The sequence below is a fragment of the Myiozetetes cayanensis genome, unplaced genomic scaffold, assembly GCF_022539395.1.
Source record: "Myiozetetes cayanensis isolate MyiCay16 unplaced genomic scaffold, myiCay2020 scf100, whole genome shotgun sequence".
Taxonomy (NCBI): domain Eukaryota; kingdom Metazoa; phylum Chordata; class Aves; order Passeriformes; family Tyrannidae; genus Myiozetetes; species Myiozetetes cayanensis.
Genome location: NW_026086606.1, coordinates 1 through 66,501, shown reverse-complemented (window position 1 = coordinate 66,501; position 66,501 = coordinate 1). Strand labels below are relative to the sequence as shown.

General features: G+C 64.9%; 8 protein-coding genes and 1 non-coding gene across 15 annotated transcripts; 6 read left to right on the top strand and 3 right to left on the bottom strand.

Annotated features, from left to right (window-relative positions):
- The first annotated feature begins 8,754 nt into the window (after positions 1-8,754).
- LOC126634931 (mucin-3B-like) lies at positions 8,755-11,409 on the top strand. The gene is made up of 7 exons (XM_050305847.1): positions 8,755-8,787; positions 9,346-9,461; positions 9,682-9,740; positions 10,094-10,233; positions 10,379-10,444; positions 10,541-10,703; positions 11,244-11,409. Exons 3-7 carry the CDS (start codon positions 9,682-9,684, stop codon positions 11,407-11,409), a joined length of 594 nt encoding a protein of 197 aa, XP_050161804.1. The 5' UTR covers positions 8,755-8,787; positions 9,346-9,461.
- A 462-nt stretch (positions 11,410-11,871) lies between these two features.
- AP1S1 (adaptor related protein complex 1 subunit sigma 1) lies at positions 11,872-18,932 on the top strand. 3 transcript variants are annotated; one of them, XM_050305862.1, is made up of 6 exons: positions 11,872-11,955; positions 12,066-12,112; positions 14,945-15,123; positions 16,224-16,332; positions 17,618-17,755; positions 18,879-18,932. In XM_050305862.1, the coding sequence occupies exons 1-6, from the start codon at positions 11,886-11,888 to the stop codon at positions 18,924-18,926; spliced, it is 591 nt and encodes a 196-aa protein (XP_050161819.1). In that variant the 5' UTR covers positions 11,872-11,885; the 3' UTR covers positions 18,927-18,932. The 3 variants fall into 3 exon arrangements, with proteins under 3 accessions (XP_050161819.1, XP_050161820.1, XP_050161821.1); XM_050305863.1 differs by lacking the exons at positions 11,872-11,955; positions 12,066-12,112 and adding an exon at positions 13,473-13,524; XM_050305864.1 differs by lacking the exons at positions 11,872-11,955; positions 12,066-12,112 and adding an exon at positions 14,640-14,662.
- An 8,061-nt stretch (positions 18,933-26,993) lies between these two features.
- On the top strand, positions 26,994-27,067 carry TRNAT-AGU (transfer RNA threonine (anticodon AGU)). The gene has a single exon. It is a non-coding gene; the product is annotated as a tRNA-Thr (tRNA).
- Positions 27,068-27,877: 810 nt separating this feature from the next.
- On the bottom strand, positions 27,878-33,011 carry LOC126634946 (2-acylglycerol O-acyltransferase 3-like). The gene is given in 11 exon segments (XM_050305867.1): positions 27,878-27,979; positions 28,457-28,644; positions 29,212-29,308; positions 29,311-29,379; positions 30,419-30,512; positions 30,515-30,582; positions 30,585-30,652; positions 31,275-31,338; positions 31,608-31,715; positions 32,122-32,195; positions 32,825-33,011. Coding segments are annotated over 10 exon segments (921 nt in total). The 5' UTR covers position 32,195; positions 32,825-33,011; the 3' UTR covers positions 27,878-27,887.
- Positions 33,012-33,323: 312 nt separating this feature from the next.
- On the bottom strand, positions 33,324-46,818 carry TAF6 (TATA-box binding protein associated factor 6). Its single transcript, XM_050305846.1, is given in 23 exon segments — positions 33,324-33,609; positions 34,089-34,288; positions 35,610-35,781; positions 36,609-36,813; positions 37,473-37,651; positions 38,401-38,421; positions 38,424-38,438; positions 38,441-38,513; positions 39,635-39,826; positions 40,371-40,580; positions 40,732-40,905; positions 41,325-41,450; positions 41,874-41,948; positions 42,228-42,410; positions 43,050-43,151; positions 43,235-43,312; positions 43,442-43,584; positions 43,872-43,893; positions 43,895-43,989; positions 44,107-44,163; positions 44,913-45,066; positions 45,800-45,886; positions 46,233-46,818. Coding segments are annotated over 23 exon segments (2,874 nt in total). The 5' UTR covers positions 46,389-46,818; the 3' UTR covers positions 33,324-33,454.
- Positions 46,819-47,607: 789 nt separating this feature from the next.
- On the top strand, positions 47,608-48,292 carry MBLAC1 (metallo-beta-lactamase domain containing 1; the record flags this gene model as incomplete). The annotated part of the gene is made up of 1 exon (XM_050305845.1): positions 47,608-48,292. A coding segment is annotated over exon 1 (675 nt), but the record flags the coding sequence as incomplete, so codon positions are not given.
- A 602-nt stretch (positions 48,293-48,894) lies between these two features.
- LOC126634947 (vitelline membrane outer layer protein 1 homolog) lies at positions 48,895-50,983 on the top strand. Its single transcript, XM_050305868.1, is given in 5 exon segments — positions 48,895-49,166; positions 49,474-49,481; positions 49,483-49,572; positions 50,263-50,618; positions 50,920-50,983. Coding segments are annotated over 4 exon segments (582 nt in total). The 5' UTR covers positions 48,895-48,983; the 3' UTR covers positions 50,564-50,618; positions 50,920-50,983.
- A 2,015-nt stretch (positions 50,984-52,998) lies between these two features.
- Positions 52,999-55,680, top strand: LAMTOR4 (late endosomal/lysosomal adaptor, MAPK and MTOR activator 4). Of its 3 annotated transcripts, XM_050305860.1 has the most exons (6): positions 52,999-53,109; positions 53,558-53,638; positions 54,183-54,324; positions 54,597-54,619; positions 54,711-54,744; positions 55,265-55,680. In XM_050305860.1, the coding sequence occupies exons 1-6, from the start codon at positions 53,104-53,106 to the stop codon at positions 55,360-55,362; spliced, it is 384 nt and encodes a 127-aa protein (XP_050161817.1). In that variant the 5' UTR covers positions 52,999-53,103; the 3' UTR covers positions 55,363-55,680. The 3 variants fall into 3 exon arrangements, with proteins under 3 accessions (XP_050161817.1, XP_050161816.1, XP_050161818.1); XM_050305859.1 differs by lacking the exon at positions 52,999-53,109 and having other exon boundaries at positions 53,469-53,638; XM_050305861.1 differs by lacking the exons at positions 52,999-53,109; positions 54,597-54,619; positions 54,711-54,744 and having other exon boundaries at positions 53,469-53,638; positions 54,183-54,300.
- A 333-nt stretch (positions 55,681-56,013) lies between these two features.
- On the bottom strand, positions 56,014-65,803 carry TRAPPC14 (trafficking protein particle complex subunit 14). 3 transcript variants are annotated; one of them, XM_050305858.1, is made up of 12 exons: positions 65,054-65,802; positions 64,342-64,437; positions 63,346-63,478; positions 62,474-62,560; positions 61,747-61,867; positions 60,883-61,030; positions 60,531-60,613; positions 59,179-59,342; positions 58,277-58,413; positions 57,318-57,435; positions 57,138-57,219; positions 56,014-56,385 (listed from the first exon to the last, which is right to left on the bottom strand). In XM_050305858.1, the coding sequence occupies exons 1-12, from the start codon at positions 65,489-65,491 to the stop codon at positions 56,232-56,234; spliced, it is 1,761 nt and encodes a 586-aa protein (XP_050161815.1). In that variant the 5' UTR covers positions 65,492-65,802; the 3' UTR covers positions 56,014-56,231. The 3 variants fall into 3 exon arrangements, with proteins under 3 accessions (XP_050161815.1, XP_050161813.1, XP_050161814.1); XM_050305856.1 differs by lacking the exons at positions 56,014-56,385; positions 57,138-57,219 and having other exon boundaries at positions 57,324-57,435; positions 59,162-59,342; XM_050305857.1 differs by lacking the exons at positions 56,014-56,385; positions 57,138-57,219; positions 57,318-57,435; positions 58,277-58,413 and adding an exon at positions 58,451-58,604 and having other exon boundaries at positions 59,179-59,373; positions 65,054-65,803.
- Positions 65,804-66,501: the final 698 nt, after the last annotated feature.

Sequence of the window (66,501 nt, the reverse complement as noted above, 5' to 3'; positions counted from 1 at the left end):
CCTGCAACTGATGAACCCACCGAGCCCAAACCCACACCCACGGAAGAAGGCCCTGAGCCCACCCCTCCTCCGACGGACGAACCCACTGAGCCCGGACCTACACCCACCACGGAAGAAGGCCCTGAGCCCACCCCTCCTGCGACGGACGAAGCCCCCGAGCCCGGACCTACACCCACCACGGAAGAAGGCCCTGAGCCCACCCCTCCTGCGACGGACGAAGCCCCCGAGCCCGGACCCACGCCCACGGAAGAAGGCCCTGAGCCCACCCCTCCTGCGACGGACGAAGCCCCCGAGCCCGGACCCACGCCCACGGAAGAAGGCCCTGAGCCCACCCCTCCTGCGACGGGCCAGAAGCCCCCGAGCCCGGACCCACGCCCACGGAAGAAGGCCTGAGCCCACCCCTCCTGCGACGGGCCAAGCCCCGAGCCCGGACCCACGCACCACGGAAGAAGGCCCTGAGCCCACCCCTCCTGCGACGGGCGAAGCCCCGAGCCCGGACCCACGCCCACGGAAGAAGGCCCTGAGCCCACCCCTCCTGCAGACGGGCGAAGCCCCCGAGCCCGGACCCACGCCCACGGAAGAAGGCCCTGAGCCCACCCTCCTGCGACGGGCCGAAGCCCCCGAGCCCGGACCCACGCCCACGGAAGAAGGCCCTGAGCCCACCCCTCCTGCGGCGGACGAAGCCCCCGAGCCCGGACCCACGCCCCCCACGGAAGAAGGCCCTGAGCCCACCCCTCCTGCGACGGACGAAGCCCCCGAGCCCGGACCTACGCCCACCACGGAAGAAGGCCCTGAGCCCACCCCTCCTGCGACGGACGAAGCCCCCGAGCCCGGACCCACGCCCACGGAAGAAGGCCCTGAGCCCACCCCTCCTGCGACGGGCCAAGCCCCGAGCCCGGACCCACGCCCACGGAAGAAGGCCCTGAGCCCACCCCCTCCTGCGACGGGCCGAAGCCCCCGAGCCGGACCCACGCCCACGGAAGAAGGCCCATGAGCCCACCCCTCCTGCGACGGACGAAGCCCCCGAGCCCGGACCCACGCCCACGGAAGAAGGCCCTGAGCCCACCCCTCCTGCGACGGGCGAAGCCCCGAGCCCGGACCCACGCCCACGGAAGAAGGCCCTGAGCCCACCCCTCCTGCGACGGGCGAAGCCCCCGAGCCCGGACCCACGCCCACGGAAGAAGGCCCTGAGCCCACCCCTCCTGCGACGGGCCAGGCCCCCGAGCCCGGACCCACGCCCACGGAAGAAGGCCCTGAGCCCACCCCTCCTGCGACGGGCCGAAGCCCCGAGCCCGGACCCACGCCCACGGAAGAAGGCCCTGAGCCCACCCCTCCTGCGACGGACTGAAGCCCCCGAGCCCGGACCCACGCCCACGGAAGAAGGCCCTGAGCCCACCCCTCCTGCGACGAGACCAGGCCCCCGAGCCCGGACCCACGCCACGGAAGAAGGCCCTGAGCCCACCCCTCCTGCGACGGGCCGAAGCCCCCGAGCCGGACCCACGCCCACGGAAGAAGGCCCTGAGCCCACCCCTCCTGCGACGGACGAAGCCCCCGAGCCGGACCCACGCCCACGGAAGAAGGCCCTGAGCCCACCCCTCCTGCGACGGACGAAGCCCCCGAGCCCGGACCCACGCCCACGGAAGAAGGCCCTGAGCCCACCCCTCCTGCGACGGGCCGAAGCCCCGAGCCCGGACCCACGCCCACGGAAGAAGGCCCTGAGCCCACCCCTCCTGCGACGGACGAAGCCCCCGAGCCCGGACCCACGCCCACGGAAGAAGGCCCTGAGCCCACCCCTCCTGCGACGGACGAAGCCCCCGAGCCCGGACCCACGCCCACGGAAGAAGGCCCTGAGCCCACCCCTCCTGCGACGGACGAAGCCCCCGAGCCCGGACCCACGCCCACGGAAGAAGGCCCTGAGCCCACCCTCCTGCGACGGACGAGCCCCGAGCCCGGACCCACGCCCACGGAAGAAGGCCCTGAGCCCACCCCTCCTGCGACGGACGAAGCCCCCGAGCCCGGACCCACGCCCACGGAAGAAGGCCCTGAGCCCACCCCTCCTGCGACGGACGAAGCCCCCGAGCCCGGACCCACGCCCACGGAAGAAGGCCCTGAGCCCACCCCTCCTGCGACGGACGAAGCCCCCGAGCCCGGACCCACGCCCACGGAAGAAGGCCCTGAGCCCACCCCTCCTGCGACGGACGAAGCCCCCGAGCCCGGACCCACGCCCACGGAAGAAGGCCCTGAGCCCACCCCTCCTGCGACGGACGAAGCCCCCGAGCCCGGACCCACGCCCACGGAAGAAGGCCCTGAGCCCACCCTCCTGCGACGGACGAAGCCCCCGAGCCCGGACCCACGCCCACGGAAGAAGGCCCTGAGCCCACCCCTCCTGCGACGGACGAAGCCCCCGAGCCCGGACCCACGCCACGGAAGAAGGCCCTGAGCCCACCCCTCCTGCGACGGACGAAGCCCCCGAGCCCGGACCCACGCCCACGGAAGAAGGCCCTGAGCCCACCCTCCTGCGACGGACGAAGCCCCCGAGCCCGGACCCACGCCCACGGAAGAAGGCCCTGAGCCCACCCCTCCTGCGACGGACGAAGCCCCGAGCCCGGACCCACGCCCACGGAAGAAGGCCCTGAGCCCACCCTCCTGCGACGGACGAAGCCCCCGAGCCCGGACTCCACGCCCACGGAAGAAGGCCCTGAGCCCACCCCTCCTGCGACGGACGAAGCCCCCGAGCCCGGACCCACGCCCACGGAAGAAGGCCCTGAGCCCACCCCTCCTGCGACGGACGAGCTCCCGAGCCCGGACCCACGCCCACGGAAGAAGGCCCTGAGCCCACCCTCCTGCGACGGACGAAGCCCCCGAGCCCGGACTCCACGCCCACGGAAGAAGGCCCTGAGCCCACCCCTCCTGCGACGGACGAAGCCCCCGAGCCCGGACCCACGCCCACGGAAGAAGGCCCTGAGCCCACCCTCCTGCGACGGACGAAGCCCCCGAGCCCGGACCCACGCCCACGGAAGAAGGCCCTGAGCCCACCCCTCCTGCGACGGACGAAGCCCCCGAGCCCGGACCCACGCCCACGGAAGAAGGCCCTGAGCCCACCCCTCCTGCGACGGACGAAGCCCCCGAGCCCGGACCCACGCCCACGGAAGAAGGCCCTGAGCCCACCCCTCCTGCGACGGACGAAGCCCCCGAGCCCGGACCCACGCCCACGGAAGAAGGCCCTGAGCCCACCCCTTCCTGCGACGGACGAAGCCCCGAGCCCGGACCCACGCCCACGGAAGAAGGCCCTGAGCCCACCCCTCCTGCGACGGACGAAGCCCCCGAGCCCGGACCCACGCCCACGGAAGAAGGCCCTGAGCCCACCCTCCTGCGACGGACGAAGCCCCCGAGCCCGGACCCACGCCACGGAAGAAGGCCCTGAGCCCACCCCTCCTGCGACGGACGAAGCCCCCGAGCCCGGACCCACGCCCACGGAAGAAGGCCCTGAGCCCACCCTCCTGCGACGGACTAGGCCCCCGAGCCCGGACCCACGCCCACGGAAGAAGGCCCTGAGCCCACCCTCCTGCGACGGACGAAGCCCCCGAGCCCGGACCCACGCCCACGGAAGAAGGCCCTGAGCCCACCCCTCCTGCGACGGACGAAGCCCCCGAGCCCGGACCCACGCCCACGGAAGAAGGCCCTGAGCCCACCCCTCCTGCGACGGACGAAGCCCCCGAGCCGGACCCACGCCCACGGAAGAAGGCCCTGAGCCCACTCCTCATGCACGGACGAGCCCCCGAGCCCGGACCCACGCCCACGGAGAAGGCCCTGGGCCCACCCCTCCTGCGACGGACGAAGCTCCCGAGCCCGGACCCACGCCCACGGAAGAAGGCCCTGAGCCCACCCTCCTGCGACGGACGAAGCCCCCGAGCCCGGACCCACGCCCACGGAAGAAGGCCCTGAGCCCACCCCTCCTGCGACGGACGAAGCCCCCGAGCCCGACCCACGCCACGGAAGAAGGCCCTGAGCCCACCCTCCTGCGACGGACGAAGCCCCGAGCCCGGACTCCACGCCCACGGAAGAAGGCCCTGAGCCCACTCCTCCTGCGACGGACGAAGCCCCGAGCCCGGACTCCACGCCCACGGAAGAAGGCCCTGAGCCCACCCCTCCTGCGACGGACGAAGCCCCCGAGCCCGGACCCACGCCCACGGAAGAAGGCCCTGAGCCCACCCCTCCTGCGACGGACGAAGCCCCCGAGCCCGGACCCACGCCCACGGAAGAAGGCCCTGAGCCCACCCCTCCTGCGACGGACGAAGCCCCCGAGCCCGGACCCACGCCCACGGAAGAAGGCCCTGAGCCCACTCCTCCTGCGACGGACGAAGCCTCTGAGCCCGGACCCACGCCCACGGAAGAAGGCCCTGAGCCCACCCTCCTGCGACGGACGAAGCCCTCGAGCCCGGACCCACGCCCACGGAAGAAGGCCCTGAGCCCACCCCTCCTGCGACGGACGAAGCCCCGAGCCCGGACCCACGCCCACGGAAGAAGGCCCTGAGCCCACCCCTCCTGCGACGGACGAAGCCCCCGAGCCCGGACCCACGCCCACGGAAGAAGGCCCTGAGCCCACCCCTCCTGCGACGGACTAAGCCCCCGAGCCCGGACCCACGCCCACGGAAGAAGGCCCTGAGCCCACCCCTCCTCCGACGGACGAAGCCCCCGAGCCCAGACCCACGCCCACGGAAGAAGGCCCTGAGCCCACCCCTCCTCCGACGGACGAAGCCCCCGAGCCCAGACCTACGCCCACGGAAGAACCGACTGAGCCCACCCCTCCTCCGACGGACGAAGCCCCCGAGCCCCGACCTACGCCGACAGAAGAACCGACTGAGCCCAACACTCCTCCGACGGGTGAACCCACCGAGCCCCGACCTACACCCACAGAAGAACCGACTGAGCCCAACACTCCTCCAACTGAGGAACCCACGGAGCCCAACACTCCACCCACACAAGAACCCACGGAGCCCAACACTCAACCCACTGAGGAACCCACGGAGCCCAACACTCCACCCACAGAAGAACCCACTGAGCCCAACACTCCTCCCACTGAGGAACCCACGGAGCCCAACACTCCACCCACAGAAGGACCCACGGAGTCCAACACTCCACCCACAGAAGGACCCACGGATCCCAACAGTCCACCCACACAAGAATCCCACGGAGCCCAACACTCCACCCACAGAACAACCCACGGAGCCCAACACTTCTCCCACTGAGGAACCCACAGAGCCCAACACTCCACCCACAGAAGAACCCACGGAGCCCAACACTCCACCCACACAAGAACCCACTGAGTCCAACACTCCTCCCACTGAGGAACCCACGGAGCCCAACACTCCACCCACACAAGAACCCACTGAGTCCAACACTCCTCCCACTGAGGAACCCACGGAGCCCAACACTCCACCCACAGAAGAACCCACGGAGCCCAACACTCCTCCAACTGAGGAACCCACGGAGCCCAACACTCCACCCACACAAGAACCCATGGAGCCCAACACTCCACCCACAGAAGAACCCACGGAGCCCAACACTCCACCCACAGAAGAACCCACGGAGCCCAACACTCCACCCACTGAGGAACCCACGGAGCCCAACACTCCACCCACAGAAGAACCCACGAGCCCAACACTCCACCCACACAAGAACCCACGGAACCCAACACTCCTCCAACTGAGGAACCCACGGAGCCCAACACTCCTCCAACTGATGAACCCACTGAGCCCAACACTCCACCCACAGAAGAACCCACGGAGCCCAACACTCCTCACTGAGGAACCCACGGGCCCAACACTCCACCCACAGAAGAACCCACGGAGCCCAACACTCCACCCACAGAAGAACCCACGGAGCCCAACACTCCTCCCACAGAAGAACCCACGGAACCCAACACTCCACCCACAGAAGAACCCACGGGCCCAACACTCCACCCACAGAAGAACCCACGGAGCCCAACACTCCACCCACAGAAGAACCCACGGAGCCCAACACTCCACCCACAGAAGAACCCACGGAACCCAGCACTCCACCCACAGAAGAACCCACGGAGCCCAACACTCCTCCAACTGAGGAACCCACGGAGCCCAACACTCCACCCACAGAAGAACCCACGGAGCCCAACACTCCACCCACAGAAGAACCCACGGAGCCCAACACTCCACCCACAGAAGAACCCACGGAGCCCAACACTCCTCCAACTGAGGAACCCACGGAGCCCAACACTCCACCCACAGAAGAACCCACGGAGCCCAACACTCCTCCAACTGAGGAACCCACGGAGCCCAACACTCCACCCACAGAAGAACCCACGGAGCCCAACACTCCACCCACAGAAGAACCCACGGAGCCCAACACTCCACCCACAGAAGAACCCACGGAGCCCAACACTCCTCCACACTAGAGGAACCCACAGACCCAACACTCCACCCACAGAAGAACCCACGGAGCCCAACACTCCACCCACAGAAGAACCCACTGGAACCCAGCACTCCACCCACAGAAGAACCCACGGAGCCCAACACTCCTCCAACTGAGAGAACCCCACGGAGCCCAACACTCCACCCACAGAAGAACCCACGGGGCCCAACCTCCTCCAACTGAGGAACCCACGGAGCCCAACACTCCACCCACAGAAGAACCCACGGAGCCCAACACTCCACCCACAGAAGAACCCACGGAGCCCAACACTCCACCCACAGAAGAACCCACGGAGCCCAACACTCCTCCAACTGAGGAACCCACGGAGCCCAACACTCCACCCACACAAGAACCCACTGAGCCCAACACTCCACCCACAGAAGAACCCACGGAGCCCAACACTCCACCCACAGAAGAACCCACGGAGCCCAACACTCCACCCACAGAAGAACCCACGGAGCCCAACACTCCTCCAACTGAGGAACCCACGGAGCCCAACACTCCACCCACAGAAGAACCCACGGGCCCAACACTCCACCCACAGAAGAACCCACGGAGCCCAACACTCCACCCACTGAGGAACCCACGGAGCCCAACACTCCACCCACTGAGGAACCCACGGAGCCCAACACTCCTCCAACTGAGGAACCCACGGAACCCAACACTCCACCAACTGAGGAACCCACGGGGCCCAACACTCCATCCACAGAAGAACCCACGGAGCCCAACACTCCACCCACAGAAGAACCCACGGAGCCTAACACTCCTCCAACTGAGGGACCCACGGAACCCAACACTCCACCCACAGAAGAACCCACGGAGCCCAACACTCCACCCACAGAAGAACCCACGGAGCCCAACACTCCTCCAACTGAGGAACCCACGGAACCCAACACTCCACCAACTGAGGAACCCACGGAACCCAACACTCCACCCACAGAAGAACCCACGGAACCCAACACTCCACCCACAGAAGAACCCACGGGCCCAACCTCCTCCAACTAGAAGAACCCACGGAGCCCAACACTCCACCCACAGAAGGACCCACGGATCCCAACACTCCTCCAACTGAGGAACCCACGGAACCCAACACTCCACCCACAGAAGAACCCACGGAGCCCAACACTCCACCCACAGAAGAACCCACGGAGCCCAACACTCCACCCACAGAAGGACCCACGGATCCCAACACTCCTCCAACTGAGGAACCCACGGAACCCAACACTCCACCAACTGAGGAACCCACTGAGCCCAACACTCCATCCACAGAAGAACCCACGGAGCCCAACATTCCTCCAACTGAGGAACCCACGGAGCCCAACACTCCTCCAACTGAGGAACCCACGGAGCCCAACAGTCCACCCACAGAAGAACCCACGGAGCCCAACACTCCACCCACAGAAGAACCCCCTGAGCCCAACACTCCACCCACAGAAGAACCCACGGAGCCCAACACTCCACCCACAGAAGAACCCACGGAGCCCAACACTCCACCCACAGAAGAACCCACGGAGCCCAACACTCTACCCACTGAGGAACCCACGGAGCCCAACACTCCACCAACTGAGGAACCCACTGAGCCCAACACTCCACCCACAGAAGTACCCCCTGAGCCCAACACTCCACCCACAGAAGAACCCACGGAACCCAACACTCCACCCACAGAAGAACCCACGGAGCCCAACACTCCACCCACTGAGGAACCCACGGAGCCCAACACTCCTCCAACTGAGGAACCCACGGAGCCCAACACTCCTCCAACTGAGGAACCCACGGAGCCCAACACTCCTCCCACAGAAGAACCCACGGAGCCCAACACTCCTCCAACTGAGGAACCCACGGAGCCCAACACTCCTCCAACTGAGAACACAGACCCAACACTCCACCCACAGAAGAACCCACGGGCCCAACACTCCTCCAACTGAGGAACCCACGGAGCCCAACAGTCCACCCACAGAAGAACCCACGGAGCCCAACACTCCACCCACAGAAGAACCCACTGAGCCCAACACTCCTCCCACAGAAGGACCCACGGAGCCCAACAGTCCACCCACAGAAGAACCCACGGAGCCCAACACTCCTCCTACAGAGGGATCCAGCACCACCACTCGTGGCCCCACCACCACTGCAGGTATCTCCCACCTCGCCTCCCTCTCTTCCCTGCCTTCCCTCTTTTTCCCATGTCCGGGAGTCTTCCTGCTCCTTTCCCACCAACCTCCCCTTCCGCAGGGTCCTGCCTGAACAACGGCACGTGGGTGGACGGGCAGTGCCAGTGCCTGCCCGGCTTCTTTGGGACGCGGTGCCAGGACGTCGTGGACACCATCGAGACCACGCCCAGTAGGAATTCCGGGCTGGGGTTTTTTTTTGGTGGGGGGATGTTTTGGGCACTGGGATGTTCTCCCACTGGTGGGGGAGCAGGAGGAGCTGGGGAGGGTCCTCCACGGGTGGGGGAGGGTGGAGTGTGGCCGTGTCCGGGAGAACCACGGGATTCAAAAATCTGGGAAGAGGGAATGGTTCCTGAGGGTTCTACTCGCGGAGGGGGAGGCAGGTGTAGGATCCACCTGGGTTTCACAACTTGGGACTCTGGGAGATGGGAAGTGGCCCAGCCCATCCTGGGATCACCCAGAGGAGCCGGGTACCATCCCAGGTCCATCCCATCTCCTCCATGTGCTGGTCCATCCCATCTCCTCCACATCCTGGTCCATCCCATCTCCTCCACATCCCAGTCTATCCCATGTCCTCCACATCCCTGTCCATCCCATGTCCTCCACGTCCTTGTCCATCCCATCTCCTCCACATCCTGATCTATCCCATGTCCTCCATGTCCTGGTCCATCCCATCTCCTCCACGCCCATCCCATCTCCTCCACCTCCTGGTCCTTTCCCTTCTCGACAGAGACCAACGGGACGGTGCCGGTGGAGCTCCACGTCACCAACCGCGATTTCACCGAGGAGCTCAGGGACAGCTCCTCCCCTGCCTACCAGGAGTTCGTCAAGAACTTCACTGAGCAGGTAGAGGACCCCCCCCCGGGCTCAGGATCTCCTGGTCAGAGCAGCCGGATCCATCCCACGGGAGGTCCTTCGGGGTCTCCTCTGGCTCCACCAGGATGGGTTTGTTCGAAGGGTGGGGGTGGAGGGTGGGGGTGACACCTCCAAAGAGGGATGTCCAGGAGGCGGGAAGGAGGAAGAGGTCCCCTCCCAAGATCCCCCCCGGAGACCTCCTCTCTTCCAGATGGACAGGGTCTACAAGGACATCGAGGGCTACCAGGGCATCGAGGTGCAGGAGCTCCTGTGAGTGCGGGGCGGGGCAGTGGGAGGGGCAATGGGGTGGGGCAATGGGGGCGGGGCAGCAGGGGCAGGGCAGTGGGGTGGGGCAATGAGGGCAGGGCAGTGGGGGTGGGGCAATGGGGTGGGGCAATGGGGCAGGGCAGCAGGGGAGGGGCAGCAGGGGGAGGCAACAGGGAGGGCAACGGGGTCATCCCTCTGGGGAGGGAAAAAGAGGGTTTTGGAACCAGGCTCTGGCTTTCACCCCCTCCCTCCCCAAAACAAGCGCCGGCAGGGGGGGGGTCATGGGGGTCGTGGGGGTCATTGGGAAAAAGGGGTGTTTTGAACCTGGCTCTTCCTTCCCCCCCCCTCCCCCCAAGCAATGGCAGCGTGCTGGTCCGTCACACCATCATCGTGGCCCTGCTGGTGACCACCCAGAGCCAGGAGAAGCTGCACAACATCACGGTCAACGTGCAGGAGAAGATCAAGGAGGGGGTCACGCAGTTCAACTGCACCGACGGTACCTGCGGGTTTAGGGGGGAGGGGGGACAGGACACCCTTGGGGCACCTTCCCAACCTCCCCCCCGACCCGGGACTGCCCCTGGAGGGGGATTTGGGGAGTGACCCCCCCCCCCCAACACACCCTGATTTACCCTCTGCTCCAGACATCCTGTGCTTTGACTCCTCCCAAGTCACGGTCTCGGAAGGTCAACTCCAATTCGACAAGGAAGGTGAGCAGGGGGTCCCTCTGGGAGGGGTCCACCCCGGTTTTGGGGTCTCCAGGGTCCCCTCCCCCCTCCCCAGCTGAGCTGTGTCCCTCTCTGCAGCCTATTGCCAGAGCCAGGCGCCTCAGGGGTACCAGGAGTTCTTCTTCCCCAACCTGACGAGCTCGGGGGTGTCCTGCATGTCCAACTGCACGCCGGGCACCGCCAGCACCATCGACTGCCACCGCGGCAGGTGCCAGCTCACCAGGACAGGCCCCCAGTGCTTGTAAGGGCTCCAGGGGACCCCTCCCTCCTCCCCTAAAGGTGTCCCGGGGGGAGAAATACAGCCCTTCTGGGGGGTCTCTGTGGTTCTTAAAACCCCTCGGGGTTGGAGGGGGGTCTTGGGGATGATCCAGCCCTTCTGGTGGATCTCCATGGTCATCTCCTGGGCTAAAACCCCCTGGTCTGGAGGAGGATCTTGGTCCTCATGGATCCACCCCTTCTAGGGGGGGTCTCCATGGTCCTTCCAAGGGCTAAAAACCCCTCAGGGTTTGGAGGGGGGTCTTGGGGATGATCCAGCCCTTCTGGGGGGTCTCCATGGTCACCTCCTGGGCTGAAAACCCCTCGGGGTTGGAGGAAGATCGTGGACCACACGGATCCACCCCCCTGGTGGCTCTCCACGACCCCCAAACCCCCCCGGGGTTCCAGCAGGATCTTTCTCCCAAAGACGCTGCACGGTCGGGTTGTGGGGGGAGCGGGGAGGGGTTGGTGGTTTCTTCTGGTGGTCCCAGCTTGGGGTTCACCCCCCTGTCCCCCCCCTCCCCAGCTGTGAGGACACCAACCTGTACTGGTACCAGGACAGCCGCTGCAGGTCGAGGGTCAGCAAGCTGGGCGTGGGCCTGGGCGTGGCCGTGGCCGTCCTGGCCGTCACCGTGGTCGTCCTGGCCGTCCTCCTGGCCCTGGCACGGAGGTCCCGCCGGTCCCAGGGGTAAGGGGGGGACGGGGGAGAGAAACTGGGGGGGGTCTGACCCCTGGGTGTCCCCCCTGGGGTGGTTCCTGGGTGAGCTCCTTGGGGCAGACTGGGAGGGACTGGGCAGGGATTTGGAGGGACTGGGAGGGGACTGGGATCTACTGGGGTGGACTGGGAGGGGATTGGGATATACTGGGATGGACTGGGGTATAGTGGGATATACTGGGATCTCCTGGGATGGACTGGGGGGAGATTGGGATGTACAGGGATGCACTACGGTATAGTGAGATGTACCAGGAGGGAACTGGGATATACTGGGATGGACTGGGATATACTGGGAGAGTGGGAAGGACCAGGAGCAGAGTGGGAGGGTCCTTCTTGGGAGGGGGGAGAGGAGGAACTTGTGAGGGGGGGTTCCAGGCAGGGATGGTGACCCCCTGAGACCCCTCCCACCCCCACTTTAACCTCCCCTCCGTGTCCCTCAGGCAGCAACCGGTGATGGAGCAGTGGTACCAGGACAGCAGCGAGGAGTGGGACCGCCCGGGCAGCTTCGCCTTCCGCAACCAAGGTTGGGGGGTCTGTGGGGCTGTGGGGTGTCTCTGGTGACCCCCTGGGTGGGGGCATGGATTTGTGCCCACCCTGACCCCCCTCCTCCTCCCCATCCCCTGTGTCCCACAGGAGCTCAGCTGGAGGACGACCGTGATGTGTTGGACTTGTGGGCGCCGGTGAGTGCGGGGGGGGTGTTTGGGGGGTGGGGAGGGGTGGGGAGGGGTGGGGACAACCCCCTCCCTCCCCCAAATCTTCCCCCGGTGGGGTCGTTCCCTCCGGGGCTGACACGTCCCCGGCAGATGCGGATCCCGAGGCCGAGGGAGATCGTCACGGAGTTCTGAGGCAACGGGGAGGGGATTCCCGCCACGGGGCTGTCGTCATCGTCATCGTCATCATCATCATCATCATCATCATCATCATCATCATCGTCATCGTCATCGTCATCGTCATCGTCATCATCATCAGCATCGTCATCATCATCATCATCGTCATCGTCATCGTCATCGTCATCGTCATCGTCATCGTCATCGTCATCGTCATCGTCATCGTCATCGTCATCGTCATCGTCATCGTCATCGTCATCATCATCGTCATCGCCATCATGAATGTCGTGATAACACCATCATTGTCGTCATCCTCATGGTCACCATCGTTATCATCACCAAAGTCATCGTCCTCCTCACCCCTCCCCCACCATTTTGGGTGGGTTAGTGACCCCATTTTTAGGGTCAGGTTCCCCACTTTTAGGATGGTGACCCCAATTTAGGGTGGTGACCCCAATTTGGGGGGGTGACCCCAATTTAGGGTGGTCACCTCCCACCCAACAGCACTTTCGGGCCATCACCCCTCTCCAAGGTCATCCCCTCCCCCTCCCCCAAATTCAAGGGTGAGACCCCCCCCTCACCCCTCAAACCACGGGGCTGGACCCCCAAACTGTCCCCAATAAAGTCCTTCCAAAGACTCCTGGAGCTACTGGTTTGTACTGGGACCACCCAAGTGTCGACCTGGGGAGGGGGACAAACCGCCATGGGGGTCGTGGGGTCACGGCCTCTCTCTGTTGCCTTGACGACAGCGCCCGGTCCCTCCGCCGGACTCCTCATGTTGCCATAACAACAGGCCACACCCCTCCCGTCGCCTTGGCAACCGGCCGCTCCCTTGGCGACAGGCCACGCCCCCTTCTACTGGGAACCCCTCTCTGCGTCCTCGGTGATTGGACGCTCACTCTCCTGTTGCCGTGACAACAGACCACACCCCTCCGTTGCCATGGTAACAGCCCACTCTCCGCCCGTGTCCATAGCGACAGACCACGCCCCCTTCCCGGAAGTCCCTCTCCATTGCCCTGAGGACAAACCACACCCCCTGCGGTTGCCTTGACGACAAGCCCCGCCCCCAAGCCCTCAGCCCTGCCCAAACCGGAAGCGGCGCACCGTGCGCGGTGACGTCACACCAGAAGCGGCGGCCCCGGCGCGGCGCTGCCGGAGCGGCCCCGTCCGGCCCCCGGACCCCGGGACCCTCCGGGACTCCCCCGATCCCCGGGACCCCCGGCCGCGGCTCCGGCCGAGGCCGCGCCCCGGGACACGGCGCTATGGTGAGTTTGGGGGGGAATCGGGGAGAGTCACGTGACGGGAGGTCACGTGGTGCGCGGGGGTCGTGATCCGCGGTGTGACCTTTGACCTCTGACCCCGGAGCATGCGGGTCCAGCTGCTGTTCAACCGCCAGGGGAAACTGAGGCTGCACAAGGGGTACCTGAACCCCCCACTCCGTGACCCCAAACTGCCCCCAAATACCCCCAAATCCCCCCAAAGTGCCCCCAAATCCCCCAAACTGCCCTCAAATACCCCACAAATCGCCCCAAACTGCCCACAAACTCCCCCAAAGTGCCCCCAAATCCCCCCAAACTGCCCCCAAATCCCCCAAACTCCCCCAAATCCCCCAAACTGCCCCCAAATCCCCCAATGTGTCGCTCCCAAATCCCCACAAATCCTCTGCCCCAAATCCCCCAAACTGCCCCCAAATGCCCCCCAAACTGCCCCCAAACTGCTAAATCCCCCAAATCCTCCCCAAATCCCCTCAAACTCCCGAACTGCCCCCAAATCCCCCAATTGACCCCCGATGTGGCACAGATGCAGTTCCAGCTGCTGTTCAGCTGCCAAGGGGAAGCTGAGGTTGCACAAGGGGTACCTGAACCCCCACTCTGTGACCCCAAATCCCTAAACCGCCCCCAAAGCCTCAAACTCCCCAAACTGCCCCAAATCCCCACAAACTTCTCCCAAATCCTCCAACCCCTAAACCCTCTCAAACCCCCCCAATTTCCCCCCACCCCCAGATGCGGTTCCAGCTGCTGTTCAGCCGCCAAGGGAAGCTGAGGCTGCAGAAGTGGTACCAGAACCCCCAAACTGCCCCAAATCCCCCAAACTTCTCCCAAACCCTCTCAAATTCCCCAAATCCCCCAAACTGCCCCCCCAACCCCCCAATTTCCCCCCAGATGCGGTTCATGCTGCTGTTCAGCCGCCAAGGAAGCTGAGGCTGCAGAAGTGGTACCAGAACCCCCACTCTGTGACCCCAAATCCCCTAAACTGCCCCCAAATGCCCCCAAACTTCTCCCAAACCCTCTCAAATTCCCCAATTCCCCCAAATCCCCCCAACTGCTCCCCAAACCCCCAATTTTCCCCAGATGTGGTTCAGCTGCTGTTCAGCCACCAAGGGAAACTGAGGCTGCAGAAGTGGTACCAGAACCCCCACTCTGTGACCCCAAACTGCCCCCAAATCCCCTAAACCCCCAAATCCCCTAAAGTGCCCCCAAATCCCCCCAAACTCCCTCCAACCCCGGACTGCCCCCAAAACCCCCAAACTTCTCCTCCCAAATGCTCCCAACCCTCTCAACTCCCCAATTTCCCCCAGATGCGGTTCATGCTGCTGTTCAGCCGCCAGGGAAGCTGAGGCTGCAGAAGTGGTACCAGAACCCCAAACTGCCCCTAAATCCCCCAAACCCCCCCAATTTTCCCCAGATGCGGTTCATGCTGCTGTTCAGCCGCCAGGGGAAGCTGAGGCTGCAGAAGTGGTACCTGGCCACGGCTGACAAGGACAAGAAGAAGATGGTGCGGGAGCTCATGCAGGTGGTGCTGGCCCGGAAACCCAAAATGTGCAGCTTCCTCGAGTGGAGGGACCTCAAGGTGGTCTACAAGAGGTGAAGCCCCCTCTGCCCTGCAAAAAAAAAAAAAAATGGTGATTTAAAAAAAAAAAAACCACGTGCGCTTTTTACATCAAAAAAGTGATAAAAAAAAAAACAAAAAAGGGTTTTTATCTCCCCCAAAAATGAGTTTGTTTGAAGAGGATGCGGCTTGCAGAGGAGAGAAGAGGATTGGCAATCAGAAAAAGAGGGGTTTTCCAAAAAAAAACCAAAAAAAAAAAAAGGTCTTTGCCTCAAAAAAATTTAAAAAAAAAAAAAGCAGATTTCCCATTAAAAAAAAAAAAAGGAGATTTTGCATTCAAAAAAGTGTATTTGCCCCCCCCTAAAAAAAACAGATTTCCCGGCAAAAAAGGAGCTTTTCCACTAAAAAAGGAGGTTCCCCACCAGAAAAGCGGATTTTCCACAAAAAGAAAAAAAAAAGCATTTTCCATAAAAAAGTGGGTTTTCCACCAAAAAAAGAGGCTTTCCCACAAAAAAAAGCTTATTTTTCCCCCAAAAACCCCCACCTTTCCAAAATCCACCTTTCCCACCCAAAATTCACCTGTTCCACCTAAAGTTCCAACACTTCCCTTGAGAAAATCCACTTTCTTCCCCCAAATCCACCTTTTCGACCTAAAAACCCACCCTTTTCCCTAAAAATTCACCTTTTCCACCGAAAGATCCACCTTTTTCCAAAAAAAAAAAACCCTTTTCCCTAAAATTCCACCTTCTGCCCAAAATATCCACCTTTTTCCTCCCCCCAGAAAACACCGTTTCTCCCCCCCAAAAAGCCCGCTTTTTTTCCCTGAAAATCCGCCTTTTCCACCCAAAATTCCACCTTCTCCCCCCTGCCCCGCAAAAAAAAAAAATCCCCCTTTTCTTCCCAAAAATCCATCTTCTCCCACCTCAAAATTCCACCTTCTCTCCCCCCAAAAAAATCCCCTCCCAATTTTGGGCCCCCCCCAGGTCCGCTTTGACCCCTCCCGAGACCCCAGGTTGGGTTGGCCACGGTGGGCGCAACCCCCTCACCTTTGGGGGGTCCTGGTGGACACCCCCCCATCCCCTGGCGGGTTTTGGGGGGTCCAGGAGCCCCCCCAGCCCGGATTTGGCCCCCCCAGGTACGCCAGCCTGTACTTCTGCTGCGCCATCGAGGGCCAGGACAACGAGCTGATCACCCTGGAGCTGATCCACCGCTACGTCGAGCTGCTCGACAAGTACTTCGGCAGCGTGAGTGGGGGGCACCAGGGGCACCAACAACACCCCCAGGGACACCCCCAGGGCACCAGGGACACCCCAGGGGCACCAGGGACACCCCCAGGGCACCAGGGACATCCCCAGGGCACCAGGGGCACCCCAGGGCACCAGGGACACCCCAGGGACACCCCAGGGGACCAGGGACATCTCAGGGACACCCCCAAGGGACATCTCAGGGACACCCCAGGACTCCAGGGACATCTCAGGGGTACCCCAGGGCACCAGGGACATCTCAGGGACACCTCAGGGACACCCCAGGGACACCCCAGGGGCACCAGGGACATCCCAGGGGCACCAGGGACACCCCCAGGGCACCAGGGACATCTCAGGGACACCCCCAGGGCACCAGGGACACCCCAGGGACACCAGGGACATCTCAGGGACACCCCAGGGGCACCCCAGGGCACCAGGGACACCCCAGGGACACCCCAGGGGACCAGGGACACCCCCGGGACTCCAGGGACATCTCCAGGGACACCCCCAGGGACACCCCCAGGCACCAGGGACATCTCAGGGATACCCCAGGGCACCAGGGACATCTCAGGGGCACCCCAGGGACACCTCCAGGGACACCCCCAGGGCACCAGGGACACCCCAGGGACACCCCCAGGGACCAGGGACATCTCAGGGACATCTCAGGGACACCCCAGGGGCACCCCAGGGACACCCCCAGGGACACCAGGGACATCTCAGGGACACCCCCAGGGCACCAGGGACACCCCCAGGGCACCAGGGACACCCCAGGGCACCAGGGACACCTCCAGGGTTACCAGGGACATCTCAGGGGCACCCCCAGGGCACCAGGGACATCTCAGGGGCACCCCAGGGACACCCCAGGGCACCAGGGACACCCCCAGGGACACCCCAGGGACACCCCCAGGGGCACCAGGGACACCTCAGGGACACCCCCAGGGCACCAGGGGCACCCCCAGGGCACCAGGGACATCTCAGGGACACCCCAGGGGCACCCCAGGGCACCAGGAACATCTCAGGGACACCCCCAGGGCACCAGGGACATCTCAGGGACACCCCAGGGGTACCCCAGGGGACAAGGGACATCTCAGGGACACCCCCAGGGACACCCCCAGGGCACCAGGGACATCTCAGGGACACCCCCAGGGGCACCAGGGACACCTCCAGGGCACCAGGGACATCTCAGGGGCACCCCAGGGCACCAGGGACACCCCCGGGGACACCCCAAGTGCCACCAGGAGCCTCCCAGCTCCTCCCCCTGAACTGGGGGGGTTCTCTTGGGCAGGTGTGTGAGCTGGACATCATCTTCAACTTCGAGAAGGCCTACTTCATCCTGGACGAGTTCGTGATGGGGGGCGAGATCCAGGACACCTCCAAGAAGAGCGTCCTCAAGGCCATCGAGCAGGCAGACCTGCTGCAGGAGGTGGGGGGGACAAATCCGGGGGGAGGGGGGAAAGTGGGGACCACCAGAGTGGTGAGGGACCACCCATGGGTCAGGGGGACCACCCACAGGGGTGTGGGGACCACCAGAGTGGTGAGGGACCACCCGTGGGTCAGGGGGACCACCCATGGGTCAGGGGGACCACCAGAGTGGTGAGGGACCACCTGTGGGTCAGGGGGACCACCAGAGTGGTGAGGGACCACCCACAGGGGTGTGGGGACCACCAGAGTGATGAGGGACCACCCATGGGTCAGGGGGACCACCAGAGTCATTGTGGGACCACCAGAGTGGTGAGGGACCACACGTGGGTCAGGGGGACCACCCGTGGGTCAGGGGGACCACCAGAGTGGTGAGGGACCACCCATGGGTCAGGGGGACCACCCGTGGGTCAGGGGGACCACCCGTGGGTCAGGGGGACCACCAGAGTCATTGTGGGACCACCAGGAGGGTTGTGGGGACCAGCAGGGTCATGATGGACCTTATGGGACACCTGGGGGTTGGGGGGACCACCAGAGCCACCCCCAGACTGTGCCGTGGACCCCCCCCCGGCCCCCCCTTTTTGCTGCAGCGGGTGGGGGGTGGGGGATAGGGGGGGTCACTGCGGCTGCTGCAGGGAAATGAGTCACCAGTGCTGCAGTGACGGCTCTGACCCCCCCCGGGGACCCCCCCAGCGTGTGACACCCCCCCATGTCCCCATGTGACACCCCGTGTGCCCCAGCATGTGACACCCCCATGTCCCCACATGTCCCCCATGTCCCCTCAACATGTGACACCCCCATGTCCCCACGTGACACCCCCCGTGTGCCCCCAGCATGTGACACCCCCATGTCCCCACGTGTGACACCCCAGTGTCCCCCCACGTGTCTTTTGGGGGTGTCACTCCTTTTTGGAGGGGGCTGGTGGGGGGATAAAGGGGTGACCCTCCAGTGTCTCTTTGGGGGTTACCCCTAACCCCCCGAGCCCCCTGTGTCACTTTAGGGGGGAAGAAGGTCACCCCTTTTGGGGGTGTCTCCCCTTACCCCTAGGGACCCCTTTGCCTTTTTTGGGGGTGGGGAGGTGTCACCCTTTATGCCCCCCAAACCCTGACCCCCTTCCTTTCCCCCAGGAGGACGAATCCCCCCGGAGTGTCCTGGAGGAAATGGGGCTGGCATAGCTCCCCAAATTTTGGGAGGAGAAGGGAGGCTGGGGGGGGTTGGGACCCCCCCAAAAATTTTAGGGGGTGTCCCAACCCCACCCCCTGGAACCACAAGGGACCAACCCCTTCCCCCCCCCAGAGAAGACCACCAGGAGATGGGGGGGGTGGGACACGCCCCCCCCAAATGACCCCCCCACTGTAAATATATATATAGCTGGGGGCCCAATTTATTGGGGGTGGGTCCCCAATTTAAGGGGGGGTCCCCAATATTTTGGTAGGGGGGGTGCCCCTGTGCCCTTCCCTTCACCTCTGTTTTGGGGAGGGGGTCACAAGTGGGTACCCCCCCAAAACTGGGCACAGACCCTCAGCTGCCTTTTTTTTTGGAGGGGGGGGTTGTCACAGCTCTGGGGAGGGTCCCCCTCCTTTTTATGACCCCCCCCCCTCATTAAGGGACCACCAAACACCCTCCCCCAAATTTGGAATAAAACCTGTGGAGACTCAGCTTGTGCTCAGTGATTTGGGGGGACTGATTTGGGGGATTTTCCCTCGGGGGTGGTTTTTTACCCCCGGGGGGGGTCATTTACCCCTGGGAGGGGTTAATTTGCCCCGGGGTGGGGGGGGACAGGAGGGCAGCCCCCTCCGCCCCCCAAAATAACGAGAGTAACTCGTACTAAAATAGTCGCTTTTATTCGATAGCAAAATTAGTGATTGGGGGGTTATTTACACCCAACCCCCCCGCGGGGGGCACTGGGAGGGACTGGGGGGCACTGGGAGGGAACTGGAGCTGGGAGGGGAGGGGGTTGAAGCTGGGACTGGGGGAACTGGGAGGGTTCTGGAGCTGGAACTGGGAGAACTGGGCGGGGGGGCTCTGAGGGTGGGAAGAACAACCATGAGACTCGGGGTTTGGGGGGGACTCTACAGGCGAAACTGGGACGAACTGGGACGAACCAGGAGGACCAAACTGGTGGCCACGAGTCAGGACTGGGACTGGGGGGGCGAACATACGAGCAGGCTGGGAGGGGCGGGGGTGTCCCGGATTTGGGGTGGGGGTGTTGGGGTCACGGATACCCCCGCGGGGGGGTCCCAAAACCCTCTCCAGGTAATTCTGCAGCTCCCGATCCCTCAGGGGCGGGGGGCACCGGGGCGGGGGCGGCACGAAAGTCCTTCCCGGCAGCTGGTGGAGGGCGGGGGGCGGCTGCGGGGCCGGGGCGGCGCCGGGGGGGGCCGGATCAGCCTCGGGGGGGCCCCCACGGCCGCCTCCTCCTTCCTCTTCTGCTCCACGTCGTGGATGATGTCCACCACGTCGTCGGCGGGCAGGTGGAGCCTGCTGGACAGCTCGATCAGCTGGTCGATGGTCCCGGGGTCCAGGTCGTCCACCTCGGCCGGGTCCTGGGGGGAGGGGGTCTCGCTGGAGACCCCCCCGAGCTCGCTGGAGCTCCCCGGCAGCTCGTTGGGGACCCGGCTGCCCCACGGAGGCACCACCCGGTCGCCCCTCGGCAGCGGGAGGATCTCGTTGTCCTCCGAGCCCCCGTTGCCCTCCGGGTCGTCCTCGTAGCCCCCCCTGGCCTTGAAGTCCCCGTTGCCCTCCAGGTCGCCGTCGTAGCCCCCCCGGACCTTGAAGCCCCCGTTGCCCCCGAAGTCGTCGCCGCCCTTGACCTTGAAGCGCCGGTTGACCTTGAAGACCTCGTTGGCCCCAAAGTCGTCGTTGCTGGGGTCAAACCCCCTGTCCTTGGCCTTGTAGCTGCCCTTGAAGCCCCCGTTGCCCAAGAAGTCCCCGTTGTCCTCCAGGTCATCGCTGAGCTCAAACCCGTTGCCCTTGAAGCCCCCGTTGCCCTTGAAGCCCCCGTTGCCCTTGAAGTCGCCCTCCAGGCCGAACCCGCCGTCGACGCCGAACCCGCCGTCGTCTTCGTCGCCGCCGTCCAACCCGTTGGCCTCCAGCCCTTCGTCGCTGCCTCCTTCCTCTTCCTCACCCTCCTCCTCCTCCGAGCGCTTGTCCTCGGCCACGGCGGCGGCGCCGGGGCCCCTCAGGAGGTAGCGGAGCAGGAGGTCGGAGGCCAGGTCCGCCAGGCGCTCCTCCTCGGCCGCGGCCTTGCGGGCGGCCTGGGCCTGGCGCCGGCTCTCGGCCAGCTCCTCGTAGCGCCGCTCGAGCAGGCGGTGCTCGAGGCTCTGCTGCTGCCGGAGCTGCCGGGAGCTGGGCCAGCCCCCGTCCCGCTCCCGCTCGCGGTCCCGCTGCCGGTCCCGCTTGGCCTCGGCGCGGAGCCGGCCCAGCTCCTCCAGCTCCTCCAGCACCGAGCGCTGCGACCCCCGAGCGGCGCCGGCCCCGCCGAGCGCTGGCGAGCCCGTGCGGGGCCTGGGGGCCCGGGGGCGCCGGGGGACGGAGGGGAGGGCGGGGGCCCCGGCGCGGTGGGGGCTGCCGGGGGCAGCGGCGGCAGGGGAGGGCTGGGGGCGGCTCTGGACCAGGAGGCTGATGGAGAGCAGGAGGGCGGCGCTGCGGAGGGGGCGCGGGGGGTCGTCATGGCGCCTGGAAAGGGGAGGGGGTTGGGGGTGAGGGGAGGGTGATCTTTAATTTTGGGGGTCACCCCCCCACACACACACACACACAGAACCCCCCCTGCCGGGGTGTGGTGACACCCCCTCGATGTCAAAGCCCCGGGGACACACACAGAACACACACGTGTGAGCACAGAGAACACACACAGGGAACACACGGAACACAGATATGCAGGGAACACACACGGAACACACACACAACACACACAACACACACACACGTGTGCACAGCCCTAGGGAACACACACAGAGGAACACACGTGTGCACTCACACACGCGCACCCAGAACACACACACACGGAACACACATACATGGAACACCCAGGGAACACAGAACACACACACAGAACACACACAGAACACACGTGCACACACAGAACACACATGTGCACACATAGAACACACACAGAACACACAGAACACACATAGAACACACGTGCACACACAGAACACACACGTGCACACACAGAACACACACAGAACACACACAGAACACACATGTGCACACACAGAGAACACACAGAACACACATGTGCACACATAGAACACACGTGCACACACAGAACACGCACGGAACGCACACACAGACACGCTCCCCCACCCCCTCGGTGTGACACGCGCAGTCCCACCCTCCCCAACCCCCGACACGTGCGCATCCCCCCCTCCCCATCCCAAACCACCCTCCCCTGCCGGGAACACCCCCACGGCCGCACCCACGCGCATCACACCTCCCCCACCCCGGGGACACCACGCCCCTCCCCCCGCCCACGCACCCCCCAGCTCCTTTCACACCCACCCCCTTTGCCGCTGCCCCTCAATTCCCAGCACTCCCCAGAGCCCTTTTGCCCTCTCCATAAATCTTCCCCCTCCCAAAAAACACGCTGGGGAGGGGCGATTCACTCAACCCCTCCCCCAAATACAAACTGGGGGGAGGGGCACTACCGGCTCAGAGGCGTCTCTGCAGTCAGAGGGTCCCCCTTCTTCCAGCCTTGGGGGCGGGGGGTCCCAAAGGGGGTGGTCTGAAGAAAGGCGGGAGGGGGCTCGAAGTGGGGTGGTCCCGGTGGAGGAGGGGGATGCAGTGAGAGGATCCCAGCGAGGGCGGGGAAGGGGATCCGAGTGAAAGCGGAGGGTGAGGGGGTTCCGAAGGGGGAGGGGGCGGGAGGGGTCGCGGTGAGGAAGGGGGTCGCGGTGAGAAGGGGGGAAGGGGGAGGGGGTCGCGGTGGTCTCGCCGTCGTCTCGCCCTTCAGCACCGCGGACAGCGCGGCTCCGCCCCTTTATACGCGCGGGCCCACGTGGGGGTCTCCGATGACGTCAATGGCCCATTCATAAAATCCGGCCCGGGAAAAAGGGTGGGGCCGCCCGTGCGCATGCGCAGAACCCCCGGCACGGCAGGATGAATGAACGAGGGGGATGAATGGGCAGGGGAGGGGCTGGGGGGGCAATGAATGGGGCTGGGGGAGGCGAATGAATGGGGCTGGGGGGAATGAATGGGCCTGGGGGGTTGAATGGGGCTGGGGGGGCAATGAATGGGGCTAGGGGGTTGAATGGGACTGGGGGAGCAATGGAATGGGTCTGGGGGGTTGAATGGGGCTGGGGGTTGAGTGGAGAGGGGGATGAATGGGGTGGGGCTGGGGGGGGTATGAATGGGGCTGGGGGTTGGGTGGGGCAGGAGGAGGATGAGTGGAGGGGGTGGAGATGGAGGGGAGCTGAATGGGGAGGGGTTGAATGGGGAGAGGGGGGGTGAATGGAGAGGAGGGGGATGAATGGGGATGAGATGAATGGGGAGAGGGTGAATGGAGAGGGGGGTGGGATGGGGGCACGTGCAGTGTGACGTACACGGAGACCCCCAACACCTACACACGCAGCCCCTACACACCCCTACACCCCCCCAGAGACTCCCCTACACCTACACAACCCTTACACACCTCCCCTACACCTACACAGCCCTTACACACCCCCCTCACCTACACAGCCTCTACACCTACACACCCCCACACCCCCTACACCTACACAGCCCTTACACACCCCTCCTACACCTACACAGCCCTCACACCTACACAACCCTTACACCCTCCTACACCTACACCCCCTACACCTACACAGCCCTTACACAGCCTCTGTACTCCTACACGCACCTTACACACTCACCCACACCCCACACACCCCCTACACACCCAGGCACCCCCGTGCCCCTACACACCCCCTACACACACCCCCTACACCTACACACATCTTACACACCCTACCACCTTACACCTACACACCTCTACACCCCTACTCACACCCAGACACCCTCGTGCCCCTACACACCCCCTACACACCCCCTACTCACACCCAGACACCCCTTACACACCCAGACACTCCCGTGCCCCTACACACCCCACACACACTCCACACACCCCACACACACTCCCCACACTCCTACACACCTCCCAGGCCCTACAGGACCCCTGGGTGCCCCTACAGGGGCCTGTGTGAGCCCCCACAGCCCCCTCACTGCCCGTGGGTCTCTGGGGGTGTGGGCAGAGCTCCCACACGGCCCTGCCCTCGAGGCACCCCTATGGATCTGTCTCTGGGGGTCCCCCCACAGGTCCCTATAGGGCCCCTATAGATCCACAGGTCTCTCTCTGGGTCCCTATAGATCCACAGGTCTCTCTCTGGGTCCCTATAGATCCATAGGTCTCTATGGGGTCCCTATAGATCCATAGGTCTCTATGGGGTCCCTATAGATCCACAGGTCTCTCTATGGGGTCCCTATAGATCTCTGGGTCTCTCTCTGGGTGTCTCCAGGTCCCTGCAGATCTATAGGTCCCTACAGGTCCCTATGGATCTGTAAGTCTGCCTGTGGGTCCCCCACAGAGCCACAGGTCCCTCTGTGGGTTTCTATAGGTCCCCAGCAATCCATGGCTCTCTCCAGGTCCCTAGAGATCCATAGGTCACTCCATGGGTTCCAGGCCCCCACCACTCCATAGGTCTCTCTATAGGTCCCCACCAGATCCATAGGTCTCTCTATAGGTTCCCATAGATCCATAGGTCTCTCTATAGGTCCCTAGAGATCCATAGGTCTCTCTATAGGTTCCCAATAGATCCATAGGTCTCTCCATAGGTTCCTGGGGATCCATAGGTCTCTCCATAGGTCCCCCTGGATCTCCAGCCCCCCCAGCCCCCCCCAGGCCTCCATAGGCCCCCCCATAGGTGCCCCCCCCAGCACTGCGGGCGGAGGTGACTCACCAATGCAGCTGTTTGGGGGGAGGGGGGCCCTTATGGAGCTCCGACCCTCCCCACCCCTGGGGGCACTTTGGGGGAGGGGGTGAGTCATGGATCGGCGGCGGCGCGGCCGGGCCGGGGGGGCACAGGGGGCTATGGGGGCCTAGAAGGGGGCTGTGGGGGTCTAGAGGGGGCTATGGGGGCACAGAGGGCTATGGGGGCACAGGGGGCTATGGGGGGCACAGAGGGGCTGTGGGAAGGGTCTAGAAGGGAGCTATGGGGGCACAGGGGGCTATGGGGGGCTGAGGGGCAGGAGGCTGTGGGGCATGGGGTCTGCAGAGGGGCTATGGGGGGCACAGGGGGCTATGGGGGCACAGAGGGGCTGTGGGGGTCTAGAGGGGGCTATGGGGGCAACAGGGGGTTGTGGGGGGCACAGGGGCTGTGGGGGGTCTAGAGGGCTATGGGGGCACAGGGGGCTATTGGGGGTACAGGGGGCTATGGGGCTAGTAGAGGGCTAGCAGGGGGCTATGGGGGCACAGGGGGCTATTGGGGTACAGGGGGGCTATGGGGGCACAGGGGACTATGGGGGCTGCAGGCTATGGGGGCTGCAGGGGCCTGTGGGGGGTTGAGGAGGATGTGTAGGGGGCTGGGGAGAGGGGGGTCTAGAGGGCTTTGGGGGTCTGTAGAGTAAGGGGGTCTATAGGGTAAGGGGGAATGGAGGGGGTGTAGGGGGTGTCTGGGGTCTATGGGGTGAGGGGGTGTAGGGAGAGTCCAGGACTGTAGGGGAGGGGCAGGGGGTCAAGGAGGGGTCTCTGGGGGCGGGGATGGGGATCTGGAGGGTGTCTATAGGGTGAGGGGATTATAGGGGGGTATAAGGGGTGTGTGGGGGTGTCTAGAGGGGCTCGGGGTCTATGGGGTGAGTGGGGTAAAGGGGAGGGGCTGTATGGGGATTGGGAGTTATAGGGGGTCTGTAGGGGTTTCTATAGGGTGAGGGGGTGTACAGGTGGTCTATAGGGTGAGGAGTGTAAAGAGGGAGGAGGGGCTCTACAGGGGCATGGGGGGTCTGTAGTGTGAGGGGGGTGTAGGGAGGGTTTGGGGGTCCTATAGGTGAGGGGGAGGAGAGGTGGAGGGTTGGGGGCCATAGGAGGTCTATGGGGTGCAGGGGTATAGGGAGGGTTTGGGGGAGTTGTATGGAGATACAAATATATAAATATATAAATATTTACAGAGGGGGTTAGGATGTCTATGGGTGCCGGGGGTGGCTATAGGGGCTGGGCGATGCGGGTGTCTGTAGGGCCGGGGGTGGCGTTATAGGTGTTGGGGGTCTCTATAGGTGCCAAGGGGTGTCTATAGGGCCCGGGGGTGGGGTTGTCATGCAGGTCTCTCCCTCCTCCCCCTCCCCGTGGATGATTCACCCTGCGGCACCACCGCCCCCTCCCCCCTCCCCGATTCCCACGCGCCTCTCGGGGTGGGGAGGGGCGTCCGTGACGTCACCTCGGGATCACGTGTGGGGGGCTCCGACTGCAGCGGCACGAGCGACACCCCCTACCCCAAAATCCGCCCCACCCCCACGCCGTCCTTGGGGGTGACCCGGAGAGGGGGCGGGGGGAGGGTGGGATCTCCCCACTGTTGCCATGGAAACGGCCCTTAAGGACCAGCATCGCTCTGTTGCCATGGAAACCGTTGGGTGTTGGGAGGCGGTTTGGAGCAACAGCCCACGCGTGAAACCCCACGCCCCCTCCATCCCTGCACAGCTCGGGCTACCCCGTGAACCCCCCCACCCCGAAACACCCCACGTGTGATCCCTCCCCTCCCCGGCCGTCGATTTCCACCCCATTCTTCCCTGACCCGTTCCCCCCCCCATTATCCCCCTTTCCCCCATTATCCCCATTCTCTCTTCCCCCGTTATCCCCCCATTTCCGCTCCATATCCCCCTTCCCTCTCCATTCCCTCTCTCCTATCCCCATTCCCTCTCCATATCCCCATTCACGCTCCGTATCCCCGTTCCCCCATTCCCACCCCATCCCTCCACCCCCATTCCCCTTCCCATCCTGCCCCCCTTCCCCCGTGTCCCCAATTCCCCGTCCCATCCCACCCCCATTCCCACCCTCCATACCCCCTCCCACCCCATCCCTCCCCACATCCCCTCCCCAATCCCCGCAATTACCCCCCTTATCCACCTCTCATCCCCCTTTTCCCCCCATCATCCCACCCACCTCCTCCCCCCCCATCATCCCCTCCCAAATCCCCCCAAAACCTCCCCAAAAGCCCCGCCGCGCATGCGCGCTCCAGGCGCGGGAAGGGCCGCGCGGCCCGCGCGGGGCAGGAGGCGCCGTGGCTTAGTTGGTTAAAGCGCCTGTCTAGTAAACAGGAGATCCTGGGTTCGAATCCCAGCGGTGCCTCTTGGGGTCACAACCCTCATTTTGGGGTCACACCCCTTTTGGGGGGCTCAGTTGGTTAAAGCGCCTGTCTAGTAAACAGGAGATGCTGGGTTCGAATCCCAGCGGTGCCTCTGGGGGTTCCACACCCCCCTTTTGGGGTCACACCCCCCTTTTGGGAACAGGAGATCCTGGGTTCGAATCCCAGCGGTGCCTCTGGGGGTCACAACCCTCATTTTGGGGTCACACCCCCCCTTTTGGGGGGCTCAGTTGGTTAAAGCGCCTGTCTAGTAAACAGGAGATCCTGGGTTCGAATCCCAGCGGTGCCTCTGGGGTTCCACACCCCCCTTTTGGGGTCACACCCCCCTTTTGAGAACAGGAGATCCTGGGTTCGAATCCCAGTGGTGCCTTTTGTGGGTCACACAGCCCCCTTTTTGGGGTTACCCCACCCCTTTTTGGGGTCACCTCACCCCTTTTGGGGTCCCATACTCCCCTTTCTGGGGTCACCTCACCCCTTTTGGGGGTCACATACCCCTTTTGGGGGGCTCAGTACGTTAAAGTGCCTGTGCAGTTACCACGGGGTCCCGGGTTCGAATCCCAGCCGTGCTTTTATTCCCCACCCTGGGGTTCGGGGGCTTTGGGGGTTCAGGGGTCATCTGGGTGGGCTGGGAGAGGTTTGGGGGGGTCTGGGTGGATTTGGGATGTTTTTTCGGGGCTGTCCTTGGAAGGATCTGGGGGGTTTGTGGGGAACAGGGCGGTCCCGGGAGGGTCGGAGGGGCTCAGGGGGCTGAGGGGGGTCTGGGAGGCTGGAGGGGCTCAGGGGGCCGAGGGGGTCAGACGATGGTCAGGTGGGTGTCGGGGGACCCCACAGGCCTCCTTGTGCCTCTCGAAGAGCCGCTGGAGCCGCTCCACGTAGAGCTCGTGGTAGTGGGCGACCTGCTCGAGGAGGGGCTCGGCACGCGTGGCACCTCAGGGGGCCCCACTGCGGGGGGAGGGGAGTTTCAGCACCCCAAAAACCCCACGGCACCCCTGAACCCCTCCCGGAATCCTCAAATCCCCAGGAACTCAGACACCTCCCCCACCCCACGGGATCCCCAGACCCACCGGGACCCCAACCCTCCCCGGAATCCCCAACCGCCCCCAGACCCCCAAAGCCCCAGGGCACCCCAGGACCCCCCAGAATCCCCAAAACCTGCTCGGCACCCTCAGACCTGGCCCTCACACCCCCTCCCCTCCAACCCCCCTTTCCCTCCCTGACCCCCAAACTCCCCTAAACTTTCTCCTGACCCAAACTCCCTAAACTTCCTCTCTGACCCCCAAACTCCACCCTCCACACCACCCCTCCCAACTCACCCCAAATCCCTCCCCGTGCCCCCAAACCTTTTCATTGCCCCCAAACTCCCCCAGACTCACCCACCACGGTGAGGGGCACCGCGAAGGGCAGGAAGGGGAGCCCCCCCCGGCCCCAAAAGATGCAGGGGGCGAACCCCAAAATCCTCTTCAGCCCCCGCTGGAGCCGCCGCAGCCACGAGCCCTCGGAGAGGGGGGGCTGCCGGAACGTGTCCTGCTCCCCAAAAACGTACACGGGCACCAGGGGGGAGCTGCCCACCCCCCCCCCGGCCAGGGGGGGTCAGGGCTGCACCCCAAAACCGGGAGGGGCGGTCCCCGAACCCCAAAATGTGCCCCTGCACCCCAAAACCGGGAGGGGCGGTCTGCCAAATGTGCCCTACACTGAAATGTGCCCCTGCACCCCAAAACCAGGAGGGCTGACCCCAAAATGTGCCTCCACCCTAAAACCGGTATAACCCCCCAAACTACCTAAATAACCCCAAAACCCCTCATAGACCCCCTCAGCCCCGCCTGTACCCCCAAAACCCCCATAGACCCCCTCAGCCCCACGCTGTACCCCCAAAACCCCTCATAGACCAGCCCGCCCCCCTCGCCTCGGCTACCACTGGGTGGCTCAGGTGACACGGGGACACCCGAGATCCTCCGGGCCCCAAAATCTCCTTTAGCCACTCCCACAGCCCCTCCCAGGGATCCCCCAGCCCCTCCCAGGGACCCCAAACCCTCCCAGGACCCCCAAACCCTCCCAGGAGCCTCCAAGCCCTCCCAGGGACCCCCAAGCCCTCCCAGGACCCCCTCCAAGCCCCCAAGCCGCCCCTCACCCGTGGCGCAGGGCCAGGCGCACGGAGCCGCGGCGGTGCCGGAGGGTGACGCGGTGACAGCCCGGGGTCCCCTCGAGCGCCTCGGCCGCGCCCCCACCATGATCAGCAGCGCCTGCGACCCCCGCGCCAGCACCGCGTCCAGGCAGCGCCGGCTCACCGGGCACAGCCCTGGGAGGTGTGGGGATATGGGGGAAATGGGGGTCAGGAGCGCCCCAAATTCCATCCGACCCCAAAAACCCCAAATCGGACCCAAAAACCCTAAAGCAGACCCCAACTCCTCCCATGGGACCCCAAACCAGACCCCGGGGACAGCACGCGCGTCCAGGCAGCGCCGGCTCACGGGCACAGCCCTGGGGGGTGTGGGGGAAATGGGGGTCAGGGGTGCCCCAAAATCCCCTAAAACACCCCAATAACCCCCATAACACCCCGATAACCCCCATAACACCCCCTCACAGCTCCCCAAACGCCCCCCAAATCCCCTAAAGCCCCCACCACCCCGCGGCCAGGGCATACTCCCGGTACAGGGGTAGCTGGAACAGACCCCCAGATCCCCCAATAACCCCCAGATCCCCATAACCCCCAAAGTCCCCAAATAACCTCCCAAAGCCCCAGACCCCCAAAGCCCCCAATACCCCCAAGCCCCCAAGCCCCCTCACCGCGGCCAGGGCGTACTCTCGGTACAGGGGCAGCCAGAACAGCCCCCAAGCCCCAATACCCCCAAGACCTCAACCCCAATAACCCCCCAGAGCCCCCAAACCCCAATAACCCCCAATAACCCCCAAAGCCCCCAGAGCCCCCAAAGCCCCCAGGCCTCACCGGCCAGGCGTACTCGGTACAGGGGCAGCCGGAACAGCCCCCAAGCCCCCAAACCCCTCAAAGCCCCCAGTAGCCCCCAAAGCCCCCAAAGCCCCTCAGAGCCCCTCACCGGCGGCCAGGGCGTACTCCGAGTACTAGGGGCAGCCAGAACAGCCCCCAAACCCCCAATAACCCCAGAGCCCCAGAGCCCCAATAACCCCCAAGCCCCCAGAGCCCCTCACCAGCGGCCAGGGCGTACTCCGGTACAGGGGCAGCCGAACAGCCCCCAAAGACCCCAATAACCCCAACCCCAAACCCCCCAATAGCCCCCAGACGAACAGCCCAAACCCCCAATAACCTCCCAGAGCTCCCAGAGCCCCCACCAACCTCCCAAGCCCCCAGAGCCCCTCACCAGCAGCCAGGGCGTACTCCCGGTACAGGGGCAGCCGGAACAGCCCCGCCAGGGCCGCCAGGCAGGGCTGCAGCCCCGGGCAGGGCCCCCCCCCAAATTGGGCCCGGGGGCGCCGTGGCTCCCGGCCCCCGTGACGAAGGCGCCGAAGACCCCGATGCAGGCGTGCCGTGGGGGTGGGCGGCCAGCACGTAACTGCGGCCGGGGGGCAGCGCGGCCTCGCGCACCACCTGGGACACCGGGACAACGGGGGGACAACGGGGGGACAATGGGGGGTTATTGGGAGATTGGGGACGAGCGGGGGACAATGGGGTTAATGGGGGTTTAGGGAGGATTGAGGACATGGGGACAACGGGGGGACAACGGGGTTTGGGGACAAGTGGGGACAATGAGAGGGGGTTATTGGGGACATCGGGACACGGGGGACAATGGGGGTTATTGGAGGCTTAGGAGGGCTTGGGGACACGGGGGACAATGGGGGGTTAATGGGGTTTTGGGGGATTGGGGACGGGGACACGAGGGGGGACAATGCGGGTTAACGGGGGTTTGGGGGGGATTGGGGACACATGGGGGGACAATGGGGGTTATTGGGGGTTTAGGGGATTGGGGACATAGGACACGAGGGGAAGGTTTGAGGAGATTGGGGACACAGGACACGAGGGGGGAACAACGGGGCATTAATGGGGCTTGGGGGATTAGGGCCCGGGGACAATGGGGGTTATTGGAGGTTTGGGGGACTGGGGACATGGGGGGACAATGGGGGGTTATGGGGGTTTGGGGAGACTGGGGACATGGGACACGTGGGGGGTCACTGGGGATGTGACACCCCTCCTCCCCCAATTCCCCCTCGTACCTTGATGGGAAATAGTCACAGAAATGGTCCCAAATCCGCCAGTTCCGAACCCAATCCCAGTGCCGGGGCCCTGGGGAAGGGGGGGGAGGAAAAACCAAGCGTGGGGTCCTTTGTGAAGGTCCCAGGACCCCCACGCGTGTTTTTACCCCTCCCACGCCCCCTTTTGCACCCCCATTTCCCCTCCCCTTTAATCCCACGACCCCCCACGCCTCCCCTCACCCTGGGACCCCCACTGCCCCCACCCCACCCCCAACGCGTGTTTTTACCCCTCTCAGGGCCGTCCCAGTCCCCCTTTGCCCCCTTTCCCCCATTCCCCCGACCCCCCACGCGTGTTTTTACCCCTCTCGGGGCCGTCCCAGTCCCAGAGCCACCACCCCGCGTAGGTGACCGGGAGGAGCCAAAAGCGCGTCCGGAGCAGCCACAGCAGCAGCAGCACCGACGCCGGGCCTGGCGGCAATTAGGGGGCTCATTAACGCCTTAATTAACGCACTCAGTGACGGGCAACTGCTCATTTATACGCTTATTTATTAATTACTGCTTCATTAATCATTTATCCCTTAATTAATTGATTTAACTCGAATTGTTATTAATTATTAATAAAAATAATTCATATGATATGATTACTATAATTAATAAAAATTAATTAAAAATTAATAAATAATTATCAGTTATTAATTAATAATTACCCCCATTAATTACTCCTCCCAATAAATTCCCCCCATTAATTCTCCCCTGCAATTAATTACCCTCCAGGATCATTCCCCCTCCCACCACAACCCCCCAAATTACGGCCTCCCCCATGTGTTAATTACCCCCCCCCGTTAATTAGCTGGTTAATTAGCCCGTTAATTACCGAGGAAGAGGAAGGTCAACATCAACTGCAGGACACTGAGCGCCCGAACCCACCCCTGCAACGACCCCCCCATCCTGGGGGGGCAAAGAGGGGGGCAATTAACACCCCGGGGGTTAATTAATGGGGCAATTAATTAGGCAGTAATGAATGAGGAGGTAATTAAACTAATAATTAACCAGTGGGAAGGGCAATGATGGAGGGGGGATTAACCCCGGGGGAGGCAAAAGGGGTGGTCAGACCCCTGGGGGCACTAACACCCCAGGGGTTAATTAATGGGGGTAATTAATGGGGAGTAATTAATAGAGCAGTAATTAATAGCGTAATTAACCACCGAGGGCTGTAATTAACCCCTGGGGGGGTTAATTAACACTCGGGGGCAATTATTCGGGGGCATTAAAACCGGGGGGGAAGAATTAATGAGGAGGGTAATTAAAGGGAGGATAATTAACACTGGGGGATATTAATTAACCTTCGAGGGAATGTAATTAACCCGGGGGGTGTTAATTAACTACGGGGGGAGGGGGATTTGATTAATGGTGGAGGTGGAGATTAATGGGCGGGGTAATTAATGGGCGCAATAATTAATGGGGGTAATTAATGGGGGCTAATTAATGGGGGTAATTAACCACTGGTGGGGTTGTAATTAACCCCTGAGGGTGTTAATTAATCCCGGGGGGGTTAATTTGGGACCCCCCCCACTCACCTGCCACGGGTTCCTCGTTCCGGGCGGGGCCGAACTTTGTCCTCTCGGGGCGGAGGAAAAACCCCGGGGTGTGTTTGGAGGGGGACGGGGGGGGACAGAAAGGGGGGACCCCCCCTTGGAGAACCCCAAAATCTTCCGAGGGACCCCCAGCACCCAAAACCACCCAAATTTGCCCCAAACGTAGAGAAAAAAAGGGGACCCCACCCAAAAATAAAAAGTTTAGGACACCTCCCACACACAGATTTGGACGTCAAAGAGGAGGATCCTCGAAATTTTGGGGGCCCCCAAGCTACCCCCCAAAGCCCCCAAATAACGCGCCCCCAACCCCAAAATTCAACCACCAAAGGACCCTCAAAACCCTCAGACCTCCCTACCCCCAGATTTTGACACCAAAGGGGTCCCCAAAATCTTGGGGTCCAGCAGACTCCCCACCCCCAAAACCTTCTGATCCCCGAGCCCCAAATCCACCCCTCGGACCCCCAAACCCCCAAGACCCCCCAAAAAGCCCCTCCCCGGCTCCATCCGAGCTCCTTTATTGGGCACCGAGGGGGTCACAGAGAACTCTGGGGGCTCCCCGGGGGATTTTGGGGGGGTCCCCGAGGGTCGGGGGGGTCCCCGAGGGTGGGGGGGTCAGACGAAGGTGAGGTGGCGCTCGGGGGGGACCCCGTACCCCGCTTTGTGCCCCTCGAAGAGCTCGTGGAGCCTGTCCAGGTAGCGGCGGTGCCAAAGCTCCACCTCCTCCTCCGACGGCTTCGGGGTCCGGGGCAGCTCCAGGGGGGACCCCACTTTGGGGGGGGGACCCCCAAAGTTTGGTTAAGGGGGGCCCCGTGGGGAGGAGAAGGCTGGGAATCCTCCCCCTCCCACGGCTTGTCCCACCTTGTCACCCAAATTTTGAGAACCCCCAAAATTTGGCGGGAGGACACACACATGGTGTGTGAGAGACTCCCCTGGTTGGGACTGAGGCGTTCAGGGGGGTCCCCAACCCCGTCCGGACCCCCAAATCACCCCCCAGAACCCCCCAGGGTGGATTTGGGATTCCCACAGTTCCCCCCCGGGGTGATTCAGGGGTGAATTTTTTGGGGTCCTCCGCCCCATTTTTGGAGTGCCCCCCGTTTTCCAGAAGTTCACCCCCCTGGATGAATTAAGGGGGGTTCAGGGGGTCCCCCCCACCCCCATAGGACAAATTTAGAATTTCTTTCCCCCTCCCCGGGGCTGATTCTGGGGTGAATTTTTTGGGGTCCCCCCCCCTGTTTTTGGGGCTCACCGACGGTGTGGATGGGCCGGCGGAAGGGCAGGAGCCCGAAGCTGTACTGGAAGACCCCCCGTGCGTGGAAGAGGGGCAGAGCCACCCCCAGCAGGCGCTGCAGGCGCTGCTGGAGCCGCCGCAGCCGCGAGCCCGGAGGGTTCGGCACCTGCCGGAACAGCTCGTTCTCCCCAAAGCTGAACACGGGCACCAGCGGCGTCCTGGGGGGATACAGGATTGAAGGGACCCCCCAAATCCCACCCTCATTCCCTGCTGGAACAGCTCGTTCTCCCCGAAAGCTGAACACGGGCACCAGAGGGGTCCTGGGGGGATACAGGATTGAGGGGACCCCCAGATTGAGGGGACCCCCCAAATCCCACCCTCATTCCCTGCCAGAACAGCTCGTTCTCCCCAAAGCTGAACACGGGCACCAGAGGGGTCCTGGGGGGATACAGGATGAGACCCCCGGGGTGAGGGGACCCCCCAAATCCCACCCTAATTCCCTGCCAGAACAGCTCGTTCTCCCCAAAGCTGAACACGGGCACCAGAGGGGTCCTGGGGGGCACAGGGGGAGACCCCCAGGGTGAGGGGACCCCCCAAATCCAGCCCTAATTCCCTGCCAGAACAGCTCGTTCTCCCCGAAGCTGAACACGGGCACCAGCGGGGTCCTGGGGGGATACAGGATTTAGGGGACCCCCCAAATCCAGTCCTAATTCCCTGCCAGAACAGCTCGTTCTCCCCAAAGCTGAACACGGGCACCAGCGGGGTCCTGGGGGGCACAGGGGGAGACCCCCGGGGTGAGGGGACCCCCCAAATCCAGTCCTAATTCCCTGCTGGAACAGCTCGTTCTCCCCAAAGCTGAACACGGGCACCAGAGGGGTCCTGGGGGGCACAGGGGGAGACCCCCGGGGTGAGGGGACCCCCAAAATCCCACCCTAATTCCCTGCCAGAACAGCTCGTTCTCCCCAAAGCTGAACACGGGCACCAGCGGGGTCCTGGGGGGATACAGGATTGAGGGGACCCCCCAAATCCCACCCTCATTCCCTGCAGGGTCTCGGAGCTCCCCCTGCCCCAAACCCACCCCCAGGAGCCCAAATCCCCTGGGACACCAAATCCCCCCCATTCGAGACCCCAAATCCAGCCCCAAGACCCCAAATCCAGCCCCAAGACCCCCAATCCTCTCATTTAAGACCCCAAATCCCCCTAAGCCCCCTCCCAGCACCCCTCCCACCCCTCAATTCCCCCACACCCACCCATATTGCAGGGTGAGAGCACAAAGCCCCCAAAGCCCCTCCCAGCCCCCAAAGCCCCTCAAATCCCCCAAAGCTCACCCATATCGCAGGGCCAGGCACATGAAGCCCCCAACCCCTCTTCCCAGCCCCCCCCAAAGCCCCCAAATCCCCCAAAGCCCCCCAAAGCTCACCCATATCAGGCCAGGCATGAGCAAGCCTTCCCAGCCCCCAAATCCCCCAAAGCCCCCCAAAGCTCACCCATAGCGCAGGGCCAGGCGCACAAAGCCCCCCAAATCCCCCCAAATCTCACCCATAGCGCAGGGCCAGGCGCACGAAGCCCTTCCTGCGCAGGATCTGCAGGCGCAGCCCCCCCGGGTGGGCGTCCAGGGACTCGGGGGGCCCCCCCAGGGCGATGACGGCCACGTGGCCCCCCTTCTGGCTCAGCAGGTGCTCCAGGCTCGAGGCCTCCGAGGAAACCAGGCCTGGAAAGGGGGGGGGAAAACCCCAAAGATCAGGGAATGGGGGAAACCAGGGATTTGGGGGGGAACCAGAGATTTGGGGGAAACCAGGATCTGGAAACCAGGATTTGGGGAAACAGGATTGAAACAGGGATTTGGGGGAAACCAGGATTGGGGAAACGGATTTGGGGGAAACAGGGATTGTGGGAAACCAGAGTTTGGGAAACCAGGATTTGGGAAACCAGGGTTGGGGGAAAACAGGGATTTGGGGGAAACAGGGATTTGGGGGGAAACCAGAGATTTGGGGGGGAAACCAGGGATTTGGGGGGGATTCACCCCCAGAATCGGGGCATTGGGAGACCCAGGGACTTGGGGGGAGCCCCGAAATCGGGGTGCTGGGAGTCCCAGGGATTTCTGGGTTGAACCCCCCCAAATTCAGCGTGCCGGGGACCCAAGGATTTGGGGGATTTGGGGACAAACTCGGGGATTTTGGGGACAAACTCGGGGATTTAGGGGCACCCCCAAATTTGGGGCACTGGGGGAACCCTGGGGCTTGGGGGTCCTCGGGGATTTGGGGTGGGGTCACCCAAAATTGGGGTTCTGGGGGATTTGGGGTCCGGGGACACCCCTGGGAGGGATGCAGGGATTTGGGGACAAACACATGGATTTAGGGGCTGCCCCCCCTCGTTTTTGGGGTGCCCCTCACCCCCGGCCATCATGTATTCCCGGAAGAGGGGCAGGGACACCCCAAAATGGGGGTCCTGGGGGGGGATGCAGGGATTTGGGGACGAACACGTGGATTTGGTGGATTTGGGGTCTTTGCCCCCCCCGTTTTTGGGGTGCCCCCTCACCCCCGGCCATCATGTATTCCCGGAAGAGGGGCAGGCGGAACCAGCAGGGCAGGGTGAGCAGGTGGGGGCTGAGCCCCGGGAAGAGCCCCCCAAACCCCGTGGCCTCGGTGCAGAAATTCCCGAAGGCCCCGGCGGCCAAAACGCCGTGGGGGTGGAAGCCAAAGATGTAATTCCTGCCGGGGTCCAGCTCCACCGTCCGGATCAGCTGCAAATTCGGGGGGTTTGGGGTAAAAATAAAAATAAAAACCCCGGGATTGGGGAGAGAGGGGAAAAAAAAACAGAAGAGGGTTGGAAAGGCACGAAATGAGAACAGAACCTGAGACAGCCCCCAAAAAATGAGACCCCCGCCCCAAAAAGGCTCCTGAGAAAGCCTCAAAAATCCTCGCAAGGAGCCCCAAAATCGTTCCTGGGACTCCCCCTCCCAAAATCCGCGAGACCCCCCCCCAATCCTCCTGAGATCCCCCAAAAAAACCATCCCCAACACCCCCTGCCCCCCAACCCTCCTGAGATCCCCAAATCCTCGGAAGGAGCCCCAAAACTTCGGAGACTCCCCAATTTCCCCAAATCCCCCAACCCTCCATAAACCCCTCCCAAACCCCTCAGCCACCCAAAACCCCCTAAATCCCCAGCCCATGCCCCCAAAACACCCAACCCCCACCATGGACCCTCCATAACTCATTGAACCCCTCAAATTCCCTCAAAACCCCTCCCCAAATCCCCCGGGACCCCCAAATCCCCCAACCTCCCCAACTCCCCACCCCTCCAACAAAACCCCCCAGACCCTCAACGGACCTCCAATTCCCCAAAACCCCTCCCCAAATCTCCCCACGGGACCCCAAATCCCCCTAACCCCCCGAGGCCCACCGAGATGGGGAAGTAGTCTCGGAAGTGACGCCAGAGCGCCCAGCGGCGCACCCAGGGCGAAGGGCGCCCCCCGCGGCGGGGCGTGTCGCGGTCCGCCAGCAGCCACAGCCCGTAGAGCAGGGCGGGCACCCAGAGCGGGCCCCGCAGCGCCAGCACGAACAGCAGCGTGCACAGCTGGCCTGGGGACACCACAGCTGGCTGGGGACATCACTGGGTACAGCTGGGACACCGCCCTGCACAGCTGGGACACCGCCCTGCACAGCCAGCCTGGCACCCAGAGCGGGCCCCACAGCGCCAGCACGAACAGCAGGGTGCACAGCTGGCCTGGGGACACCACAGCTGGCCTGGGGACACCACAGCTGGGGACACCACAGCTGGCTGGGGACACCGCTGGGCACAGCTGGGACACCGCCCTGCACAGCTGGCCTGGGGGGTCCCACCACCCCGGGGGGGTCACACAGTTTCCCCCGGCCCGGGCCCCGCAGTGCCCCAGGGACCGACTGCCCGGGGGGCTTCGTTTTGGCGCAGCCCCCCAAAAACCCCCCAGACCGGGGGGAAAAGAGGAGTTCATGGTTGAGTTAAAGGACCAGAGATTTGGGAAGGGCAGGGGGGGGACACACAGACACCCCCCCCCAGGAATGCCCCCCCCCGACACGCCCTTGCCGAGGGTCCCCGTTTTCCCAGAGAGCCCCCAAAGCCCCCTCGTGCAGGGGGGTGTCCATCCCACACAGCCCTAAGGGACCCCCCCGGGGGGGCTCAGGGGGCTTTGGGGGACCCCCCACTCTGTTACCCCCCTCATCCCATTGCTTCCCCCCCCCGCCTCCAGGGCTACAGACCCCACCCCAGGACCCCCTTTTTGGGGTTCCCATTGCCCCCTGGGTAGGGGGTTTTGTTGGACCCCAGGGGTTTTGGGTCCCCGAGCGCTCACCGAGGAGGAGGAAGGAGAAACCCACTGGAGCACGGCGAGGTCTGCAGGCGGCGCCGCAGGGGAGGCGAGGGGGCGAAACGGAGGGGGGCATCGCCGGGGAGGCTTTGGGGGTCCTAGGGTCTTGGGGAGGGGGTTGGGGGGTTCTGGGAGCAGGGGAGTGGGGTTTGGGGTGCTACTGGGAGAGGGAAGGAGGATTGGGGGCTACTGGGAATGGGGTGGGTTTGGGGGTACTGGGAGTGGAGGGGTAGGGTGGGTTTGGGGGTTACTGGGAGAGGATGGGTTACTGGGAGTGGGTTTCGGGGTTACTGGGAGTGGAGGGGGTGGGGGGGTTGGGGCGGGGTTACTGGGAGTGGGGTTTGGGGGAGTACTGGGAGAGGGAGGGGGTTACTGGGAATGGGGGTGGGTTTGGGGGGGGTACTGGGAGTGGAGGGGTGGGTTTAAGGGGGTTACTGGGAGCTGCTGGTTGTAACTAGGGGGGGTTACTGGGAGCTACTGGGTTTACTGGGGGGGTTAGTGGGAGTTGCTGGGTTTAAGGGTGGATGAGTTAGCGGGAGCTGCTGGTTTTAACTGGGGGGCAGCCCCACCCCTCCCCTGGGGGGGGTGTTGGGCAATGTCGGGGTTGTGCAAATGGGGGGCAAAGGGGACGGGTTGTGAAACTGGGGAGGGCACCGGGAGGGGACTGGGAGACACTGGGAGGGGACTGGGGACACTGGGAAGGATTGGAGGGCACTGGGGGGCACTGGGGGGGGTCACTGGGATGTACCAGAGGACACTGGATACCCTCTCCCCACCCAAATGACACCGAACTGGGATAAACTGGGATGAACTGGGGGTTTATTGGGTTTGGAGGGGGGTGGGTGGGACACGACGCACAACGGGGACCCCCGGGCACCCCCAACCCCCCTGAGGGGTCCTGGGACACTGAGGGACCCCCAGGGACACTTTGGGGACCCCCCCAATCCCCCTTTACCCCCACGCAGAGACCCCAGGACCCCCCCCCGGGGGTGTCACTGCCCGGCCTGGGGGTCCTGCGTGCCCCCCCCGGGGGCGCCGTTGGCTTTGCCGAAGGGGGGGTGGCTGTGGCTGTTGTTGCTGCTGCTGGGGGGCTGTGGGGGTGGCCCTTGGGGACTGTCCCCAGGCTCCGCCCTGGGCGTGGCCGCAGGGGACGCGGCGGTGGCCGGGGGACAACTGCTGGGGGCGGGGGCGGCCGGGGGCGGCGCCGGGGGCGCGGGGCGGGGCCGGCCTTGCTGTCGCCGCCCCGCGGAGGCAGGGACACCACGATGTACTTCTGCACGGTGGCGCTGGTGGCGCTGGTGGCGCTGGTGGCGCTGGGGGACACCAGCTTGACCAGCGGCTGCACGCTGGGGACCGTGGTGGTGACGGGGGACGTGGCCGTGGGGGCGGGGGACGTGCTCAGCGTGATCACCTGGGGGGGAGGGGGCGCCCCCGGTGACATCTGTGTCCCCACGCTGTCCCCCCAGTGTCCCTTCCAGTGTCCCCACGCTGCCACCGTGTCCCCCCGGTGACATCTGTGTCCCCCCAGTGTCCCTTCCAGTGTCCCCACGCCGTCCCCGTGTTCCCCCCGGTGACATCTGTGTCCCCACGCCATCACTGTGCCTCCCCAGTGTCCCTCCCAGTGTCCCTCCCAGTGTCCCCACGCTGTCCCCGTGTCCCCCCAGTGTCCCTCCCAGTGTCCCTTCCACTGTCCCCACTGCTCCCTGGCCCCCCAGTATCCCCAATCCCCCCCATGTCCCCCCAGTGTCCCCCTGTCCCCTGCCCTCCCCAATGTCCCCAGTGTCCCCACTGTCCCCTGCTCCCCAGTGTCCCCACTGTCTCCTGCCCCCCAGTGTCCCCAGTGTCCCCACTGTCCCCTGTGCCCCCACTGTCCCCTGTCCTCCCCAGTGTCCCCACTGTCCCCTGTCCCCCCCAGTGTCCCCCTGTGCCCCCCAGTGTCCCGGTGTCCCCAGTACCTGCTGGGGGGCACTGCTGGCCGAGGACATGACGATGAACTTGGGGGGCGGTGGCGAGGGCTGGGTGGGGGTCCCGGGGCGCCCCGAGCCCAGGGTGGGCACGGGGACAGGGACGGGCAGGGCGATGGCCGAGGGCACCTTGATGATGCTGGGGGCGCGGGGACCCCCCGGGGCCTGCGGGGCCTGGGACAGCGTCAGCGTGGGCCGGGGCTGGGGGGACAATGGGACACGGTTACAGGGGACATGGGGGGGACACGAGAGGACAGGGGGACACAGCTCACAGAGAGATAGAGGGACATGGGACACAGGGGGACACAAGGGGACACACAGCCACCGACGTCCCCAGGTGTCCCCTCCTCACCTGGGTGATGGTCAGGGTGGTCCTGTTGACCTGCTGGGCCTGCAGGGCCGCCTGTGCCCGGGCCTTCACCACGTGGGAGCAGAGCAGCCCCCCCAGGTACCCAAAATCCCCCCGGTACGACTCGGGGCTGTCGGGGGGCGGCCGCGCCTTGGCCAGCACGGGGGCACAGTGCTTCTGTGGGGACATCGTGGGGACATTGGGGACATCAGGGACAGCATGGGGACATTGGGGACATCAGGGACAGCATGGGGACATCATGGGGACATTGGGGACATCAGGGATATCATGGGGACACCCCCAGCACGGGGGCACAGTGCTTCTGTGGGGACATCATGGGGACATTGGGGACATCAGGGATATCATGGGGACACCCCCAGCACGGGGGCACAGTGCTTCTGTGGGGACATCGTGGGGACATTGGGGACATCAGGGACATCATGGGGACACCCCCAGCATGGGGGCACAGTGTTTCTGGGGGGACAGGGGGACATTGGGGTCATCCCCAGTGCCAGAGCACAGTGTCCCTGTGTCCCCAGTCCCCCCAAGGTGTCCCCAGGGTGTCCCCAGTGCCCCCCCAGTGCCCCCAGCCTCACCAGCAGCAGGGTCTGCACGTGGTCGGCCCCGATGCGGTCGATGTTGCTGACCACGGGCCCTTCCAGAATGTTCCGCACCCGCTCGCCCTCGGCCGGGAGCCGCGGCAGGATCAGCGTCTTGATCACCTGGGGGGACAGCGGGGACACTGGGGATGTGGGGGGGACATCAGGGACACTGGGGACATGGGGGGGACATTGGGGACACTGGGGACGTGGGGGGGACATTGGGGACACTGGGGACATGGAGGGGACATCAGGGACACTGGGGACATGGAGGGGACGTGGGGGGGACATCGGGGACACTGGGGATGTGGGGGGACACCAGGGACAGTGGGCACATGGAGGGGACATCAGGGACACTGGGGACATTGTGGGGACATGGGACACAGAGGTGACAGAGGGTGGCAGGGAAGTGCCACAGGCGGCCCACGGACACAGAGGTGACACTGGGGGTGACCCAGGATGGTAGGGAGGTGACCCATGGTGGCAGGGAGGTGACCCTGGTCCGTGGTGGCAGGGAGGTGACACAGCTGGCCCGGGGGCACTCACGTCGTGGCCGAGCTCCGCCAGCCCCGCGATGGAGCCGTAACGGGTCGTCCAGGGGGTCTTGTCATCCACCCAGCTCTGGGGGGACACGGGGGGTGAGACGGGGCTGACCCACAGCACAGCCCACCCTACAGCCCACCCCCATTCCCATCCCAGCCCCATTCCCACCCCAAATCCCACCCCCAGCCCCAAACCCCACCCCAGACCCCCTCCCCACCTTGGTGAAGGTCTTGGTGATGCGGGACTGGATGTTGGTGGTGGTGCTGAAGTTCTTGCACACCTGGGCCACCAGCCCCAAATCCCACCCCAAATCCCACCCCCAGCCCCAAATCCCCTTCCCCAGACCCCCCTCCCCACCTTGGTGAAGGTCTTGGTGATGCGGGACTGGATGTTGTTGGTGGTGGTGCTGAAGTTCTTGCACACCTGGGCCACCAGCCGGGCCGCGAAGTCGCGCAGGGCCCAGTGATTGTCCACGTCGGGACGGAGGCACAGCTGGCGGCTCACGATGCACGTCATCACCACGGGGATCAGCTCGTGCAGCTGGGGACAGGGGGGACATGGGGGACATTGGGGACACTCTGGGGACATGGGGGACATTGGGGACACTCTGGGGACATGGGGACATGGGGACATTGGGGACACCTCAGGCCAGCCCCGCAGGCACAGCTGGCGGCTCACGATGCACGTCATCACCGCCGGGATCAGCTCGTGCAGCTGGGGACACTGGGGACATGGGGACACTCTGGGGACATTGGGGACATTGGGGACATGGGGGACATTGGGGACATGGGGACACTCTGGGGACATGGGAACATTGGGGACACCCCAGGTCAGCCCCACAGGCACAGCTGGCGGCTCACGATGCACGTCATCACCGCGGGGATCAGCTCATGCAGCTGGGGACATGGGGGACACTCTGGGGACACTGGGGACACTCTGGGGACATTGTGGACATTGGGGACACTCTGTGGACATTGGGGACACTCTGGGGACACGTGGCGGGGCCGTGGGTGCAGCCCCAGGTCGGAGCTGGGGTTGAGGAGGGGCCTGACCCGGTGTCAGGGTGAATGGTGAGGGGCTGGTGGCACCTGGGGACGCACCTGGGGACGTGAAGGGGTCACGTGGGGGTCACAGGAGGTGACAGGGAGGTGACAACGAGGTGGCAGCGCCCCCACTCACGTATTTCTCCAGGTACAGGGTGGGGTTGTCCATCAGGGCCTTCACCATCCTCATCAGGTAGATGAGCAGGGCCAGGTTGTTCTGCACCACGTTCACCCTCACCTGGGGGGGCACAGGGGGGGTCACGGGGGGTCCCCTGGGCTTTGGGGACACCCCCCAGGTTTGGGGACACCCCCTGGACTCACCCCCTCGGAGATGAAGGTGCTGAAGCGGGGCAGCATCTGGTACAGCCCGGGGTCGGTGGCGATGCTCTGCAGGGCCTCCTGGGGGGACGTTGGGGACATTTGGGGACACCCCAGGGACAGGGGGACACACGTGGAGAGCAGGGGGGGAAATTTGGGGTGCCCTGGGCAGGTTTTGGGGGCTCCCAGGGGGGTTTTGGGGTCACTCACAGCCCGTTTGGCCTCGCAAGACCCCGCATGGGCCTCGGTGATCTCTTTGTAGTAGAGCTGCTGCTCCACCGACAGCTCGTGGACGCTGCGGGGCTTCAGCCTCAGGGGGGGCCCCTCCAGCAGGGGGGGCTTCTTGTCCTTCCCTGGGGGGTCCCCAAAGATCACAGACTGCCCCCCAAACCCCACTGACCCTCCCCACACACCCCTAAATCCCACTGACCCCCCCCAGCTCCCTCTAAAACCCCTTCAACCCCTCCCAGCCACCCCAAACCCCCTCACATCCCCCAAAACCCCTCATACCCCCCAAAACCCCTCACATCCCCCAAAACCCCCTCACACCCCCCTCAAACCCTCTCCCAGCCCCCAAAACCCTTCCCAACCTCCCCATGCCCCCAAAGCCCTCCCAGCCCCAGCCTTGCCATCTCCCCACCTTTGCCATCTCCCCCGCCCCCCCGGGCCCTTGGCCTTAGGGGTCCCGTCGTCCTCCTGGCCCGGCTTGGCCGATTTGAGGGGCTCGGTGGCCTCGGCCTTTTGCTGCTCCTTGGGGGCTTGTTTTGGGGGGGCAGAGCACAGAGAGGGGGTCAGGGGGGTCCCCAAACCCCTCCCCTGCCGTGGCAGGGGTTGAACAGCCCCACCCCAAGTGTGGGGGGTCTGGGGTCACTCACCGGGCGGGGGGTTCTCGGGGATGGCGGGCTGCACCCCCTCGATGCTGAGCCAGTGGGCTGAGGGGGGACCCCCAAAACGGGGGGAGCTGTCCTAAAAACCCCCCTGAAAAGTGCTCTGCAGCCCCCAGAGAATCCCAAATCCTCCCCTGCAGGCCCCCAAATCCCCCTTCCAGCCCCCAAATCCCCCAGACTTGCTCTCCAGTCCTTCCAAATCCCCCAAACTCCCCCTCCATCCTCCCAAACTCCCCTCCATCCTCCCAAACTCCCCTCCATCTCCCAAACTCCCCCTCCATCCTCCCAAACCCCCTTTCCATCTCCCCAAACTCCTCCATCTCCCCAAACTCCCCCTCCATCCTCCCAAACTCCCCCTCCATCCCCCAAACTCCCCTCCATCCCCCAAACTCCCCTCCATCCTCCCAAACTCCCCTCCATCCCCCAAACTCCCCTCCATCTCCCCAAACTCCCCTCCATCCCCCCAAACTCCCCTCCATCCCCCAAACTCCTCTTCCATCTCCCCAAACTCCCCTCCATCCTCCCAAACTCCCCCTCCATCCCCCCAAACTCCCCTCCATCCCCCAAACTCCCCTCCATCCCCCAAACACCCCTCCATCCCCCAAACTCCTCCATCTCCCCAAACTCCCTCCATCCCCCAAACTCCCCTCCATCCTCCCTAAACTCTCCTCCATCCTCCCAAACTCCCCTCCATCCCCCACACCCCCTCCAGTCCCCCATAACCTCCCTCCATCCCCCAAATCCCCCTCCAACCCTCCAAAAACCCCCTCCAGTCCCCCCCAGGTCCCCCCCACCCTTGAGGCAGACGTCGAGGGGCACCCTGGGCAGGGGGGTGTTGATGATGTCGCTCAGATCCACCTCCTTCTCCTCGTAGAAGTACAACTCCCTGCCCCCCCCGCTGGCAAAGCGGAACGGGATGAACTCCTGGGCGTGGAATCCATAGAGGGGCTGGAAAAACGGGAATGGGGGGCTCAGGGGGACCCCAAAACCCCCAGGGAGGGGTTAGGGATGAACTCCTGGGTGTGGAATCCATAGAGGGGCTGGGAAAACGGGAATAGGGGGCTCAGGGGGACCCCAAAACCCCCAGAGAGGGGTTTGGGATGAACTCCTGGGCGTGGAATCCATAGAGGGGCTGGAAAACGGGAATGGGGGAGCTCAGGGGGACCCCAAAACCCCCCCAGAGAGGGCTTTGGGATGAACTCCTGGGCTGGGAAAACGGGAATAGGGGGCTCAGGGGGACCCCAAAGCCCCCCTCAATTTTGGGGGGCTTTCCCTTGGTTTGACAGGAGGCGGTGGGCCTCGATTTTGGGAGGTTTTTTATTTTATTTTGGGGACCTTTAGCTTCAGTTTTGGGAGGGCTTGACCTCGGTTTTGGTGCATTTGACCCGGATTTGGGGCGGGTCCCACCTGGATTCTGGGGGCTTTAACCTGGATCTGGGGGGGGGTTCCCACTGATTTCGGGGGGTCTCTCCTCAATACTGGAGAGGGTTTGATCTCAAGTCTGGGAGGTTCCCTTCAGTTTTGAGAGAGTTTTTACCTCAATTTCGGGCAATTTTCCCCCCAGTTTGGGCGGTTTCGCTCAATTTTGGGAGGTTTTACCTCGAGTTCAGGAGGGTTGTAACCTCAGTTTTGGGAGTCCCCTCGATTTTTGGGGTGTTTTCAGGGTCTAGAGAGGTTTTACCTCCACGTTTTTCAGCTTGAGGGCGAAATCCACGTCCCCCGTGGTGAGCTTGCGGCGCTTCCCCATGTGCATGAACTTGAGGGCGTCCTGGGGGGCACAGACCAGGGGGTCAGGGGGGAAAAAGGGGCTTCAGGGGAGGATCGGGGGGAATTAAGAGGGGAAAATGGAATTTTGGGGGTGCACGGGGTGTTTGGAATTTTCTGAGGGAAAAGGGGGTTCAGAAGGGGGGGAATTCAAGGGGGGGGTCCCCCAATTCTCACCCCCCCCAAACCTGAGGGATTCAAGGGGTTCCCCATCCAACCCCCCAAGGGGGTCTCCCAATCCCCCCTCCCCAAGGGGGTCTCCTCTATTTCCACCCTCAAACCTGAGCGGCCTGAGGGGGATCCCCCCCCATCCCACCCCCCCAAAAAAAATCCTCGTGTCCCCCCCTCACCTGCGCCACCTCCTTGAGGCGGTAACTCGCCTCCTCCGCCAGCAGCTGACACGTCTCCTCGGGGACCCCCGCGACCCCCATGGCCTCCGCCATCACCTTCATGGACTCGGCGGGCAGCAGCGTGTGGCTCAGCTTCAGCTTCTTCTCCTCCGCCATCTCCGCGGCCTTTCCGAGCCCCCGAAGACGCGCGGGAACCCCTCAAGGAGGAGCCGCTGGGACCCCCCAAGAGGATCCGCTGGGACCCCCCAAGAGGAGCCGCTGGGACCCCTCAAAGAGGAGCCGCTGGGACCCCCCGGCCGCCCCTCACGCCGCTCCCGCCGCCGCCATCTTGGAACGCCCCCTCACGGCCGCCGCCATCTTGGCTCCCGCCTCCCGCCGGCGCCGGTCCTGGACGGCGCGGGTTTGGAATGAAACAAAACGGGGATTATCCCCCATTGACAAGCCCGGGAGTTGCGGCGATAATTATTGCCGCGATATGCGAGCGCGATGCGTGGGGGTGAGCGGCGCGGGTTGAGGGTGCGGGAGGTGGGGTGGGGTTGGGGTCTCCATGGACCTGGCAGGACCTGCGCGGGAGGCGGGAAAAGGGGGCGGGGTTTGGGGGAGCGGCGCGTGCAGCGCGGAGGCGCGAGGGGTAGCGGGGAGACCATCGGGGGGCGGGGGTAAATGGGCGGGAACCATTGGGGGGTGGGGGGAGTTGGGGAAAATGGGGGAAGTGGGGAAAATGGGGAGAAAATGGGGGACTATGGGGGAGGAAGGAGGGGAACATTGGGGAGATGAGGGGGTGTGGGGGTTAAGGGGGAACGATTTGGGGGAGTGGGGGAGAACAGGGGGATCGTTGTGGGGGGGGTCAGGGGGAATATTGGGGGTCTCAGGGGGACCTTTGGGGGTCACCTCCCTTTCATTTCATCCCCCATAGGCCGCTGGGATCCTTCACCCAGGACCCCCAAGTCCTCCAGGACCTCCCCTTAGACCTTTCCAAATCCCCCTCAGACCCTTCCTCAACCCCTCCAAACCCCCTGGGACCCCCCAATCCCCTCAAAACCCCCTTGGGGACCCCCAATCCCCCTCAAAACCCCTCTGTGACCCCCCAGTCCCCCTCAAAACCTCCCTTGTGACCCCTCGAATCTCTCTCAAACTCCCATGTGACCTCTCAACCTCCCCTGTGAACCCCCCAATCCCTTTCAGCCCCCTCAAAACCCCCCAAATCCCCCCAAATCCCCCTGTGACCCCCTCAAACGCCCCCTGTGACCCCCAATCCCCTTCAGCCCCCTCCAAACCCCCAAATCCCCCTGTGACCCCTCCCCAATCCCCTTCAGCCCCCTCCAAACTCCCCCCAAATCCCCCTGTGACCCCCCATGTGCCCCCCCTGCCCCCGAGGCCCCCTGATGCCGGGTGGGCACCGCACGGCCCCGCTGGGCTCTCTGGAGGTGCCGGGCAGCCCGTACAGCGTGCGGGTGCTGCGGGTGGGCTACAGCAGCCCCCAGGCCGACGGCTCCGTGCTGGCCGACGGCAGCGTCACCCTGGTGTGGGGCGGCCCCGTCACGGCCCTGGTGGACACGGGGGGGCCCTGGGACCGGGCCCTGCTGCCCGAGCTGCTGCGGGAGCGGGGGCTGAGCCCCCGGGACGTCACCCACGTGGTGGTCACCCACGGCCACTCGGACCACGCCGGCAACCTCAACCTGTTCCCGGGGGCGGCCGAGCTGCTGGTGGGCTTCGACCTGAGCCGGGGGCCGGGGCTGTTCGTGCCGCAGGGGCTGGCGCGGGGGGAGCCGCTGGCCCTGCACGGCCCCCTCCTCGAGGCGCTGCCCACGCCGGGCCACACGCGCGCCCACGCCGCGCTGGCCGTGCGCGGCACCGCCCTGGGCACCGTGCTGGTGGCCGGGGACCTCTTCGAGAGGGAGGGCGACGAGGCCGAGTGGGAGGCCCTGAGCGAGGACCCCCCCCTGCAGCGCCGCAGCCGCCGCGCCGCCCTGGCCGTGGCCGATGTCATCGTGCCCGGGCACGGCCCGCCCTTCAGGGTCCTCAGGGACGAGCAGGGGGACGGGGACGGGGACGGGGACAGCGATGGGGATGGGGACAGGGACAGAGACAGCGACAGGGACAGGGACAGGGACAGGGACAGAAACAGGGACAGGGACAGGAGTAGGGACAGGAACAGACACAGGGACAGAGACGGGGACAGCGACAGCGAGGTCACGGCTGGAGGTGGCGCCGAGGGACGCGGGGACGAGGCCTGAGGAGGTGGGACCTGGTGGGGACACCCAAAGGGACATGGGGACACTCCTGGTGGGAGATGGGACACAGGGACACGGGGACACCCTGGAGATGGCACTGAGGGACGCAGGGATGAGGCCTGAGGAGGTGGGGCCTGGTGGGGACACCCAAAGGGACACAGGGACACCCTGGAGGTGGCACTGAGGGACACGGGGACACCCCGAGGGACACGGGGACAGGGGCAGCCAATGGGACCCCTGGGCTGGGGGGGCGGTGGTTGTGACATCACGGGGGGTTGGTGACACGGGGACAGCCCTGGATGTCCCCTGGGTCGTTCCCCTTCCCCCTGTGGGAGCACAGCCCCTGTGTCACCTCCCAGTTCCCTCCCAGTTCCCCAAATCCCCTCCCAGTTCTCCCAGTCCTTCCCACTCCCCCCAGATCCTCCCACTCCCCCCCAGTCCCCAGTCCCTCCCAGGGTCGTTGTCCCCGGGGGGGTTTATAAAGCCCTCGCTGACTTTGGGGGGGTTTTTCTCAGCCATGGCCCCCTCCCCGTGGCCCTGCCTGGTGGCCCTGGTGGCCCTGGTGGCCCCCCTGGCACGGGGGTGGGACCAGGACTCGCCCACCACCACCCTGTCTGTGGAGAACGGGGGGCCCTGGGGCGAGTGGGGGCCCCCCGAGTTCTGCAACGGGAGGGCTTTGGCCACCGGCTTCCAGCTCAAGGTGGGCTTGGGAGGAGATTTTGGGGGGTTTGGGGGGTTGGAGGACACAGGGGGATTTGGGAAGTCCTGGGGGTCTTGGGGAGCCCTGAGTTTTATCCTCGGGGGCTGGAGGTGTTGGGGTTCAGGGGACACAAAGGGGTTGGGGGGACATGGGAGGGACAGAGGGGGACGGAGGGGATCACAGGGGGTTGAGGGGACATGGGAAGGGGTCGGGGGTCACCCACGGGGGTTTGGGGGACAAACGGGGGTTGGGGGGATAAGGGGGTCATGGGGGCGTGAGGGGGTGACGGGATTTTGGGGTCCTGCAGGTGGAGCCCCAAGGGGTTCCTCAAGGACAACACGGCGCTCAACGGGGTCCGCCTGCTCTGCCAGGGGGAGGGGACATCGCGGCCACCGAGGGGCAGTGAGTGACGGGGGCATGGGGGTGGGGTGGGGACACCCCCATCTACGGCCACCACAACCCACCCGTGGCCACCAGGACCCTTCTGTGGCCAACACGACACATCCATGGCCATTGTGACCCTTCCATGGCCACCATGACCCTTCCATGGCCACCCTGACCCTTCCATGGCCATTGTGACCCATCCATGGCCACCATGACCCTTCCATGGCCACCATGACCCAACCATGGCCATTGTGACCCATCCATACCATCCCAACCCAACCGTGGCCACCCCAACCCAACCATGGCCACCCCAACCCAATCATGGCCAACCCTTCCATGGCCAACCCCACCCAACCAAGGCCACCCCAACCCAACCCAACCCAACCATGGCCACCCCAACCCGACCCATCCATGGCCACCCAACCCAACCATGGCCATTGTGACCCATCCATACCATCCCAACCCAACCATGGCCACCACAACCCAACCATGGCCAACCCACCCCAACCCAACCATGGCCACCCCAACCCTTCCATGGCCACCCCAACCCAACCCAACCCCACCCAACCAAGGCCACCCCAACCCAACCATGGCCACCCCAACCCAACCATGGCCACCCCAACCCAACGTGGCCACCTCAAGGCCCCCAGGGGAGTCTGGAGGGGGGTTCCCCGCGGTGAGCTCCCCCTGACCCCCCCCTTTGCCCCCCCAGCCGTGGGGAGTGGTCCCGGCCCGAGACGTGTCCCCCCGGGCAGCACCTCGTGTCGTTCCGCCTGCGCGTGGAGGCCCCGCGGGGGCTCTGGGACGACACGGCCGCCAACGCCGTGGCCGCCATCTGCTCGGGGGGCACCCTGCTGGAGGGCAGGGGCGGCCCCCGCGGCTCCTGGGGCAACTGGAGCCTCCCCTGCCCCGCCCGGACCGGGGTCTGCGGGCTCAGGACCCGCGTGGAGCCCCCCCAGGGCGTGGCCGACGACACCGCGCTCAACGACCTCGAGCTCTACTGCTGCCAGTGAGGGGGGGGGACACCCCCTGGAGCCCCCTGGGACCACCCCAGATCCCGGGAACCCCCTGGACACCCTCCAGACCCCCTGGAGCCTCCCTGGGACCACCCCAGATCCTGGAAACCCCCCCTGGAGCCCCTGGGACCACCCCAGATCCTGGAACCCCTCTGGACACCCCCCAGACCCCCTGGAGCCCCCTGAGACCACCCCAGATCCTGGGAACCCCCTGGAGCCCCCTGAGACCACCCCAGATCCTGGAAGCCCCCTGAGCCCCCTGGGACCACCCCAGATCCTGGGAACCCCCTGGACCCCTCAGAACCCCCTGAGACCACCCCCAGATCCTGGAACCCCCTGGACACCCCCCAGACCCCTGGAGCCCCCTGAGACCACCCCAGATCCTGGAAACCCCCCTGGAGCCCCCTGAGACCACCCCTGATCTTGGGAAACCCCCTGGACCCCTCAGAGATTCCTGGAACCCTCTGAGACCACCCCAGATCCTGGAACCCCCTGGACACCCCCAGACCCCCTGGAAGCCCCTGAGAGCACCCCTCGATCTTGGGAAACCCCGGATTCCTGGAACCCCCTGGGACCACCCCAACTCCTGGGAAACCCCCTGGACCCCTCAGACCCCCCTGAGATCACCCCAGATCCTGGAACCCCCTGGACACCCCTGGGACCCCCACCCCCACCCCAGGACCCCTCCAGACCCCTGGAAGCTCCCTTGGGACCACCCCCGATCCCCAGACCCCCTCTGGGACCCCCTGGACCCCCGGGACCCCTCAGATTCTGGGGACCCCCAGGACTTCTGGGACCCCCATGGACCCCCTGATGTCCCCCCACCCCCTCTGACCCCCCCTCCTCAGTGTCCCCCAACCACCCCTGGGGACCCCCAAACTCCCCCTCCCCCAAAAGGGTCCCCAAATCCCCTCCCCCGCGGTGCCCCCCAATGTCCCCCTCCCCAATAAACTGGAGGGGACCCCTGCCGAGTCCTCGTTTTTGGGGGTTTGGGAGTCCCCTGACCCTGCAGGGCGAGGGGGAGGAGGGGCAGGGCTTGGGTGACACCGGGGTGGGGAGGGGCGTGCCCCGACCTTTGACCCCCCAGGCCGGACTTTGGACCCCCAAAATAAATGATTAACCGGGGGAGGGGCAGGGCCGGGCCTGGGCCAGCGCTGGGTGAGTCTGGGGGTTTGGGGGAGGTTTGGGGGCTTGAGGGGTTTGGGGGCTTGGGGGAGTTTGGGGGGTTGGAGGATTTGAGGGATTTTTGGGGTCCTCAGGCTCTTTTTGGGGGCAGAAGGGGTGGAATTTGGGGACTCCTGGGGGATTTTGGGGAGCGTTTGGGGCTCCCCAAGATTTGGGGGGGATTTTGAGGTCCTGCCCATCCCCCTCCTCTTTTGCAGCCCCTCCCCCGCCAGGATGGAGCAGGTAAAGGGGGAGGGGAAGGGGGATCCTCCAATCTCCCAACCCCCCTTGTCTGACCTCGCCCTCCCCCCACAGCCCCCGGGCCTGCCCGAGCCCCAAAACCGCCCTGAGCCCCCAAAGAGCCCGCGGCCCCGGGGTGAGAGGGGGACACTGGGACGGACTGGGGGCACTGGGAGGGGCTGGAGGGAACTGGGAGGGGATGGAGGGGCATTGGGAGGGGAATTGGAGGGCACTGGGAGGGACTGGAGGGGATGGGGGGACTGGGAGGGACTGGCTGGGGACTAAGAGGGGATGTAGGGGCACTGGGAGTTACTGGGGCTTACTGGGAGGGCACTGGGAATTACTGGGAGGGCACTGGGAGTTACTGGGGGGTGCTGGGAGGGCTCTGTGGGTTACTGGGGGTTACTGGGAGGGCACTGTGGGTTACTGGGGATTACTGGGAGGGCACTGGGGGTTACTGGGGGCACTGGGGGCATTGTGCGTTACTGGGGTTACTGGGAGTTACTGGGTGTTACTGGGAGAGCACTGGGGGTTACTGGGAGTTACTGGGAGGGCACTGGGGGTTACTGGGAGGGCACTGGGGTTACTGGGGTTTACTGGGAGGGCTCTGGACGTTACTGGGGGCGCTGGGGGTGAGTGACGCCCCGGCCCCTCCCCGTGTTTCCGCATGTGCTGCCCCTCGGGGAGGCGGCGGCTCCTGGAGGAGCTCCGGGACCGCCCCCTCCGGCCCACGCGCCGCTCCCCCTTCACCACCGTCTTCAGGGGCCCCCCGTGAGTTGGGGGCACGGGGGGAGGGCAGGGGGCACAGGGGGTCAAGGGGGCACTGGGGGGCACTGGAGGCATTTTTGTGGGGGCAGGGGGGCATTGGGGGCATTGGGGGTCAGGGGTCAGTGGGGGTCACCGGGGGTCAAAGGTCACCCTGGGCAGGCTCCTCCCTCACTGACCCCTCCCCCTCCCCCTCCCCAGAGCCACCACCGGGGCTGAAGTTTCAGGGTCCCCAGGGGGACCTGGAGGCTCAGGACCTCCAACCCCCACGAGACCACCCGGCGGGGGCGGGGCAATGAAGGGCTCTGATTGACAGCTCCGGCCGCGCCCCCTTCGACCGGGATCAGAGCGGTCCACACAGATTTAAAATGGAGGTTTTGCTGGTTTAAGTGTGTTTTTACTGGTTTGGGTTGGTTTATACTGGTTTAAATCGGTTTATACTGGTTTAAACTGGTACCGTAAAGCGCGCAGGTGGATGCGGAGGTGCCACGCTGCCGTAAAGCGCGGAGGGGAGTGGAGGCGCCGCACTGCCGTAAAGCGGCGCTGACGGACGGGGCGCTGAGCCAATGGGAGCGCGGGGCGGGCCGGGGGGCGGGGCCAAGGGGGTCACGTGTGGGTGCGGTCACGTGGCCGGAAGGGAACGGGAGCCCGCGATGGTGAGAGCCGGACTGGGAGGGACTGGGAGGGTCACTGGGGGTTATTGGGCAGCACTGGGGGTCACTGGGCAGCACTGGGAGGTTACTGGGACATCGCTGGTTCATGGTGGTCTGTACTGGTTTATGCTGGTCCGTACTGGTCCATACTGGTCCGCGCTGGTTTCAGACGTCGGCGCTGACGCAGGGCCTGGAGCGGGTCCCGGCCCAGGCCGGGTATCTCGTCATCAGCGACGGCGCCGTCCTGGCTGTGAGGGGGGCCCCAAATTTGGGGGATCCCCAAAACCTGGGGATGGGGGGGCGAAATTTGGGGGTCCCCAAAACTGGGGGGCCGAAACTGGGAGGGGGTCCCCAAAATGGGGGTGGTCTGGGGGCGGTCCTGGGGTCCCCAAAATTGGGGAGGTTGGGGTGTGTCTGGGGGTCCCCAAAACACTGGGGAGGGTCCCCAAAATTGGGGGAGGGTCCTGGGATGGGGGGAGGGTGTCCTGGGTTTGGGGGAGAGAGGGGGCTGGGAAGGGCAGGGGAGTCCCCAAAATGGGGGTCCCAAAACTGGGGGGGTCCCAAAATTGGGAGGGTGGAGGGCAGGGCCCAGATTCGGGGGTTGGTTCGAGAGGTCCCTGGTTTGGGGGTTGGAGGGGGTGGTGTCTTCCCACGCCTTTGGGGCCACCCCCAAAGTGTCCCCCAAAGTGTCCCCAAAGTGTCCCCTGCCCCCCAAAGTGTCCCCTGCCCCCCAAAGTGTCCCCAAAGTGTCCCTGCCCCCCCAAAGTGTCCCCAAAGTGTCCCCTGTCCCGCAGTCGTCGGGGGACCTGGAGAACGACGAGCGCACGGCCACCGTCCTGCAGGGCCTGGTGGCCACCGCGCTGGGGCTGCGCCTGCCCCGCGGCCACCACCCCCCCTTCCGCCGCCTCTCGGGTCAGTGCCACCTCCTGGGGTCACCTGGGGTCACCAGGGTCACCTGGGTCACCCCCCTGGGGTCACCACCCCCCCTTCCGCCGCCTCTCGGGTCAGTGACACCCCCAGGGTCACCAGGGTCACCCCCCTGGGGTCACCAGGGTCACCACCCCCCCTTCCGCCGCCTCTCGGGTCAGTGACACCCCCTGGGGTCACCACAGGGTCACCATGGGGTCACCTGGGTCACCACCCCCCCTTCCGCCGCCTCTCGGGTCAGTCACACCCCCAGGGTCACCATGGGGTCACCACAGGGTCACCTGGGGTCACCACAGGGTCACCAGGGTCACCACCCCCCCTTCTGCCGCCTCTCGGGTCAGTCACACCCCCTGGGGTCACCTGGGGTCACCACAGGGTCACCTGGGTCACCCCCCTGGGGTCACCACCCCCCCTTCCGCCGCCTCTCGGGTCAGTGACATCACCTGGGGTCACCTGGGGTCACCATGGGGTCATCAAGAATCCCCAGAGGTCACCAAAGGGGTCACCAGAGTGGCACCAAAGTGGCTCCAGGGTCTCCCAAACTGATGGGGGTGGGGGGGTTAGGGGGGGTGGCACTGTCCCCAATGTCCCCCCAGTGGTGTTTGGGGAGCTGGGGGTGTCCCTGGGGGTGTCCCTGGGGGTGTCCCCAATGTCCCCCCTGTCCCCCCGGTGGTGTTTGGGGAGTGGGGGTGTCCCTGGGGGTGTCCCTGGGGGTGTCCCTGGGGGTGTCCCCATTGTCCCCACTGTCCCCCCAGTGGGGTGTGGGGAGCTGGGGGTGTCCCTGGGGGTGTCCCTGGGGTGTCCCTGTTGTCCCCAATGTCCCCCCTGTCCCCCCAGTGGTGTTTGGGGAGTGGGGTGTCCCTGGGGGTGTCCCCAATGTCCCCCCTGTCCCCCCAGTGGTGTTTGGGGAGTGGGGGTGTCCTGGGTGTCCTGTCCCCTGTCCCCCCAGTGGTGTTCGGGGAGCACTCCCTGCTCGTCACGGTGTCAGGACAGAAACTCTTCGTCGTCAAACGCCACAACCACGTCCAGGACCCCGTGGCCGTCTGACAGCTGTCCCCAATGTCCCCAACAACTGTCCCCAATGTCCCCAACAACTGTCCCCAATGTCCCCAACAACTGTCCCAGCTGTCCCCAATGTCCCCAACAACTGTCCCCAATGTCCCCTGCTGTCCCAGCTGTCCCCAATGTCCCCAACAACTGTCCCCAATGTCCCCTGCTGTCCTCACCTGTCCTCACCTGTCCCCAGGGGTGGTGGCACCTCCCCTCCGTGTCCCAAGGTGTCCCCAAGGCCACCCAGGGGGATTTTGGGGCCACCCCCCCCCCCAGTGTCACTCTGGAGGCAATAAAGGGTGTCCTGGAGTGTCACTTGTGTCACTTGTCACCTCTGGGGGGGGCAGGTGGGACACAGGAGTCCCTGGGGAGGTGACAAAGCCCTTTGGGGGGGTCCCCACACCCGGTGACACCCCAGGACCCCCCAAGTGACCCCCCCTGGTGACATCCAGAGCTTTATTAGACAATAAATAACAGTGACAGAGGGGCCACCCCTGTCCCTTGTCCCCAGCACGGGGGTGGCACTGCAGGACATCCCCTCCCCCCCCCCACAAAGGCCACCTCCCGATGTCCCCAAACGTCCCCAAAGTCTCCCCCACCCCCCCCAGTGCAGGCACAGCGCTGGGACCTGCCACAGGCTGCGTCCCCAACGTGTCCCCAGGCTCGGGGACGACACCCCCAGCGTCCCCCAGTGTCCCCAGGCTCGGGGATGTCCCCAGTGTCCCCTCCCTTGGCACCTCGAGCCCCCCAGGGGGTCCCCGGCTGAGTTTGGGGACCCAGCAGGGCGGGGGGTGGTGGCACATCCACGGTGTCCTCGGTGTCCCTGCTGTCCCCTCGTGTCCCCTGCTGTCCCCCCTGTCCCCGTGTCACTGCACAGGCGCCACCACCAGCACTTTGCACTCCCTCTTGGCGATCTTGTCGAGGGCCAGCACGGATTTGTCGGGGGGCAGGTACAGGGGGCGGCCCACGGGGGACCCCACGGGGGGGGTGATGGCCCTGCGCTCCATCACGCTGCCAGACCTGGGGACAGCAGGGACACTGTCACCTGGGGGAGCCCACAGTGTCCCCTCAGTGTCCCCAGAGTGTCCCCAGAGTGTCCCCATGTCCCCCCAGTCCCCCCAGGGGGTGATGGCCCTGCGCTCCATCACGCTGCCAGACCTGGGGACAGCAGGGACACTGTCACCTGGGGGTGCCATTGTCACCTGGGGGTGCCACTGTCACCTGGGGGAGCCCACAGTGTCCCCACAGTGTCCCCACAGTGTCCCCAACGTCCCCCCAGGGGGTGATGGCCCTGCGCTCCATCACGCTGCCACACCTGGGGACAGCAGGGACACTGTCACCTGGGGGAGCCACTGTCACCTGGGGGTGCCCAGAGTGTTCCCAGTACCCTTAATGTCCCCCCCAGTGCCCTCCCAGTATCCCCAGAGCCCTCCCAGTATCTCCCAGTGCTCCCAGTGTCCCTCCCAGTGTCCCCCCAATACCAGATGAGGTGGCTGCTGGTGGGAGAAGGACTGGGACCGTCCCAGTCCCGCCACCAATTCCCTCCCAGTGCTCCCAGTGCCCTCCCAGTGTCCCTCCCAGTGCCCCCAGTGCTCCCAGTGCCCCCAGTACCGGATGAGGTGGCTGCTGGAGGGCTGCTGGTGGGAGAAGGACTGGGAGCGCCCCAGCCCCGCCACCAATTCCCTCCCAGTGCTCCCAGTGTCCCTCCCAGAGCCCTCCCAGTGCTCCCAGTGCCCCTATTGCCCTCCCAGTGCTCCCAGTGCCCCCAGTACCGGATGAGGTGGCTGCGGGAGGGCTGCTGGTGGGAGAAGGACTGGGACCGTCCCAGTCCCGCCACCAATTCCCTCCCAGTGCCTCCCAGTGCTCCCAGTGCCCTCCAGTGCTAGCACTGGATGAGGTGGCTGCGGGAGGCTGCTGAGGAGAAGGACTGAGGATCTGCCCCAGTCCGCCACCATTCCCCTGCTCGGCCGGGAGCTGGGGGCTGCTCTTGCGGGACACGGGCCGGGCCTCGGGCGGGGGATGGGCCAGGCTGGCCGTGAACTGGAGCTTCAGCTTCATGTGCTGGGACAGCTGGGGGGACACCGGGGCATCAGGGGCACTGGGGATCACTGGGAGGGGACTGGGGATACTGGGAACACGGCGGGGGGGGGGCAGTGTGGGGACACTTTGGGGCTGTTGTCACCTCAAAGAGCCCCTCTTGGAGTGCCTGGAATGGGGAAACTGGGACTGGGATGGGGACACCGGGACTGGGATGGGGACACTGGGACTGGGATGGGGACACCGGGACTGGGATGGGGGCACGGGGACTGGGATGGGGACACTGGGACTGGGATGGGGACACTGGGACTGGGATGGGGACACCGGGACTGGGATGGGGGCACTGGGGTTGGGATGGGGGCACTGGAATGGGGACACTGGGACTGGGATGGGGGCACTGGGATGGGGACATTGGGATGGGGACACCAGGACTGGGATAGGGACACTGGAATGGGGACACTGGGACTGGGATGGGGGCACCAGGGCTGGGATGGGGACACTGGGACTGGGATGGGGACACTGGCATGGGGACACTGGGACTGGGATGGGGACACCGGGACTGGAATGGGGACACTGGGACTGGGATGGGGACACCGGGACTGGAATGGGGACACCAGGACTGGAATGGGGACACTGGGACTGGGATGGGGCACCAGGGCTGGGATGGGGACACTGGGACTGGGATGGGGACACTGGGGCTGGGATGGGGACACTGGGACTGGGATGGGGCACCAGGGCTGGGATGGGGACACTGGGGTTGGGATAGGGACACTGGGACTGGGATGGGGACACTGGGATGGGGACACCGGGACTGGGATGGGGGCACTGGGAGGACACTGGGGGGCCATTTGGGGCCATTTGGGGCCGTTGTCACCTCGAAGAGCCCCTCCCGGAGCGCCTGGAAGGCCACACGGATGGTCCTGGCGCTGCCCTTGCGGGAATAGCCCAGGTTGGTGAGGGGGGTGTGGCACACGATGGAGTCCAGGGAGCCCGGCGTGGAGGGAGCCTTGCCTGGGAATGGGAATGGGATTGGGATCAGGGACATGGGAATGGGATCAGGGAGATGGGAATGGGATCAGGGAGATGGGATTGGGATCAGGGAGATGGGATTGGGATCAGGGACATGGGAATGGGATCCCTGTCCCATCCCCGGGTGTGGCACACGATGGAGTCCAGGGAACCTGGTGTGGAGGGAGCCTTGCCTGGGAATGGGGGAACAAATCAATGTGGGAGTGGATCAGGGAGATGGGAATGGGATCCCTGTCCCCTGTCCCCGGGTGTGGCATACGATGGAGTCCAGGGAGCTTGCTGTGGATGGAGCCTTGCCTGGGAATGGGATTGGGATCAGGGACGTGGGAATGGGATCAGGGAGAAGGGAATGGGATGATGGTAACGGGATGACAGGAATGGGATCCCTCCCGTGTCCCCTCCCTGTCCCCAGTGTGCCCTCTCCACCCCCATCCCCAATGTCCTCAATGTCCCCCATGACCCCAACACCCCCCTGGCGTCCCCAATGTCCCCGGTGTCCCCTCACCCCCGGTGTCCCCTCATCCCCGGTGTCCCCTCAGCCCCCAATGTCCCCTCAGCCCCCGGTGTCCCTCAGCCCCCAATGTCCCCTCAGCCCCCTGGTGTCCTCTCATCCCCCGGTGTCCCAACACCCCAGTGTCCCCTCAGCTCCGGTGTCCCCTCAGCCCCCAATGTCCCCTCACCCCGGTGTCCCTCAGCCCCCTGGTGTCCCTCAGCCCCGGTGTCCCCTCACCCCCCCGGTGTCCCCACCGGCCGTGGCCGTCTCGGGGGTCCAGACGAGGCGCACGGCCAGGAAGTCCTGCAGGTCGTTGAGCAGGGTGTAGGTGACCGTGAAGCGACGCCGCGCCGGCACCGGCGACTCCACCGTGGCCGTCATCACGAAGCGAGGCCGCTCCAGGCGGATGCTCGGCAGCCTGGGGGACAGGGGGATGATGTGGGGACAGCCTGGGGGACAGGGGGATGACGTGAGGACAGCCTGGGGGACAGGGGGACGTCACAGGGACAGCCTGGAGGACAGGGGGACATCATGGGGACAGCCTGGGGGACAGGGGGATGTCACAGGGACAGCCTGGGGGACAGGGGGATGTCACAGGGACAGCCTGGGGGACAGGGGGATGATGTGGGGACAGCCTGGGGGACAGGGGGATGTCACAGGGACAGCCTGGGGGACAGAGGGATGTCATAGGGACAGGCTGGGGGGACAGGGGGACGTCACAGGGACAGCCTGGGGACAGGGGACAGTAGGAACATCACAGGGACAGCCTGTGGGGACAGGGGATGGCGTGAGGGACAGCCTGAGGGACAGGGGGACATCATGGGGACAGCCTGGGGGACAGGGGGACATCACAGGGACAGCCTGGGGGACAGGGGGATGACGTGGGGACAGCCTGGGGGACAGGGGGACATCACAGGGACAGCCTGGGGGACAGGGGGATGACGTGGGGACAGCCTGGGGGACAGGGGGACATCACAGGGACAGCCTGGGGGACAGGGGGACGTCACAGGGACAGCCTGGGGGACAGGGGGATGATCGTAGGGACAGCCTGGGGGACAGGGGGACGTCACAGGGACAGCCTGGGGGACAGGGGACATCGGGACATCACAGGGACAGCCTGGGGGACAGGGGGACGTCACAGGGACAGCCTGGGGGACAGGGGGACATCACAGGGACAGCCTGGGGGACAGGGGACATCACAGTCACAGGGACAGCCTGGGGGACAGGGGGACGTCACAGGGACAGCCTGGGGGACAGGGGACATCACAGGGACAGCCTGGGGGACAGGGGGATGTCATAGGGACAGCCTGGGGGACAGGGGGACATCACAGGGACAGCCTGGGGGACAGGGGGACGTCACAGGGACAGCGGGGGGACATCGTGGTGGCACCACTGGGGAGGCCCAGGGGAGCTGCACAGAGCCCCGAGCGGGTGGTGACGCGGGGACAGCGATGGGACAACGATGGGACAGAGGTGTGGTGGCAGCCAGGAGGGTCTGGGGGTGTTGGGGACGTTCTGGGGACGTTCTGGGGACATTCTGGGGGCGTTTTGGGGACATTCTGGGGACATTCTGGGGATGTTTTGGGGACGTTCTGGGGACGCTCACCGGTAGTGGGTGTAGATGCTGCTGGTGAAGGGCAGCTTGGGGGTCGACCACTGCACCACGGCCACCAGCGGCACCTCCAGGCCCTGCAGGAGGGCACAGGTGGCACCCCCTGTGTCCCCAAGCCCCCGTGTCCCCAAGCCCCCTGGTGTCCCCAAGCTCCCCCATGTCCCCAAGACCCCCTGTGTCCCCAAACCCCCTGTGTCCCCACCTCCGGTGTCCCCAAGCCCCCATGTCCCAAACCCCCTGTGTCCCCAAGCCCCCAGTGTCCCCAAACCCCCATGTCCCCAAGCCCCTGGTGTCCCCAAGCCCCGTGTCCCAAACCCCCTGGTGTCCAAGCCCCCGTGTCCCTCACCTCCTTGGCGTCCTCGGGGGGCCTCTCTGGGGCCTGGAGCTGGAAGAGGAAGTTCTGCTCCTCCAGGGCACTGAGGGCACAGGGACAGCCCGAGCCCGCCCCGGCCACGCGGCAGAACGCGCCCACCGGCACCTCCCCCGAGTGGTGGCTGTGGGGACACCTCGGGGTCACCTCGGGGTCACCTCAGGGTCACCTCAGGGTCACCTCGGGGTCACCAGGGTCACCTCGGGGTCACCTCAGGGTCACCACCCTGTCCCCAACGCGCCCACCGGCACCTCCCCTGAGTGCTGGCTGTGGGGACACCTTGGGGTCACCTCGGGGTCACCTCAGGGTCACCTCGGGGTCACCTCAGGGTCACCACCCTGTCCCCAATGCACCCACCAGCACCTCCCCTGAGTGCTGGCTGTGGGGACACCTCGGGGTCACCTCAGGGTCACCTCAGGGTCACCTCGGGGTCACCTCGGGGTCACCTCGGGGTCACCACCCTGTCCCCAACGCGCCCACCGGCACCTCCCCTGAGTGGTGGCTGTGTGGACACGGCAGGGACACCTCAGGGACACCCTGGGGACACCCCAAGGCCCCCACACTGTCCCCAGGTGTCCCCAGGTGTCCCCCAGTGTCCCCAGGTGTCCCCAGGTGTCCCCTGCCACCCCCGGTGTCCCCAGGTGTCCCCCGGTGGTGTCCCCAGGTGTCCCCTGCCACCCCCGGTGTCCCCAGGTGTCCCCTGCCACCCCTGGGGTCCCCTGCCACCCCCGGTGTCCCCAGGTGTCCCCTGCCACCCCCGGTGTCCCCAGGTGTCCCCAGGTGTCCCCTGCCACCCCCAGTGTCCCCAGGTGTCCCCTGCCACCCCCGGTGTCCCCTCACCAGACGTCGTCGACGAGCAGGACGGAGCCGTCGGGCATGACGGGCAGGTAACTGGCGTTGAAATTGGGCAGGATCTGCACATCCCACAGGGAGATCTCCTCCTGGGAGCACCCGTTCAGCACTGGGGACAGGGGACATTGGGGACAGGGGGACATTGGGGACAGGATCTGCACATCCCACAGGGAGATCTCCTCCTGGGAGCACCCGTTCAGCACTGGGGACAGTGGGGACATCAGGGGGATTGGGGACATTGGGGACAGGGGACAGTGGGGACAGGGGTACATTGGGGACAGGGGGACATTGGGGACAGTGGGGACATTGGGGACAGGGGGGACATTGTGGACATTGGGGACAGGATCTGCACATCCCACAGGGAGATCTCCTCCTGGGAGCACCCGTTCAGCACTGGGGACAGGGGAGGGATTGGGGACAGTGGGGACATGGGGACATTGGGGACATTTGGGCGGGACTGGGGACACTGGGGATGTTGGGAATGTTCTCCCCATGCCCCCCTGTCCCTCCCCTTGTCCCCACATGTCCCCAAACGTCCCCAAAGACGCCCCCTCATCACCTTTGAGCACCGCCACGTTCTCCCCAACACCATCACTTACTGACACCTCACCCCCTCCATATCCCCAATGTCCCCCCCATCCCTCCCACCCCCTCCTGTCCCCAAACGTCCCCCAATGTCCCCCAGTGTCCCTCAATGTCCCCCAGCGTCCCTCACCTTTGAGCACCGTCAGGTACTTGCCCGACACCGTCACCTGCCGGCACCTGACGAGGGGCGGGGGCAGCACCGTCAGCATCGTGCTCACTGTGGGGACAGCAGGGACAGCTGGGGACAACCGAGACAGCAGGGACAACCCTGGGGACAGCTGGGACAACCCTGGGGACACCACTGGGGACAACCCTAGGGACAGCTGGGACAACCCTGGGGACAGCAGGGACAGCTGGGACAGCCCTGGGGACAGACTGGGGACAGCAGGGACAGCTGGGGACACCCCTGGGGACAGCAGGGACAGCTGGGACACCTGGGGACAGCAGGGACACCCCTGGGGACAGCCCTGGGGACAGCAGGGACAGCTGGGGACAGCCTGGGGACAGCCCTGGGGACACCCCTGGGGACAGCCCTGGGGACAGCTGGGACAGCTGGGACACCCCTGGGGACACCCCTGGGGACAGCAGGGACAACCCTGGGGACACCCCTGGGGACAGCAGGGACAGCTGGGACACCCCTGGGGACACCCCTGGGGACAGCTGGGACACCCCTGGGGACAGCACGGACAGCTGGGACACCCCTGGGGACAGCCTGGGGACACCCCTGGGGACACCCCTGGGGACAGCCCTGGGGACAGGAGGGACAGCTGGGGACAGCCTGGGGACAGCCCTGGGGACAGCCTGGGGACAGCCTGGGGACAGCAGGGACACCTCAGGGACACCCGGGGACACCCCGGGGCTGGTTTGGGGGGAGGGGACATTCGAGGGGGGACATTTCAGGGGAGGGGACACTCAGGGGAGGGGACATTCGGGGGAGGGGACATTCAGGGGAGGGACACTCGGGGGGAGGGGACACTCGGGGGGGAGGGGACAGGTGCCCACCCTGCGCCTTGAAGGCCCCGCGGTGCTGCCGGAACACCTGGGCGGGGGCGCGGCCCTGGAGCAGCCCCAGGTAACCCCCCCCCTCCTGCAGCTCCGGCGGCTCCGCGTCCCTCTGCCACACTGTCACCACGATCTGGGGACAAGGGACATGCCAGGGGACATCTGAGAGCCCAGGAACCCCCCCTGTCCCTCTGCCACACTGTCACCACGATCTGGGGACAAGGGACATGATCTGAGACCCCAGGAACCCCCTGTCCCTCTGCCACACTGTCACCACGATCTGGGGACAAGGGACATGCCAGGGGACATCTGAGAGCCCAGGAACCCCCCCCGTCCCTCTGCCACACTGTCACCACGATCTGGGGACAAGGGACACCATCTGAGACCCCAGGGCACCCCCTGTCCCTCTGCCACACTGTCACCACCATCTGGGGACAAGGGACACGCCGGGGGACGTGGGGACACCTCAGGGGACAACTGCCAGTGTCCCCGAGGTCCCCACAGTGTCCCCAAGGTCTCCTCACTGTCCCCAAGTTCTTCTCATTGTCCTCAAATTCCCCACAGTGTCCCCAAGATCGTCCCGCTGTCCCCACAGTGTCCCCACAGTGTCCCCCAGCGGTAGCTGTCCCCATCCCCTGTCCCCATCCCTGTCCCCTGTCCCCATCCCTGTCCCCATCCCCTGTCCCCATCCCCTGTCCCCATCCCCTGTCCCTATCCCCATCCCTGTCCCCATCCCATCCCCCATCCCCATCCCCTGTCCCCATCCCTGTCCCCTGTCCCCATCCCTGTCCCCTGTCCCCATCCCTGTCCCCATCCCTGTCCCCATCCTTGTCCCCATCCCTGTCCCCATCCCTGTCCCCGTCCCCATCCCTGTCCCCATCCCTGTCCCCATCCCTGTCCCCATTCCCTGTCCCCATCCCTGTCCCCATCCCATCCCTGTCCCCATCCCATCCCTGTCCCCATCCCTGTCCCTCCCCATCCCTGTTCCCAGAGCACCTTGGCTTTGCCGGTTCCGGGCGGGAGCTGATCCAGGGAAACGGTGAGCGGGAAAATCACCTCGTCCGTGGCCACGATGGGATCCTCCACCGGCATCTGGGGACGGAAAACCGGGATCCAGCCCGGCATTCCCGGCATTCCCAACATTCCCAGTGTCCCCACTGCCACCTCTGGCACCCGGGGAGCCCCAGCTTTTCCAGCAGGAGCATCCGGAATTCCCGGAAAAACGGCGGCCCCAACACCTCCCCATTCCCACCTGCATCCCAATCCCAACATTCCCCACATTCCCAACGTTCCCAGTATCTCCTCTATCACCCACCCCGGGGATCCCAAATTTTTCATCAGGAACTCTGGGAATTCCCAGGGAACCTTCAGCTCTGGACTGTCCCCATCCCCATTCCCATCCCCATCCCAATCCTGACATTCCCAACGCTCCTTTTCTCACCCATCCCAGCCCTGGGACACCCCAGGGATCCCAGATTTTTCATCTGGGAATTCCCAGGGAACCTTCAGCTCTGGACTGTCCCCATCCCCATTCCCATCCCCATCCCAATCCTGACATTCCTAACTCTCCTTTTCTCGTCCATCCCAGCCCCGGGACACCCCGGGGATCCCAGATTTTTCATGGGAATTCCCAGGGAATTTCAGCTCTGGACTCTCCCCGTTCCCATCCCATTCCCCCATTCCCCCGTTCCCCCCGTCCATCACCCACCCCGGCTCCGGGACAGCCGGGGGGTCCCTTGCTGTGGGTCAGGAGTGCTCGGCATTCCCGGAAAACCGCAGGCTCCGCGTCCTCCCCGTCCCCGTGCCCGTCCCGGGGCACCCCCGCGGGGTCCCCCCCGGGCGCCACCGTGGCCAGCGCGGCCAGGGAGGAGGCCAGCTGGGCCCAGGGGGGGCGGGGGGGGCTGTTCCCGGCGGTGTTCCCGGCATTCCCGGCGGTGTTCCCGGTGGGATTCCCGGCGGGATTCCCGGCAGGATTCCCGGGGCGGCAGCGCAGCACGAGCAGGAAGCGCACGGTCTCGCCCAGGTAGAGGTGGTTCCGCCGGGGCAGGGCCCGGTAACCCCCCCCGGGCCCCGATCCCGCCAGGAGCTCCCGCGGAGGGAACGGCACGGCCGGGAAATACATGGAATAGTCACACTGAGACTCCATGGGAGCGGGAAACGGGGACGGGAACGGGGAATGGGAACCCGGAATGGGAACCGGGAATGGGAACAGGGAACAGGAATGGGAACAGGAATGGGAACCGGGAATGGGAACGGGAATGGGAACAGGAATGGGAATGGGAACAGGAATGGGAATGGGAACAGGAATGGGAACTGGGAATGGGAACAGGGAATGGGGAATGGGAACAGGAATGGGAATGGGGAATGGGAACCGGGAATGGGAACAGGGAATGGGAACCCGGAATGGGAACAGGGAATGGGAACAGGGAATGGGAACCGGGAATGGGGAATGGGAACAGGGAATGGGAACCCGGAATGGGAACCGGGAATGGGAATGGGAACTAGGAATGGGAACAGGGAATGGGAACCCGGAATGGGAACTGGGAATGGGAACTGGAATGGGAACAGGAATGGGAACGGGAACAGGGAACAGAAACTGGAACCAGGAATGGGAACCAGGAACAGGGAATGGGAACAGGAATGGGAACAGGAACACGGAAGGGGAACTGGGAATGGGAACTGGGAACACGAAACAGGAACTGGGAATGGGAACGGGAAGGGAATCAAGGGGGGAGGAGGAGGAGGGACCCACAGGGATTCCCGCCAGGAACGTCAGGAATTCCACAGGGTTAAAGCTGGGAGGAGTTCTGGGAATTCCTTGGGAATGGGTGTGTGTAGGGTGTTTAATCCCAGAGGGAATTGCAGGGGAATTCCAGGGGGGTCGATCCCGGCCTTTGTCCCAGCGGGAAGTTTTGGGAATTCCAGGGGTCAGTCCCAGGGGGAAATCCTGGGAATTCCGAGAGGATGGAGGGAATACTGGGAGGTCAGTCCCGGTGGGAATGTTGGGAGTCCTGGACGGATAATGAGGGATTAATCCCAGGAATGCTGGCTGGGAATGGGGGTGGATGCCAGGAATTCCAGGGGGAGGATCCCAGGGACACTGAGGGGTCAATCCCGGTGGGAATCTTGGGAATTCCAGGGGAAAAGCAGGGGAGC

Coding starts and splice junctions, on each gene's coding strand:
- LOC126634931 (XM_050305847.1), top strand. CDS start 9,682: ATGGACAGGGTCTACAAGGACATCGAGGGCTACCAGGGCATCGAGGTG. Junction 10,234..10,378: donor GCAGTTCAACTGCACCGACG/GTACCTGCGGGT, acceptor CCTCTGCTCCAG/ACATCCTGTGCTTTGACTCC. Junction 10,704..11,243: donor AGGACAGGCCCCCAGTGCTT/GTAAGGGCTCCA, acceptor CCCCCTCCCCAG/CTGTGAGGACACCAACCTGT.
- AP1S1 (XM_050305862.1), top strand. CDS start 11,886: ATGGAGCAGTGGTACCAGGACAGCAGCGAGGAGTGGGACCGCCCGGGC. Junction 12,113..14,944: donor TGTTGGACTTGTGGGCGCCG/GTGAGTGCGGGG, acceptor AATTTTCCCCAG/ATGCGGTTCATGCTGCTGTT. Junction 16,333..17,617: donor TCGACAAGTACTTCGGCAGC/GTGAGTGGGGGG, acceptor TCTCTTGGGCAG/GTGTGTGAGCTGGACATCAT.
- LAMTOR4 (XM_050305859.1), top strand. CDS start 53,495: ATGGTGGTCTGTACTGGTTTATGCTGGTCCGTACTGGTCCATACTGGT. Junction 53,639..54,182: donor GCGACGGCGCCGTCCTGGCT/GTGAGGGGGGCC, acceptor CCTGTCCCGCAG/TCGTCGGGGGACCTGGAGAA. Junction 54,620..54,710: donor GGGTCACCACAGGGTCACCA/GGGTCACCACCC, acceptor GGGTCACCCCCC/TGGGGTCACCACCCCCCCTT.
- TRAPPC14 (XM_050305858.1), bottom strand. CDS start 65,491: ATGGAGTCTCAGTGTGACTATTCCATGTATTTCCCGGCCGTGCCGTTC. Junction 61,868..62,473: donor GTACCTGACGGTGCTCAAAG/GTGAGGGACGCT, acceptor CCCTGTCCCCAG/TGCTGAACGGGTGCTCCCAG. Junction 58,414..59,178: donor CCCCGAGACGGCCACGGCCG/GTGGGGACACCG, acceptor TCCCATTCCCAG/GCAAGGCTCCCTCCACGCCG.